This window comes from Tursiops truncatus, chromosome 6, assembly GCF_011762595.2.
Source record: "Tursiops truncatus isolate mTurTru1 chromosome 6, mTurTru1.mat.Y, whole genome shotgun sequence".
Classification (NCBI taxonomy): domain Eukaryota; kingdom Metazoa; phylum Chordata; class Mammalia; order Artiodactyla; family Delphinidae; genus Tursiops; species Tursiops truncatus.
The window spans coordinates 89,987,830-90,059,415 of NC_047039.1; the positions used below are offsets into that span (position 1 = coordinate 89,987,830).

General features: G+C 45.5%; 1 protein-coding gene and 1 long non-coding RNA gene across 4 annotated transcripts; both read right to left on the minus strand.

Annotated features, from left to right (window-relative positions):
• Positions 1 to 682: 682 nt before the first annotated feature.
• LOC141279000 (uncharacterized) lies at positions 683 to 10,377 on the minus strand. The gene is made up of 2 exons (XR_012332620.1): positions 10,282 to 10,377; positions 683 to 9,605 (listed from the first exon to the last, which is right to left on the minus strand). It is a non-coding gene; the product is annotated as an uncharacterized lncRNA (long non-coding RNA).
• Positions 10,378 to 23,330: 12,953 nt separating this feature from the next.
• Positions 23,331 to 28,140, minus strand: KLF4 (KLF transcription factor 4). Of its 3 annotated transcripts, none has more exons than XM_004315325.4 (5): positions 27,540 to 28,134; positions 27,307 to 27,427; positions 25,666 to 26,656; positions 25,411 to 25,575; positions 23,331 to 24,400 (listed from the first exon to the last, which is right to left on the minus strand). In XM_004315325.4, exons 1-5 carry the CDS (start codon positions 27,542 to 27,544, stop codon positions 24,225 to 24,227), a joined length of 1,458 nt encoding a protein of 485 aa, XP_004315373.1. In that variant the 5' UTR covers positions 27,545 to 28,134; the 3' UTR covers positions 23,331 to 24,224. The 3 variants fall into 3 exon arrangements, with proteins under 3 accessions (XP_004315373.1, XP_004315371.1, XP_019804568.1); XM_019949009.3 differs by having other exon boundaries at positions 24,286 to 24,422; positions 27,540 to 28,140; XM_004315323.4 differs by having other exon boundaries at positions 25,411 to 26,656; positions 27,540 to 28,139.
• Between the last annotated feature and the right edge of the window lie 43,446 nt (positions 28,141 to 71,586).

The window sequence follows — 71,586 nt, forward strand, 5'->3', positions numbered from 1 at the left end:
TACAGTAGCAGGAGGGCTTGATCTGATCAGAGCGACAACCTGCTGAATCACCTGATTTCTCCTACATTGGTGTCCTTAGTCATTCACCCATTCTTTCCTAATTATTAAGCATCCACTACATGCCAGGCACTGTTCTAGATGCCGATACAGCAATGAATCAAGGTAAGTCAAGTCCCTCCCACGTTTGAGTTTGTGAAATGCCGAACTCACACAGTTGCAAAAGGCAAATAGAGGTAAGAATGGTAGTGTCATTATCTTCCCATCTTTTGTCTTCTCTATTCTAACGTTAATAACTGGAGGGTAGTGTCATTAATTTTCCCATCTTTTGTCTTCTCTATTCTAACATTAATAACTGGAAGGTAGTGGAGTAGAATCTGAGCCACAGTAACTGGAATGACTGGTGTAGGTTTGCCTGCAGAACAACAGGAGAGCACGTCACACCCTCAGGGAAGTTCACGCTCTGGGACACCAGGCAGCCCAGGGGTCTATATTTGTTTAAAATTCCTGGGGTGACTATGATATAAAGCAGAGACTGGAATCTCAGGCTTGTTATGCTGCCTAAGCCTCTGCTTCCCGAGTTCTAGAATTGGGATAATACCTCCTATCCAGGGATTTGTGAGAATTAAATGATAAAAGATCTTCAATTTATATTAGTTCCTTTATTAATGTTTTCCTCTGAGAATGCCTTTTTTAAAAAAAATTTATTGAAATATAGTTGATTTACAATGTTGTGTTAATTTCTGCTGTACAGCAAAGTGACTCCATTATACATATATATACATCCTTTTTAATATTCTTTTCCATTATGGTTTATCAAAGAATACTGAGTATAGTTCCCTGTGCTATACAGTAGGACCTTGTTGTTTATCCATCTTATATATAATAGTTTGCCTCTGCTAATCCCAAATCCCCAGTCCTTCCCTCCCCCACCACCCTCCCGCTTGGCAACCACAAGTCTGGTCTCTATGTCTGTGAGTCTGTTTTTGTTTCGTAAATATGTTCATTTGTGTCGTATTTTAGATTCCACATATAAGTGATATCATATGATATTTGTCTTTCTCTTTCTGACTTACTTCACTTAGTACGATAATCTCTAGGTCCATCCATGTTGCTGCAAATGGCGTTATTTCATTTTTTTTATGGCTGAGTAATATTCCATTCTTTATCCATTCATCTGCTTTATCCATTCATCTGTTGATGGACATTTAGGTTGTTTCCATGTCTTGACTGTTGTAAATAGTGCTGCTATGAACATAGGGGTGCATGTTGAGAATGCTTTTGAGCTTATGCATTTAAAGGACAGTAGGTAATAAAAGTTCTTCTCTTTATATGCTCATATATTTGTTTGTTAGGAGTGATGTCAGACATATACAGAACTTTTTACCCAAAAGCAGCAGAATACACATTCTTCTCAAGAGCACACATAACATTATCCAGAATAGATCATGTTAGGCCACAAAAGTCTTAAAAATTTGAGAAGACTGGAATCATATAAAGTATTTTTTCCAATCACCACAATAGGAAACTAGAAATCAATAATAGGAAGAAAATTGGAAAATTCAAAAATATGTGGAAATTAAACAATACACCCCTAACAACCGACAGGTCAAAGAAGAAATCAAAAGGGAAATCAAAAAATATCTTGAGGACTTCCCTGGTGACGCAGTGGTTGAGAGTCCGCCGCCGATGCAGGGGACGCGGGTTTGTGCCCCGGTCCGGGAAGATCCCACATGCCACGGAGCAGTTGGGCCCGTGAGCCATGGCCGCTGAGCCTGTGCATCCGGAGCCTGTGCTCCGCAATGGGAGAGGCCACAACAGTGAGAGGCCCACGTACCACAAAAAAAAAACAAAAAAAACACAACCTTGAGATAAATGGAAATAAAAACACAACATACCAAAACTTATAGGATGCAGCAAAACAGTACTAAGGGAAGTTTATAGCAATAAATACCTGCATTAAAAAAGAAGAAATATCTCAAATAAACAACCTAACTTTTCACCGAAAGGAACTAGAAAAAGAAGGACACGTAAAGCCCAAAGTTAGCAGAGGGAAGGAAATTATAAAGATTTGAGCAGAAATAAAGGAAATAGAATATAGAAAAACAATAGAAAAGATCAACAAAACTGAGTTGTTTTTTTGAAAAGTTAAATCAACAAAATTGACAGACCTTTAGCTAGACTAAGGTAAAGAGAGAAGACTCAAATTTGTTAAAAAATAGAAATAAAATAGAAGATATTACAACTGATGACAGAAACACAAAGGATCATGAGCAACTACTATGAACAATTATATGCCAACAAATTGGATAACCTGGAAGAAATGGATAAATTCCTAGAAACATGAAGAAATAGAAAATGTGAACAAATCAATAATGACTAGGAAGACTGAAGCAGTAATCCGAAACCTCCCAACAAAGAAAAGCCCAGGACCAAATGGCTTCACTGGTGAATTCTACAAAACAGTGAAAGAATTAATGCCAATACTTCTCAAACACTTCCAAAAAACTGAAAAGGAGGGAACACTTCCAAACTCATTGTACAAGGCTAGGACTACTCTGATATCAAAAGCAGATAAGGACACTACAAGAAAAGAAAATTACAGGTGAATATCCCTGAACATAGATGCAAAAGCCACAACAAAATAGTAGCAAACCAGGGCTTCCCTGGTGGTGCAGTGGTTAAGAATATGCCTGCCAATGCAGGGGTTCGAGCCCTGATCCGGGAAGACCCTACATGCCATGGAGCAACTAAGCCTGTGTGCCACAACTACTGAGCCTGTGCGCCTAGAGCCTGTGCTCCACAACAAGAGAAGCCACCACAATGAGAAACCCATGTACCACAACAAAGACGGTAGCCCCTGCTCGCCACGACTAGAGAAAGCCCACGTGCAGCAACGAAGACCCAACACAGCCAAAAATAAAATAAATGAAATAAATAAATTTATTAAAAAAATAGTAGCAAACGAATTCAACAGCTTATTAAAAGGATCATACACCATGATCAAGTGGGATTTATCCCTGGGGTGCAAGAATGGTTCAATATACACAGATCAATAAATGTGATAAACCACATTAACAGAACGAGAGATTAAAATATATAATCATTTCAGTAGATGCAAAAGCATTTGAAAAAATTCAATACTTTTTCATGATAAAAATATTCAATAAACGAGGTACAGAAGGAATGTACCTCAACATAATAAAAAGCATATGTGACAAGCCTACGGCTAACATTGCACTCAACAGTGGAAAAACTGAAAGCTTTTCCTCCAAGATCAAGAATAAGACAAGGATGCCCACTCTTGTCCTTTCTATTTAGTATAGTACCGGATGTCCTAGCCAGAGCAATTAGGCAAAAACAGAAGGAAAAAAAAAAAGGAATAAAAGTCATCCAGATATAAAAGGAAGAAGTAAGATGTCTGTTTGCAGATGACATGATCTTATAAATAGAAGTCCCTGAAGACTCCACCAAAAAAACCTTTAGAACTAATAAACAAATTAAGTAAAGTTGTAGGATAGAAAATCAACATACAAAAATCAATTGTGTTCTGTACGGAAACAACAAACTATCTGAAAACAAGTTAAGAAAACAATCCCCCTCACAATAGCATCAAAAAGAAAAAAATACTAAAAATTTAAAAAATTAAAAAATAAAAACCTAAAAAAAATACTTAGGAATTAACTTACCAAGAAGATGAAAGACTTGTACACTAAAAACTACAAAACATTAATGTAAGAAATCAAAGAAGACAAAAATAAATGGAAAGATATCCCATGTTTGTGCATTGAAAGACTGTATTGATAAAATGTCCATACTACTCAGAGTGATCTGCAGATTCAATGCCGTCCCCATTAAAACCCCAATGGTGTTTTTAACAGAAATTTTTAAAAATCCTAAAATTCAGTGGAACCACCAAAGACCCAGAATAGCTGAAGTAATGTTGAGAAAAACAAAGCTGGAGACATTACACTTTCTGATTTTGAAATATAATACAAAGCTATAATAATTAAAACTGTATGGTACTGGCATTAAGGCAGACATATAGACCAATAAAATAGAATAGAGAGCCCAGAAATAAACCATGCATGTATAGTTAACTGATCTTCGACAAGGGTGCCAAGAATACACAGTGGGGAAAGGATAGTCTCTTCAACAAATCCTGTTAGGAAAACTGGATATCAACACGCATGCAAAAAAAAAAAAGAGAAAAAGAAACAGAACCCCAATATTACACCATACACAAAAATCAACTCAAAATGGATTAAAGACTTAAATGTAAGACCTGAAACCATAAACTCCTAGAAGAAAACATTGGGGAAAATCTTCCTGACATTGGCCTTGGCAGTGATTTCTCAGGTATGACATCAAAAGCTCAGGCAACAAAATAGACACATGGGACTACATCATGACTACATTAAAAACTTCTGCACAGTGAAGGAAACGATCAACAGAGTGAAAACGGAGAAAATATTTGTAAACCATTTATCTGGTAAGGGGTTAATATCCAAAATATACAGGGAACTCATAAAACTCAATAGCAAAAAAACCCAAATACCCCAATTTTTTAAATGGGCAGAGGACTTGAATACACGTGTTTCCAAAGGAGATATATATGGTCCTAGGTAAGGTGCTCAACATCATTAAGTCATCTGTTAAATACAAATCGGAACCACAATAAGGTATTACCTGACACCTGTTAGGATTGGCTATTATAAAAAATAATAAATGTTGGTAAGGATGGGAAGAAATTGGAACCCTTGTATACCGTTTTTTTTAATTTATTTAATTTATTTATTTTTGGCTGGGTCGGGTCTTCGTTGCTGCACGCGGGCTTTCTCTAGTTGCAGCGAGCAGGGGCTACTCTTCACTGCAGTGCGTGGACTTCTCATTGCGGTGGCTTCTCTCATTGTGGAGCACAGGCTCTAGGCACGCAGGCTTCAGTAGTTGCGGCACATGGGCTCAGTAGTTGTGACTCACGGACTCTAGAGCACAGGCTCAGTAGTGTGGTGCACGGGCTTAGTTGCTCTGCGACAACTGGGATCTTCCCAGACCAGGGATCGAACCCGTGTCCCCTGCATTGACAGGCAGATTCTCAACCACTGTGCCACCAGGGAACCCCCCCCCCCACTTGTATACTGTTGATGAGAATGTAAAATGGTGCAGTCAATAGGAAAACAGTACAGAGAGTCCTCAAAAAATTAAAAATAGAACTACCATATGATACAGGAATCCCACTTCTTGGCATATATCTGAAAGAACTGAAATCAGGATCTCGAAGAGATATCTTCACTCCCATGCTCATTGCAGCATTATTCACAATGTTCAAGATATGGAAATAACCCAATGTCCCTCAACAAGTGAATGGATAAAGAAAACATCAGTGGAATATTATTCAGCCTTAAACACAAAAAGAAGGAAATCTTACTGTTTCTGAAAACATGGATGAACCTGGAGGACATTATGCTAAGTGAAATAAGCCAATCACAGGAGAAAAGTACTGCTTGATTCCACTTCTGTGAGGTGTCTAAAATAGTCAAGCTCATAGAAGCAGAAAATAGATTGGTGGTTGCCAAAGGCTGGGGGCGGGGAGGAGGAAATAGGGAATTATTGCTCAGTGGGTATAAAATTTCAGTTATGCAAGATGAATAAGTTCTAAAGATCTGTTATACAACATAGTGCCTATAATTAATAATACGGTGTTGTGTACTTAAACATCTGTTAAGAGGGTAGATCTCATGTACAGTGTTCTTATTACAACAACAAACACACACAAACACAAAGGGACACAAGGAAACTTTTAGAGGTGATGGATATGTTTATGACTTTCACTGTGGAGGTGGAATCATGGGTGCACGCATATGTCCAAACTCATCAAATTGTACACATTAAACAAATGCAGAGATTTCCCTGGTGGTCCAGTGGTTAAGAATCCGCCTGCCAGTGCAGGGGACGTGCATTCAATCCCTGGTTGGGGAACTAAGATCCCACATGCCGTGGGCTCAGTGTGCCGCAACTACTGAGCCTCTGCGCTCTGGAGCCCACACACCACAATTAGAGAGCCCTCTAGCCACAATTAAGAGCCCACGTGCTACAACTAAGACCCAATACAGCCAAATAAATAATAAATAAATAAAAATTTTTTAAAAGGAAGAAAAGAAAAAATGCAGTTTTGGGGTATACAGTAATACCTCAATAAAGCTGAATAAGAAAACAAACACATAAAAAAACTTGTTTGTCCTCAAAGAACGTGAGATTCCCTGATATATTTGTGTACTAAATAAAATTCATCCTTTTGGGAGGGAGTGAAGAAAGTCATAGCATGTAAACTTCCAGGATAAATACAAATAGAGACAGGAAGGCATACGCTGTGGAAAACTGAAATAGAGTGGAGGATGGGGAATGCATTTGACGTGGTCAAGAAATCTCATAAGCCAAAGAGCTAGCAAACACTTGGGCAACCTTTAAGTTCCACAGTATACGGAGACCAGTTAAAGAGAAGGCTCTGCAGGGGCCTCCCTGGTGGCGCAGTGGTTGAGGATCCACCTGCCGATGCAGGGGACACGGGTTCGTGCCCCGGTCCGGGAAGATCCCACATGCCATGGAGCAGCTGGGCCTGTGAGCCATGGCCGCTGAGCCTGTGCGTCTGGAGCCTGTGCTCCGCAACGGGAGAGGCCCCAACAGTGAGAGGCCCGCGTACCGCAAAAAAAAAAGAGAAGGCTCTGCAAAGGCTCTTTGAGGAGTTGCCCTGGCCTGGAAGGGAAATACAAAGTTGCTTTAAATTAAATCTTTGCATCTGAATCCTGGCTGTGCTGTGAACCAGCAAATCTCTTCCACTCTCAGAGCCTCAATGTTTTTGTCTGAAAATGGAGCTAATACAACCTCTATGTATGGAAGAGTCTGCCTTGGGTTGGGGTCTCAGCAACTGCTTCTCACCTGTGCTTTCCACAGCCTGGCCTCATAAGCCCCCAGGAAGCAGGTACTGTGATTATCCCCACTTCACAGATGAGGTGACTGTTGGATGCACTTCATATATGCATCTCTCCTTCCAGACTGTGATACAGTGGATGACAGAGACCACAGAATATCCCTTTGTGTGTTGCCAAGCACAGAAATTGGCACACTGGAATTACTCAGTAAATGTTTGACTGGATTTTCAAAAACCAAGTATGACACAAAGAAAATCTTAAATTTTGAACTGACTGGCACTTAACAGTTTGAAAAGTTAAGCTAACCGCCCTACTCCTGGGGATGACAAACCTTCTCATTATTAGCTTGGCTTCTAAGTATGACCATCACCTGATAGTAACTTATTTTTGCTTCCTGTGAGCCAGAGAGCAAAAGGCACTGTCCCCAAGCCACCAGGGTAACCTTTAAACAAACAGCTCCGTAATGAATAGTTTTGGTAAAGTAACAGCTGTTGCATACCTTGTCATAATATGGGGAAACTCTCTAATTTCTTTAGTGCTCTGTATTAATAAAGTTCATGTCCCAGCATTTCTAAAGTGTCTCTAAGAACGCTTGTTCAGATGGCCAGTGAAAAGCCCCGCGTCATAGCCTGGGAGAGCAGCATGGAGATGAGGCAGGACTCAGAGGCAAGTCTGTGTCATAGAAAGGAGCACCGAGTCAGTCATCTGCCTCAACGAGGTTCATCTGGAAAATGGGCTGTACCGAGGAGTCTGTGGATGTAACAGACACAGAAATGCCCTGTGACTGCTAAGGCCCATTTAAAGATTGGACACTGGTTGGTTGGTTTTCCCATTTGGAGTTTGTCACATTCAAGAGCTAGAGAAGTCACAGGGACGGGACCCTGAAATTGCTGGCATCTTATCACACAGTCCCACAAAATCAATCACATGTGAATGGCTGGCAGAAAATATGGTTACACAAACGCTCAGATAATTCAGGATGACTTCTTTTTCTTAATTGTTCCTTTTATTTATTTATGGCTGCGTTGGGTCTTCGTTGCTGCTCGCGGGCTTCCTCTAGTTGCGGCGAGCGGGGGCTACTCTTCGTTGCGGTGCGCAGGCTTCTCATTAAGATGGCTTCTCTTTGTTGCGGAGCACAGGCTCTAGGCACGCAGGCTTCAGTAGTTGTGGCACGCGGACTCAGTAGCTGTGGCTCACGGGCTCTAGAGCGCAGGCTCAGTAGTTATGGCTCACGGGCTTAGTTGCTCCTCAGCATGTGGGGTCTTCCTGGACCAGGGCTCGAACCCGTGTCCCCTGCATTGGCAGGTGGATTCTTAAGCACTGCGCCACCAGGGAATTTCCCTCAGGATGACCTTTAAATAACACTCTACCCTCATCCCCCAGATAAAGGCACACTGGCCACGAAAAACAAAACAAAAATATGAGATTTCCATGTTGAATTTTATCTCAGCAATACTAGGTTTTGAACTCTGGAAAGATCCATCGCTCTTCCTATATGCAAAGTACCAACCTCTAGAAAGAGGTCACAAGCAGCAAGACACAGGACATGACGTTTGACAAGGCCAAGGACAGGGAGAAAGCTCGAAGGGAAGCTTTCCCAGGTGTAGAACTCAGCAAAGGGTAAAGCCCAGTTCAGTCCAGCAAATACTCACTGGGCGCCTGCTTTGTGCTTGAAACAAATAATAAATTAGCATTCACTGAATACTTACTGTGTGCTTGGTGCTTTTTTTTTTTTTTTTACTTATTTATTTTTGTCTGTGTTGGGTCCTCGCTGCTGTGTGTGGGCCCTCACCAGGTGCGGCAAGCGGGGGTACCCCTAGCTGTGGTGCGCGGGCACCCCATTGCAGCAGCTTCTCCTGTTGCAGTGTGGGCTTTCGTAGTTGTGGCTCGCGGGCTCTAGAGCGCAGGCTCAGTAGCTGTGGCACACGGGCTTAGTTGCTCTGCGGCATGTGGGATCTTCCCGGACCAGGGCTCGAACCTGTGTCCCCTGCATTGGCAGGTGGACTCCCAACCACTGGGTCACCAGGGAAGCTCGTGCTTGGTGCTTTTATACACATGTATCCATTGACCCTCACACTGGTCCACCCCAGAAGGTGTTATTGCCTCGTTTTTAAAAGATGAGGTAACTGAGGTTCAGAGAGTTTACAAGATAAAGACAGGAACTTGTAGGGCTGCTCTTGACAGCCAGGTCCTCTGACTGTACATTCCATTACTCCAAGATCAGGGGTGTGTGTTCTTATTATTTCCAACACTACTAATTTCCAGAAGGGATCTGAGGTATCTGGGGGAGAGGGTTTCCAGGGGACGTGAAAGAGAAGAACCTCAGAGTTAAAGCCTCCTGCAGCCCAAGCTGTCTCAGTCAGAGGAGGATAGAAGAGGTACCGAGTAAGGACTCAATAAATGGCATACTGACTGATAGCTGGGGGTGGGCGGGGCTTGCACTGAGCACCTACCGTGTGTTAGGAAAGAGACTGCGCAGGCGGACTGCTAGTAAGTAGGGGAAAGGGGCTTGCACTGCACCTACCATGTGCTGCAGGTACAGGTGTCCTGGGACCTGCTGGCTGGGGGCCACGGGGAAGGCGTGGAGGGGTGAGGCTTTCTGAGCACGGACTATGTACCAGGAGCTCTGCATTTCCTGTCTTGCAACAAGTCTGTGAGTTGGGTATGATGATTCCTGTTCTGCAATGAGGATGTGAGTTCAAAGAGAGGACGGCTGAGTCCACAGTTACAGGTGGAGTTGAAGGCACAGCAAGGCTGGCCCCTAGCCGGGTGCTTAGGTTCCTTCTCCACTTCAGAGGGGAGGCAGAAACCCTCTGTCCCTGTCCTCCCCTCAGACCCGCCATAGAAGAGCAGAGACGTCAGTGAGACTCCCTTCCAAAGCCTGGCCCGCTAGTGATGACGCCGGTGATGGTGGCGGTGGCGATGGCCATTTACCCAGGACTTGCTAGACCAGGCACTTGATGGCACGCTCTCTCCATTTCATAAGCTTTGGTGTATGATGCACATCATACAAAGGGAGGCAGACGTCCAGAGCTCCCGGGAGCAGGAAACCAGTAAGGGACAGAACCAGGCTGAGAATCCACCTCGACTTGATTTTAAATTTCTTAATACTGGGTCAGCCTCAGCAGGGAGGAAGAGGTGCGAGTCTCGCACGCAGAGGTGCGGCGCGGTGCGGCTCTGGGACCTGCGGCCGGGTGCCGTCTTGAGCCGGGCCGGCCGGCTGGGGGCACTGCAGACCGTGCGCTGCGCTACGCCTGCCTCCAGCTACGGACGACCTGGGGCCGCCGCGCCCTCGTGCGCCGCTCTCGCCCCTACCTCGGCCCCCGTCAGACCCGGCCCCCCAGCGCAAACCAACCTTCCCGCGGGGGATGCCAACGAAGTCGATCGGGGTCCACAAGGACAGCCCCTGGCGCCCTGACGTACGCGCACTCACTCACACCTCCACTTGCGCACGGAAAGTTTGCGGGGACCGCGTCTTCCGGGGTGGACTCGGGCGGTCCCGGCACGGGCCCGCCGGCGATCTGGGGATTTAGACCCGACTGGCTCCGACCGGGCAGAGAAAGAGGAAAACCGTACCGAGAGCGGCGGGAGGATACCCGGCGCATTTGAATGTCGGGCTGCTGCTTCCCCACCCCGCCCACGCTGTCACTTTCCTCTCCTTCTGCCCTGCGGATTCCACACCCCACCCAGTCCGCTCACCGAATTCTGACTTTGAACCCAAACGTGGTCGGGCGTGTTTGGGGCCAGGCCCCAGCCAGCAGGCGCTCTGGCCCTCACCAAAGCAGCTGCAAGAGGGCATCGCTGTCCCTGGGGAGGGGACCCCGCCTCGGTCCGAGGCGGGGTCACGCTTTCCAGTTATTTCCAGGCGAGGTAAGAGGCATCCACCGACCGCGACCCTTCTCCGCGGTCACCTGCGGTACAGGCATTTAAGGTGGGCAGTTTAACGAGGTGATAACAAAGCGAAAATGGCCTGGTAGCCTCCTGAGTTTGAAGCCCCAATTGAGGCAGGCTTTCTTTAGAAAGGGAATGTTATGAATAGGTTACTCTCAAGGAATTCTATTACCAGTAATAAACCCTGAATGTTAATTGATCATTTTGCCGATTAAAAATCTTGCAGACCCCTCCAAGGTCTAAGACGAGGAGAAAAAGAATGTATCCGAGATTTACAACTGGGAGGGAAATATCATATTACTTTGCATTAGGTTATACATTAACATACTTGTTGAATTGAATTTTCCGCTTTCACTTTTTAATATCTTTCCAATTCCCAACTAGTCTCTGGAAATTTAAAAAGGGGCGGTGGGAGCATTGGTGATGTGTATGCCACAGATGGAGATGGAAAAGCTGCCCGGAACATGTTGACATTTAAAAAAAAATTAACATCCCCCCACACTTTAAAACTATGATATTAGGAACAGAGTCATGATGGCAAAAGTTACTTGTCGAACATCTGTTCCTTCCAATGGGAGGATTTCTTTCCTGCCAAGAATTTATGAATTTTATATAGGAGCTGGATTCTGTTTGGGGAAGAGGAAGGAAGCGAGCCAGAGCAGCCCCCTCCTCTGCCTGGAATGCAGGGATACTGTGCTCCTGACTTGTAGATGGTTCTTGAAGCTGCAGATGGGGTAAAAGTCCCCTTTCAGAAGGACGCGGCTGAGAATGAAAAAAAATCACAAACCACTCCCACCCGCGGTTTAAAGTGAGTAGAACAATACAAAGGAAGGTCAAGGCCATGGGACTTGAAGACAAGACTCCCATTCACAGGCCTAATCCTTTTTAGAGGAGAAAGGAGAGACTTTATTTGGGGGATAAAACCTGCCCAACTCATATCAGCTCATTTCAAATGTTGCTTTCATTTTCACACGGGCCAGATAGGTGGTCTCGCATTCATCCCAAACACTTCGATCGATCCCTTCATCTGCAGTCAATTGTCTTTTGCTGCTGCTCAATTGAGCCTGGCGACTGGAAGGGTTTTCTTTCTAAAACCACCAGAGGGATGCTCTGAAAAGTCATCTGGGTGAATAGGACACTAAATGGATTAGCAGTTGAAACATTAATGAATCTCATTTGACTCAAGGCGAGTTCACCTAAGTGGATTTCCAATGGTCTCCTCTTCTGCAAGAACTTTCTGCTCTTGAGAAAGTGTATGTCCAGCATGGAGGAGATCATTTTGCATTTTCAAGTAAACCATTTTAGGTTCTTACCCTTTACTTGGAATGTGCTTTTTTTTTTCTTTTTTACTCATAGGATTTTGGAAGAAACATAAAAAAAAAAAATCAAATCCATTTAAGTATCAAGAATCTAAATTGTTTCTGTTTGACAGCAAGAGGGAGAAAAAAATAACCATCAACATTAAGGGTTTACAAACGTAAAATAGATAGCTAGTGGGAAGCAGCCGCATAGCACAGGGAGATCAGCTCGGTTGCTTTGTGACCACCTAGAGGGGTGGGATAGGGAGAGTGGGAAGGAGGGAGGGAGACAAAAGAGGGAAGAGATATGGGGACATATGTATATGTATAACTGATTCACTTTGTTATAAAGCAGAAACTAACACACCATTGTAAAGCAATTATACTCCAATAAAGATGTTTCAAGAAAACAAAAAACAACAAAAATAATCTTATATTTGTTGGAGAAATATTTGCCAAATAATAAAAGGTGCATATGTTAGTTTCAGAGCTACAATTGTGACCTGGTGGAATTAAAAAATGAGGAGAAAAAACAAACAAACAACAACCAAAAAAAAAAATTAAGATTTTAGTACATTTGTTCGAGTCAACAAATATTAAGCACTTACTGCATGCCAGGCAGTTTGTTAGGCATTGTTACCCCTCCTTCTATAGGGGAGCTAGACAATAAATGTATCTGGTTTATGTTACATCTCAGGTAATGCTAAGTGCCCTGAGGAAAAATCAAGCACATTAAAAGATAATACCAGGGACAGCATGGGAGGGCTCTTTTAGTATGGTCAGGGAAGGCTGCCCCAAGGAACTGACGTTTGAGCAGTCCTTCCATAACTGTCCCAATGCAAATATACCCCCAAACACATAAACGTAGATATATTTTTACCAAGTTGGATCGTACTATGTAGGTGTCTCCCCCTCCAGTTAACTTCTCCTGAACATTCTTCTGCATATAAAGAGTATATGGCTCGAGAGCTTGGGACTGGGTAGAATCGGTTTGATTCCAGCTTCACCATTCACTGGTTTTATGATTCCTGGCATGTTCCCTAAGCTCTCTTTGCCTCAGATCCTCATCCCTAAAATGTGGAGAATAATAATGGCTGCCTCACAGGGTTATTGAGGGGACTAAATGAGAAAAATACATGTCAAATGCTGAGTATAGGGACAGCATGTAGTAAATCTTAATAAAGGTTGGCCCTTATTTATTACTGTTTACCAGATAATTTTAATGGAGCATGGTAGTCCATTCTAAGGAGAACTAGGGCTTACTTAACCAATGCCGTACTGCTGGACAGAAAGATTTGTATGTAAACCTAACTCAGATGATATGAATTAGCTAAAGAAGAAAAATAAAACAGGAAAAAAACAAAACCCAAATGTAGGAAATGTGCCAAATCAACACATTTTTTTAGTTGAGACTCTTTTTCTTTCTGCCACCCTGGATGCTGAATCATACACATTAAAAATCTGTCCATTTACCATCTACACTTAAGGTTTGGGGACCTCTTGGGAATTCCCTGGAGGTCCAATGGTTAGGACTCCGTGCTTCCACTGCAGGGGGCACGGGTTCCATCTGTGGTCGGGGAACTAGGATCCCACATGCCGCACAGCCAAAAAAAAAAAAAAAAGGTTTGGGGACCTCTGGGTCTTGCTTAGCAAGTCAGTCTGTGGCCTGATACAGGCTGAGAAGGGTCTGGAAAAGTCTTAGGCTGGAATGAGGTTCTGCAGCGGCATAACTGCGGGAGACTTGGGGGCCTCAAATTCTTCGTGAGTGCAAAGGAAACTTCAGGTGAAATGTTTCTTGGAACTCCTTCTGGCTCTGTTATTCATTTGTTCCTTGAGTACTAACCAGCTCCCAGACTGTGCTCCCATGCTCTGAAGAGACTTCCCTGCTTCCAAGATCTGAAATGGTCCTCTGAGTCACTTGTCCATTCCCTGAGGCACAGACCCAGATCTGTTTTAGGTTGAGGTCCCGTTTAGGGGAAAGGGGATTATCTTCAGATACTGGGAACATTAGGAGAATGTTGGCAGAGCGTTTTGGAAGATGGCAGAGAGGGAGTGTTTCCCATGGGAGGTGGCTGAGAATGTGGGCTCAAAGTACAACACTCCAGCATGCCACTCCTTTTGGCCGACTTCCTCTTGGGCATTCTCCATTCAAGGGGGCCTCAGAGTGTATAGTCTTCGGCAAAAGATACTCTGTTAGGCTGACCTCTAGTTGGCCCAACTATCAAAAGGGCTGCTAGTTCTTTATTCTAATAGAATGAATACATGTGTGAAGTACTTTGGAATCAGTGAATGAAATACCCAGGAAGGAAAGCATGGCTTATTTACTTTTGATGATTTTATAGAGGCTGTGGTGGTGCTATAATGCAGAAATGGACTACCTTTTCTTGAGTCATTATCCAAACTGGAGCACAGAAGAATGTGGTGTATTTTTAATGGAATGACAGATAAGATTACTTGTTTCTATTAGAAAGAAGGGTAGATTAGGTCAGTCTTGTCCTTATAGCTTCCTGTGCACCAAATTAACCCCTGTTTAGTTTAAAAAACAAACACATTCCAAGGAGGTGAGGAACAGAAAAACCCCCAAATAAAGTTAACTTGAGTTTACCTGGGAGGTGACATGATGTGGCGGAAAGAGCCTGAGCTTAGGAATCGGGTAGATCTGGCTTCCCATCACAGCTGTGTGACCTTGGGTAAGTCACTTGCCTCCTCTGGGCCTCAGTCTTCTCCACCACAAAATGGGCGTAATCACAAATCCCCAAACATCTAGCAAAGTCCTTGACATGCCATAGGTGCTCCATGAATGTGAATGCTTTCCTTCTACCTCCAGCTTGCTCAACTAGCAACTCCGAGTTCCCAGGACCTTCCTCCAAACATGCAAGAAATGTTTTCTTGTCGTCAATGGCAAAGACAAAGGATGAAGAGTTAAAAAGAAAACAAATAAACCATACTTCTTAAACTCACAATCTAAGAAATTGTTCCTCCTCACGCAATTTCTTTTTTTATATGTACAAACTTATTTACTTATTAATTTATTTATTTTTGGCTGCATTGGGTCTTTGTTGCTGTGATCGGGCTTTGTCTAGTTGGGGCTACTCTTTGTTGCTGTGAAAGAGCTTCTCATTGCAGTGGCTTCTCTTGTTGCGGAGCACAGGCTCTAGGCATGCAGGCTTCAGTAGTTCTGGCACACGGGCATAGTTGCCCCGCAGCATGTGGGATCTTCCCGGATCAAGGCTCGAACCCGTGTCCCCTGCATTGGCAGGCGGATTCTTAACCACTGTACCACCAGGGAAGTCCCTCCTCATGCAATTTCTATTCCAAGTTTTATGTGTCCAATCTGGGAACACTGTCAAAGCAAATATTAAAATTGTTTACCAAAGGACACGTAGTTAAATATCATGTACAGCTGAGAATTTTGTTATTGCAAACCTAAAATAATTCTTCTCAAACCTTTCCTTATAAAGGAAGACATTGGATGGATGTATTCGCATATGTCCTGAGGTGGTCAGAGGATTTTTTTCTTTCAGTTCATTTTGTAGGTCCACTGTCTGGTCAGACCTCTGTAGTGATTTTTTTTTTTTTAAGCAAAGTGCCATGCATTCTAATTAAGGAAATAATAAATGAAAATGTTTGTTTACCTATGAGTTATTTGTCAGTTGCTAGATAGATTACTGGCTCACTATTGCTGGAGCCCAGGTAGACTCCACCATTCACAGAGAAAACCAATCTACCTGACTTCCTTAATCAGTGCAAACATTTGGCTGTGCAGTTGTATCAGTTTTTTCACAGGCAGTATTGATTGTATATCAGAACAAGAAAATGAAAATAAAAAAAACTCTAAACCTAGAAGAGGGCATGTGCTTCCAAATGCAAATTGAGATCCAAACATTAAACAAGAGGGATCTCAATCCTTTTACAAAGGCACAAATTGCAAATCAGACTCCCGTGCCAGAGTGGCTTCACCTAACAAAGTCTTTAATGCAAAGCATCTCTTAGGATCCCAAAGCCTCCCCTTTTTCTACAAGCTTCGGCACCTGGCACCAAAGTAGCCTATGAAGTCAGTTATGCTGCCTAGCCATAAAGTTAATTGCGCTTCAAGCAAAATCAGGTTGTTCCCCCGGTCTAGATATGCAATCTCCAATCTATAGGAACCCAAGTTACCTGGGTTTGCAGGTTAAGCTCCATTTTACTCGAATCACTCATTTCAACAGAAGTTTGTGATACCTTGTCAAATAAGGCTAAATCCTTCACGCCGAACCTGAATAACGCGTTTTAACGTGCTTTGACATGCGCCTGATAAACAAGTTGGAGGTATCTGAAATAATAAGCAATTAAGAAAACCGAAGGGAAAGAAATGGCTCATGTGGTTGTAGTCAATGTGGTTGAGTCTCTCAAAGAACTCTCCGATCACTTTTGCAAGAGAGGTAAACAAGTTTTACTGAGTTAGCATGCTGATTTCCATTTAACTTACACTTTATACCCTTAGCAGAGCAATTGCATTAGGAAAAAAATATCTGTAGAGAGGCACATTTATATATTCTTATTCGTTTTCGGTTCCATCACTCTTTGCACTGTTGCTGTTAAGGTAGGTGTTGAACAGATTATATATGTTTGAATGAAGTTGCATGGAAATAGCAGAACAAATCGAGAATTATATTTTTACATTTTTTCCCATGTGTTCCCTAGAGGGGTACCGTGGTAAGTGAATAGTCCTTGTTTCAGCTGGTAACACAATACTATAATAGAAGCACAATAGAGATCAATGAAACACTTTTTTGGACATCGGAGCACAACATCACATTGAATTTAGAACTTTCCTTTTAAAACCATCCTTTTGCATGTGTCTTAAAAAAAATCTGTATTAGCCTCTAATGTTCCCTTGGGTTCTCAGGATAGAGCCATCAGCCGGTTGGCTTGTTAAGCGAGACCTAGGCCCTGGCTGGTATTCAGATCCCCACCTGATGTGACCTTGGGCAAGTCCAGTCTTTTATCCCGGCCTCAGTTTTCTCCTTGAGTTAAAAGGTCTTGAAGACCCTTTCCTGCTCAGACAGCCTGTGTAATTTTATAGCTTTCAGTGCCTGCCGTCTGTTGCTCATTCCTCTGTGAGGCGGTAACTGCCTCAAAGGCAGGGGCATTTGTCAATTCCGTGCACTGTTTTCTGGAGTCAGTTTTCTAGAACAGTTTAGACATGTTCAGAAGTCAGAAAATTACTCTCATCCAAGCAGCAAGGAGAGTCTCAAGCTTGAAGAGCAGCAAACTTGAAGAAGAATAGGTGACCCTTCCTCATTCGGGCAGACTAGCCCACCCAGGATCCTAGAATGCAAAGTGCCTTCAAAGCTTTTACAGTGTGTTTTTTTCAAAAAAAAAAAAAAAAAAAACCTTCATAGTTTGTCATGTTCACAATACACTTATATTTTTGCCCTTGAAAGGAGGCACAATGGGTTTTCCAAAGGGAAGAATAAGATATTTTCTTTTCCCAAATTCTGGCTTCCTGAAGGCCATGCCCAGTTGTCCCCTAACTGCTTCCAGTGGGTCACCTGACACCCATCTGCCTCCCCTAATACACATCAACCCCCGCCCATATGAACAAAATTCTTTCCAGAATCAACGCCGAAAATCACCTGACAAGGAGGAGTCCTCTAAGAAGAAATGCCAGGATTTGGGCTAAATAGTCAATAAATGATTAGTTGTATTCAATTAAATCCAGTAACTGTGGGTATTCAAGGGCAAAGAAGGGAAGCTCCCAGTACCCTTCAGGAGCTCGTGTCTGTTGGGGGAGCCAAACCCATAAAGTCTTTTTTTTTTAAATTCTTATTGAAATATAGTTGATTTACAATGTTTTGTTAGTTTCAGGTATACAGCAAAGTGATTCAGTTATATATATACACATTATATATATATGTTTGTATGTGTGATATATATACATGTATATATATTCTTTTTTAGATCCTTTTCCATTATAGGTTATTACAAGATATAGATATAGCTCCCTGTGCTATAGAGTGGGTCCTTGTTGCTTATCTACTTTATATATAATGGTGTGCATAAAATCTTGTAGTCTATATGGATATGATTTTTAAAATTTTATTTATTTATTTTTGGCTGCCTTGGGTCTTTGTTGCTGCACGTGGGCTTTCTCCAGTTGCGGTGAGCGGGGGCTACTGTTTCTTGCAGTATGCGGGCTTCTCATTGCAGTGGCTTCTCTTGCTGCGGAGCACGGGCTCTAGGCGCGCGGGCTTCAGTAGTTGTGGCGCACGGGCTTAGTTGCTCCGCAGCATGTGGGATCTTCCCGGACCAGGTGCTGGAACCCATGTCCCCTGCATTGGCAGGCGGATTCTTAACCACTGCACCACGAGGGAAGTCCAGGATATGATTTTAACGAAAAATCTAGATTGAGGGGGTGGGAGGGCTTATTAAGAACTCGCTATGAAGGATATATAAGTGCTTGTCAGGGGAATATGGATCTTTCCAGAAGCAGCAGAGACCAACACCTGCCAGCAAAGGCTCAAAGGCTGAAGCAGGCATAGTGCGTTGGGGGGTCCAGAGTAGTTTTGCATGGCTGGTACACTTAAGGTGTGATTGGGTACTTAAGGAGATGATACTGGACAGACAGCTGGGGGCCACAATTTAACTCTTTATCCAGTACACCCTAGGGACCTTGGGAAGGTAATGAGTAAGGGAGGGGCTTGACCAGATCTGTTTGACCAGGAGAACTGTGTGCTGGGACAGAAACAGGTGCTTTTCTTCCACCTCAAACTAAGAGTATAGATCATATTCATGGCATAGTGACCAGCTCAGAAAACTTCTGCAGGAAACGTCCCCATCTTGTCTACCTTGACAAAGGAAATAGCACCTTAATTGGGAGACAGAAAGTCTGGGGCTTTTAACTCCTAAACAGGTTTACTGGAAGAACCTGGATGTTAGTAAATCCTTCTGAATTGGGGTGTATCCATTTGCCTGTAGCCCTACTTGCCCAGCAGACTGAGGACAAAAGCATTAGAAGAGAAATGCTTTGAGTATGTCAGCAAGAATGGGAAAAAAAAACAAAACACTAATCTGTGAGGGGAACCTCGGTTTCCTCGTCCATAAAATGGGGATGAGAGAGGGAAATCCCACCCCTACCTTTCGTTGTGAGGCTTAATTGAGGTAATGGAGTGTGTAAATGCTTCATAGACCTCACAGAGTTGTGCAGAAGTAAGGGGTGACTATACACCAGCAAAAAGTGACCCGATCAGCAAAGAGGTATTCTTGTCTTTACTGAAAAAATCCCTTCCATGCATCATGTGTCTAAGAGACTCTGCTTATGGTTTGCACCAATTCACATATCTCCTTGGCTTTCAGCAAGTGTATCTAAGAGTTCCTTCAATTTCCCTGTAAAGTTATTTATCCATTTTAGCTTTTAAGAGGGTGTGCAGGGTAAAGTGCCTGAGTGCATTGGCTTTATTTCATGATGATCTGACCACCATTCAGTAATGTGTTATTTAGTGCCAGTTAGTACAGATACAGATATTATAGGTGAGATAGGTGTTGTAACCCCACTCAACCTCCTGGCCTCAGATACCTTGGACTGGACGTGGTTGACTGTTTGCCCTAATTGATTTTAGATAATTGTCAAATCTCCACCTGCAGCTTCATCTATCCGTCTATTTATCTATCTCTCCATAAAGAGCTACTTCTCGTTTCTTATTCTGTTTAGATGATAACATGTAACATAGACATGAAAAGAAACACAAAAGGATAGCAAATGGCCCTCATACTCTGAGATATCATTATAATTATTGTGTTGTATCAATGAAAATTGTTCTAGGAGGTATACTCAGATGTCAAAGGGATTCTGGAAGTGTGAATTTATTTCCTGTCGTTGCTATTAAATTAGATTTATATTTATTTCCTCCTTTTCCTTTAAGAACAAGTGGCACAGGACATTTGGGAAGATGGGTTGCAACATGCTGACTCATTTAGGGTGTTGAGAAGACTGAAGCAATTCGAAAAAGTGATATTACAGCACTGGCGTCGTGGAAGACAATTAAAAAGATAGGCTCCCTACGTTCATTATTTCCAGAGAAGCAATTTGACTGAGATTCCTACCCCATGCACTTCCTCCCCCTCAACTAAGTCAGCTGGCTATGGTAGCCTAGAGACCAGCCTGAAAGATTTTCTGTGTTTATGCTAACATTTTAGCAGTTGGTTTCCTTTGTGTTTAGACTGTGACCAGGGCATTGAACCCCTAGGTACTTCAGAAGGATTTAAGAATTTGTTAGTTTTTTAGGAGATGGTGAGAAATTTACTCAAAATTTCCTTTTTTGTTTAAGGTAAAGTCTTCCAAAGGGTGTCTTGTTCTCAACTTTCATTTTAGTTTCACTTAATGTGAAAAAAAAAAAAAAAACTTTATACAGCGTTCTGATTGCAACTGTATTCTCTGCATTTTCACAGGTAGAACATTCCGTGCTATATTCCACAGCATTCATTATGTAGAGAGTTCCTGGTGGTTTTGTATGAGGTATTATTGACTGAGTACTCTGCATGTGAACGGCGAATGATAGTTTCATAAACGACCTTTAGGAAGTACATAGCTTCAGCTTATCGCTATAAAAACATGTCACTGTACAATAGCATGTAAAAGGTGCTAAGAAAAGACGAGGAAATAAAATACATAAAAGGTTAATATATAGTAACAAATAAAATGACAAAATAATAAATACACAAAAAAAGGTTTGTGTAGGTCTAGGATGGTGTCTATGCGTTTTATAAGAGAGGGAGAAGGGTGAAGGTGGGGAGAAAGAGAGAGAATAAGGACTACAAATTCTTATTGTGCTGAACGGAGCTTCAGAAGCCAGAACGTATCATAGAACAGGTGGCTACCTAAGCTGCTAAGTTTAGATATCCCCATAGATCAAAGTACAGCAGGTACCACCACGGGCTTGTTTTAGTATTTTCCCTGCAGACTTGCTTCCATAGCATAAGGACTGACTTACCTGGACTTTCTTATATGTAAAGAAATTATATGTAAAAGTCGTGAATCTCCAAATATGAAATAACATTGCTTATTTCTAAAAACGAACAGTTTTTGAAAGGAAGAGGATTCATCCCCACCAATCCTACTTGAGATGGTGAAGGTTCCTGTTTTGTTCTAACAAACCCAAACAAGACGGTAGGAGTCAAACAGGTTCTCAGGTTGAAAGAATATTTTGCTGGAAAAGGCATTTTGTTGGAAAAGAGAGAGACTGAAAGTCTGTTGATGTGTAGGAAATGCTATTGTTAATCCTGTGTGTGTGTGCGCACAAGTTAAAATCTAGGACATATAAAATTAAATGTCATGAGAAAAATGTAATAAGCAGGCATCTCAATTATTAGGTGGTCTTTATTATACAGTATAAACGGCTCTGTAATGCAGTAATAACAGTACACCTAGGAGCTCAGAACTGATAGGTACTAAAGTAAATAGTTTAGCTATTTGTGCATCTTGAATAGTTTTGTCCTGTTACATTTTTGGAAAATCTTCCTCATTTTAGATACTGAAGCTTTCTTATTCAGGTTAGAAAAAGTTAATGCAAGTGATGTTTCCCTATGACATCAGAAAAATTTGAATACATTTAAAATGTCTTGATATTTTATGAATGACGTTTCTTCTACCTGAGATGATAGGCACTTAGTGAATATGAAAATGGTAGAACTTTTTGATAAACACTTTCCATACACAAACTATGTGCCAGAAACCTCTATATAAGAGAAACGTGGATTCCAAGAGCAGGAACCACAAGTTAATACAAAAATAATGTATTAGAATGTAGGCTTTTTGTTTAAATAGCTTTAATTGCGCTTTTTAAAATAAATAGCTTTTCATTGCGCCAGTACTCTTTTTAAAACGTTTCTCCATTTAAAATAGACACTTACTTGAGAATATTTGGAAACCAGAAAATTTAATCTGAGAAAACCAGTATTAATATTTTGGTGTTTCCTTCCAGTCTTTTCTCTTAATTTTCGATTGCTTCTCTCTCTCCTTCAATGCACACACACATTTGAACTTATACAATTGGAATCATACTGTTTATAGTCTTATATCCTGCTTTTTCCACTTAACATACCATGAGCATTTTTCATGTCATTAAATATGCTTTGAATATGCTCTTGGCCACATAAAATTCCATCCTATTGATGCACCTGTTTTCTTTTAAGCTAAGACACATGCCATGTTTTCCAGTCGTGCTGGACTCTTAAAAGCCAAGGAAAATACTTTCTGTTGATCCACCATGAGCCTCTTACGAATTTCTGTTTTTCATTCCATTTATAAAATGTACCCACAGTGCAAACACACCTCTGAACACTAGCTATAATGGATAGGTAATAAGCAGTCTAAAGAAAATGTCAGTCAGCTTCTGTCTGCTTGACAATGTTAATTAGTCACCCACATTACCATTACAAATATAGTGTCAACAAGTGTCACAAATGCTTTTTCCATTTTTTGACAGCCACAAATGAACTTCAGATTCTCGGGTATCCACCGCAAAGTTTTAAGCCTTAATAATTTGAGAAATATGCTACCAACTTACAAAAACAGCATTTAAGATCTACTTGAATTTACGTTACACTTGGTTTTGTGACTGAGTCATTTTTGCCTCTTTAGTTTCAGTCAGCTGAAACAATGGGGCTGGCTTATCTTCAGAGGACTGACGAAGTTTTAAAAATCTGTCAGAAACTTTGGTTCTGCCCTCTTTGGGGGCTATAACTAAAAGTAACGTATCTGTTACACAAAGCATAAGTGAATCCTTTAATCCTCAGGAGGGCACTGTGGAACCATGTTCTTTGGGGTTTTCCACTGTGGGGAGGTTCTTTTGTTACATAAATTGTTCTGAGTGCAAGGGCAGGCCTCGAAAGAGAGGTTTTTATATTTTCATTTAATTTTAAAGAAAAACCATAAAGATCTTTTAAAATGTGAATGGGTATAACTACTCTTATATTAAACTGAGCAAACTGAAGAATTATTGAGCTCTTTCTACCTGGAAGTTCATAGGTAGGGAAACTGCTTTCATGCACTTTTTAAAGTACATTTGAAAGAGGAACCTGAACCAGGTAAGGTTTAGTCTTTAAAAAGTCGTCTTTTAATCTGTCGAGATAAAGTTGGCTTTTTGGTGTGCTTTTCACATGCCTACCCAGTGGGTTTAAACTGCAATTTCTGTTATGTGCTTTTCAAGGGGAAGAACAAAAACCAAAAACAGTGTTCAGATAAAATATTATAGGTTTATTTAAAACTTAATTCTCACCTTGAGTATGCAAAATACAAACTCCACAAAATGTTCATTTTTTTACTTTGTAGTTTACAAATATACAAAATAGAAGTTTGCTTAAATTTATATTACATATTTATTAAGGCAAGGAACTATATAGAAAAAAACATTTGTTCTGCTTAAGGCATACTTGGGAATAAACCATTGTACAAATTATTGCACATCTGAAACCACAGTGCATAACAGACTGTCTGCATAAAAAGGTTAAAGTAAACCAGGTGTATTTACCTGACTTAGGTCATAAATGTAGATCGGAAGACAAAAATAGATTTTCCTTGTCAAAGTATGCAGCAGTTTGAGAACTTTGGCCTCATTTGGTACCTTTAGAACCAAGACTCACCAAGCACCATCGTTTAGGCTATTAAAACACATTTTCTGTACCTGAATTTCTTCCTCTTCTTCTAAGATCGTAATAATGGCTTTTAGAAGGCAAAGAGAATACAAGGTGATCTTTATGCTTATATTGCATCGAAACAATTCAAGGGATTCTGGTCTTCCCCTCCCCCCCAACTCACGGATCTAATTTATACCCTGATATCCACAACTTCCAGTCACCCCCTTGGCGTTTTGTAAGTCCAGGAATATATATTCAAGTTGGATTTAGAATTGGAATGATAGAAGATCCAGTCACAGACCCCATCTGTTCTTTGTCATTTGGTTGCCTCATGTCTCCTGATTATCCATTCACAAGTTGACTTGTTGGGAACTTGACCATGATTGTAGTGCTTTCCAGCTGGGTTCTTCCCCTCACCGGGAAGACAGTGTGAAAGGTAAAAAAATACTGAATGCTTGTCTGGCAGTGTGGGTCATATCCACTGTTTGGGGATTTAAAAGTGCCTCTTCATGTGTAAGGCGAGGTGGTCCGACCTCGAAAATGCCCGGTCGCACTTCTGGCACTGGAAGGGGCGGTGCCCGGTGTGTTTGCGGTAGTGCCTGGTGAGTTCATCTGAGCGGGCGAACTTCCACCCACAGCCGTCCCAGTCACAGTGGTAAGGTTTCTCACCTGGAAAAGGAAAATAAAGCCACTGGAAGCGATTGTGAAAGAATTAAGAACTGGCCATAGAGGCCAGACATTCAACCAACTCCCCAAGCACCCCATTCCGAAAGGATCCAGGGTCTTTATACCTCTTAAGCCCAGATTAAATTTTAGATCGTAAAGCAGGAATATAGGAATTTTTTGCTCTTTTTTTTTTTTTTAGGGGAAGTTAGATAGCTTATCACAGAGAACAAAGACCACTTAAACCTATACTTCTGTTGGACTAACGTTTTCATTCTTTTGAGCTAAGATATCGCTGTGGAGGAAGTGAATTTAGAAACTGTGGCTGCTAGTGCCTCTTCCTGGTCCAAATCAGTAATATCCTATCCCACTAGAACTGGTTCTAGAAAGTGACAGGAGGCAACTTTTCCTGTACCAACATTATTCATGACTGCTGTGCCTTAGTGACCTTATATACCTACTTACATCCACAAACAAATTCTCTGCGGTGACAATCTTAAACCAGAATCTCCGCAAGCCTAACCATTAAGTCCTTGGGATTTAAATAAAACCTAATTGTTAAGACTAGAAAGGGGGAGGGGTGAGACTGGGAAAGGAAAAAAAGCAATAAAAATAGCCTAGAAAACAAAAAACTGATTTAAGAAAATACCATGCTTTTGCGCTGCAGAGTATAATTTCTTTTCTTTTTCTTTTTTCTTTCTTTTTTTTTTGCCAAGTATAATTTCTTGATTACAAGGGCAATGGTTTGCTCAAGCTAGAAGAGGCCCACATGCAGCCTGGAATCTCCCTGCCTTTCAAAGGCCTAACAAAACTGCATTTTCATGCACTGATACCATCCGCCCAGCAAAAGGCTCCTGAGCAATAGTAGGCGCCGGTTTGCTTTCTCTCCTGTGATCCAGGAGATGGAGGAGATAGACTGCGCCCCACATCCCAAGGGAGGCCCCGAGGAGTGTCCGTAGTCAGCCGGTGAGGCTGGACACCAGCCCCCCTCCTTTCCGCGGCTTCTGGCCTCCTACCTGTGTGGGTTCGCAGGTGTGCCTTGAGATGAGAACTCTTCGTGTAAGTTTTGCCGCAGCCTGCGTAATCACATGTGTGAGTGGCCGTTCTTTTCCGGGGCCACGACCTTCTCCCCCTCTTTGGCTTGGGCTCCTCCGGCATGCAGGAACCGGGTGGCATGAGCTCTAGGGGTGAAGAAGGTGGGGTCAGCGTCATCCTGTGTGCCCCGCCGGGGCGGGGCTCCCCAGCCCCAACTATGAATCCCTGGGACTGACCTTGGTAATGGAGCGGTGGGACCTGCGGCTGCAGCTGGTCGGGCAGGAAGGGAGGGTAGTTGGGCCCCGGGTGGGGATGGAAGCCCGGTGGTAGCGGCAGGGCAGGATGACAGTCCCTGCTGCTCAGCAGTTCCTCGGCACCCAGGGTCGGGGTAGTCCTGCTGGGGAGCTGCCGCCCCAAGGGAAAGTCGTGCGCAGGAGGCCGGTGGCCATTGCTGAGAGGGGGTCCAGTGCCTAAGTGGGCATCTAGGGACCGACCGACGGTACACGAAGAGACAGCCTCTTGCTTGATCTTGGGGCACATGCGCGGCGGCCCGCCGCTGTAGGGCGCCACCACCACCGGGTGGCTGCCGTCCGGGCTGCCTTTGCTAACACTGATGACCGACGGGCTGCCGTACTCGCTGCCAGGGGCACTCAGCGACGCCTTCAACACAAACTTGCCCATCAGCCCGCCACCTGGCGGCTGCGGCTGCTGTGGTGGAATGTACACTGGGTCCAATTCGGGCCGCAGGAGCTCGGCCACGAAGCCGCCGGAGGGGCTCACGTCGTTGATGTCCGCCAGGTTGAAGGGCGCTGTCGGAGGGGGTGCAGACTCCCGGCCGTAGAGGAGGCCGCCGCCCGTGCTGCCCGGCGCCACGCCCGGGTCGCCCCCGGCCCGGATTGGATAGCTGAAACTGCAGGTGGAGGGCGCACTGGCAGGACCGCTGCTCGACGGGGAGGACGAGGATGAGGCTGATGCCGACGAGGACACGGTGGCGGCCACTGACTCCTGATGGGACAGCGAGTTGGAGAGGATAAAGTCCAGGTCCAGGAGATCATTGAACTCCTCCGTCTCCCTCCGGGGTAAGAGAGCCGGGTTGCTGCTGCCGCAAGCCGCGCCGACTCCGCCACTCTCCAGGTCGGTGGCCACGGTCGCCGCCGCCAGGTCGTAGGGGCGGCCGGGAAGCACCGGGGGAAGTCGCTTCATGTGGGAGAGCTCCTCCCGCCAGCGCTGCGGGAACAGGACGCGAGAGAGACCGTCAGTGCTGTCCCTAACTGCCATCCAATGTAGTGGTGGGCCCGCCGCGCCTACACCGCCTAGACACGGGGACCGGGCAGGCAGGAAGCGCCCGGGGACTACGGGTGCCAGCGCTGCAGTCATGGCCCACACCCGGGTCCGAGAAGAGGCGGTGCGTCGATATGGAGGATGTTATGTTGTGTCTGCCCGATTGCGTGTTAGCCAGCGCCGCGGCTCGCCAGCCTGGGTCCCTCCCCCGCCAGATCCTGGGGACGCTCCCGCCGCCCCGGAATTGGGACACCGAGGCTCTCTCGGTGCGCCCTCGCCAAGGGGACGCCTACGCGCCAAGCTCACTCTGGCCCAGCCAGCGTCTGGGTACACAGACACCTCCCGCCCTGCCGCTTGCACGCTCCGGGATATGTGCGGACCCGGTGTGCACCCCCGGCGGCTCCACAGCGTCCGGACCACACGCATGTACAGCTGAAACAAGGGCGCGGAAGCCATCCCGGGAAGGCTGCGGAGCCCGTGCGGTGGCCACTCCTCCCCGTCGTCCGGTGGTTCTCGGTGACCCCAGGGCTCCGCCCGTCCCCACCCCAGCCACAGAAGTCCACCGGAGGATCCCAAAGGCCCGGAGCAACACTCACGTTATTCGGGGCACCTGCTGGACGCAGTGTCTTCTCCCTTCCCGCCGGGCCGGACGCGAACGTGGAGAAGGACGGGAGCAGTGCGTCGCTGACAGCCATGTCAGACTCGCCAGGTGGCTGCCTGCGGGCCGGGTGGGGAGTACACAGGGGCAGGAGTCAGGGGCCACTCTCGACTGCCACTCTGGCGCGTCCCACCGGCCCTCACCCCTCCCTGCGCCCCGCGCCGCACCTACCTCATTAATGTTGGGCCCCAGAAGATCCTCGGGAGTCCGAAGCAGTGGGGTACCCGAACCCCAAAGTCAAAGAAGAGGGAAAAAAAGGAACTTAGAAACGAAGCCAAAACCAAAAACCCCAAACTGCCCGAGATCCTTCTTCTTTGGATTAAATATAAAAGGGAGATGTCTTTTTAAAAAGTTCCTTTGTATACAAAAGTTCTTAGAAAAGTTGTAAACTCATAAAGATAGACAATCAGCAAGGCGAATAAAAGTAGGTCCGGTGGCCGGGTTGCGCTCTCTTCGACTCAGCAGCGTCCGCCACCGCTGTCGCGGTCGCCGCGGCTATCGCCGTGGGCGCTGGGGCTGTGGCCGGAGTGGCTGGCGGGCGGCGCCGCCAGGTGAGACTGGCCGCGGTGGCGCGGATCTGCGCACTGGGCGGCGGCGCGGGGCGCGGAGTCCGGGGGGCTGCGCGGGGCGCTCGCGGCCATGGGCGCTGGCCGCGGGCGGGTGGCTGGGTGGGGGGCCGGAGGGGCGGGGAGGGGCACTTGGCGGCTCCCGGTGCCGCCGCCGCCCGCCACCGCCTCTGCTCCCCGCGCGCCCGCAGCCGCGCTCGTTCTCTCGGGCCGGGGAACTGCCGGCGCCCGCCGGCGCGCTCCTTACTTATAACTTCTTAGCTCCCGCCCTCCCCCCCGCCTCCTACCCGCTGTGTGCTGGGGCCCGCCGCCAGGCCCCGCCCCCTGCCTTTCTTCTCTCCTCCCTCCCGCAGCCCCCCGCGCGTTGCCGTGGCAGCTAAATAAACAAACTCGGCGCACGTGGGGGCGGGGAGGAGGGAGGGGCGCGGGCGGGGCCCAGCGGTCTGTGACGCCAGCCCGGCAGCTGGCGGGCAGGAGCCGCGCTGACGCCGGCGGCGGTGGCGGCAGCGGGCCTGGCGTGGGGCTCTGGGTATGGGGCGCGGGTCCGGTCGCCGCGAGACCAGGACGGTCGGTGTCGCCATGGGCGTCTCCTTGGGTTCGAAGTTCACGGTCGAGAAGGCCGGTAGGGGCGAAGGGGGACGGTAACGCGCCCCCCACCCCAGTCCCGGGACGCGCTTGTCGAGCTGTCTGCGCTCTAGAGAAGAGCGCGATTATCCGCGTGACTCCTTTAGCCCGGGTCCCTCTTATACGCACTCAGGACCGCGGCTCTAGGGCCCGAGCTCCAGTGCGGGCGTTTGGCCTTGCCTTGCACGGTTCTTCGCGGGCTCTTCTGCCGGATGGGGGTGGGGGAACAGAGAAGAGGCGGGTGCCCAGCGCTGCGTGGCTGGGACCGGGAGCCTGAGAAGGCCGGAGGAGGGGTGTTCCCCGCCTGGAAAGGGCGGAAAGAGGCCGGAATTGGAAATGGAGCTACAGTTTTGATATTTGAAGGAGCGAGCGAGGGAGTGAAAGGGCTCAAGAGTCACTTTGTGAGGTGGGGGAGAGGAGAAGGGCGTGAGGCGTGGGGACACCTTTCAAGCTGGAATCTCAAAGCACTTTGCAAGGCACGCAACTCTCCTTTCCATTTTATGGATGAGAAAACTGAGTCAGAGAGAGGTGAAATGGCGAGGTAAAGGTCAAACGGCAACTCTCCCTTGGCTTAGGCTCTGAGCGGTCAAACCCACCGAAAGGGACTTAGCTGGAAAGTGTCCCCGTGCCAGAAAGTGGAACGGTGCGCTGGGACCCCGATTCCCGAAAAGGGCACACGGAGCTCGCGGCAGCCGTGCCTGCCCACAGGGCAGAGAAGAGGAAACGGCGGTCGTTATTTCAGTCTTCTAACTGCCTCCCCTCCCCCACTCCCCCTTAGTTTGTGATCAGTAATTTTCCAGCCGGGAAATGTTTTCGTCCTCATCTTCTCTGCGAACAGCGCTGTTTTTTTTTTTTTTTAAACGTGAGTGTGGTGTTCGGTATCGCTTTCTAAACGTAGGCTTGCGAGGTGTTTTGTTTGGATTCAGGCGAGCACAGGGCTCCGCCCGCCCTGTCCACCGAGCCCCCTTGTCAGTAAACGCGGCCGGTCCCGTCCGGGTGTCAGCCCAGGAGAGAAAAGGTAGGAGGCGGGCCGGGAAAAGGATCGAAGCCCCTGCCCTGTGCAGTGTGCGCTCACCCTCATCGAGATCCAGTTACCTCGTACTTTAAGTCGTCACCTTGTTTGTTTGAGTCCTGCGATCCTGGTACCTATTAGGTTTCCTCAGAATATTTGTTATCCTTGATTTTCCACTCCTTGCCAACCACAGAAGCATTCTTGGAATGCATCGCTCCCCGAATGAATCCACTCGACCCTTTATGCCAAGGCCAGGAATCCCGCTCAGTCCGGAGAGTTGGAAGCCCTTGAGGATGACTTCCATCCTCCAGCCCGGCTTTGGCCAATGGCTGCGAGATCCTGCCGCTGGGGGAAGGGCATGCTTTGGCAGGAACCCCCCCGCGAACCTCCTCCGCGGCCTAGAGGGTTTCAACCCCACCCCATAGGAGCCAGCCAGTTACTTTAACTCTGAAAATACTGCCCTTTTCAAAAGGAGGAACCAAGAAAGAAAGATACCTGCTACCTCCTCCGCTGTTCCTTTCATTGTGATGGCAGACATGTCTTGGGATACTAGGACTTGAGGATTGCATGGAGAAGTTATCCACTTTACCATCAAGGCCAAGGTTCCTAAACTGCATTGACCTTGGATAAGCCTTGATTGGCAGCCATCACCTTCATGATGTAAATGTTTGTCAGGACTTGGAATTTCCTATTTAGGTAGCCAGTGCATGAGTTTTCTGCTTTTCTCCCATTTATCTAAGGCAGTAGCCCTTCCCCTTCGACAAAAGTAACCACCACAATGAAAAAACAATATTACACAGATGAATTGGAAAACCACTATTATTGTGTCATAATCAAGAGAAGATTCTGAAGCTCAATTAAAAAGACCAACTTGTAGTTTCCAAACAGCTTTCTGGAGGAGGGAAGCCAGTGCCTCTTTGTGGCAGGCAACTTTGTGGTTATTCCTGATTGCATCATAAAGGGAAATCTGTAGGTTTGCTCCACATTTCTAAAAGAGGTAAGAACTTCAAGTTCACAAATCATCTCCTTTCAAGGCGGGTGCCCGGTGTGACATCAGGGTTACGACCCTCCCTCTCCTCCTCAGAACAGGTAGGTCCAGAAGAGTTAAGTCCCTGCCCTGTATAATTTATAAACATGAGGCTGAGTATACATTTGATGACTAAACTGCACTCTGAAATAATAATGGAAGACACCCTTTCAAGGAGAATTAAATACTTGTGACTTTACTTCAGCAAACTGATACTACAAGTTTTGTGGTATGGAAGTTGATTATATAATGTCCTTGGAGTTATAAAATAGATTTTTTTTCCCCCAGCACAAATTGCATTAGTTGGCAGAAGATGTGATGGAAACCATCTAGTGCCAAGGGGTTCATGTGGAGCCATGGAGGGGTGTGATAGGTTGAAGAGGCGACGTAGTGTTTCAAGGGAAGGACTCCGCAGCCAGAATCGGACACTGGATCTGGGTACCTGGCAGCACCCTGGCCTGGTGTCTGTGCATAAAGGCCACAGAACTCGGGAAAAGCTGCTTTTTCAGAAGGTGAAAGCAAGAGATGCTTTTAAGTAACCACTGCTTTGAAATGAAATCCCTGCGGATAAATAACTGGGAGAGGGTCTTGCAACTTTCTCAAGGTGGCAAAGCTTTTCTCAACCTCTGAGTGACTCCCATGTCCTGGTAAACTCTCAGCCTCTTTTCCACCTCAGTCCTGTGCAGAGGTTAAGAAAGTGGGCTGTAACACTAGATTTCCTGGGTCTGTGTTCTGGCTCTGCTGCTTTCTAGCTAGGCAAGCTCCTTGACCTCACTTTCCCTGTTTTCTCTTCTACAAAATGGGGATATTAATAGTATCTACTGCTTAAAATAATGAGGACTATAAATGGAATTATCCAGGTAAGGTGTTTAGTGCAGGACCTCCCTTTCAGCTCTCAGCTGTGTGCCCATTAATCCCCCTTTGGGTCAAGAACCTCAATCCACTCAGACGCGTACCATAATTTTCCCCACCATATTTCATCACCCTTCCCCAGCTTACCAAGCTAGAAACCTAGATTCCCCTCCACTCCTGCCTCATTTTCTTTGACCTGGGCATCCAGGCATCCGCAGAGTTCGACCACTTCTATTCCTAAATATCTCTGTTATCCTTCTCTTACGATCAAGTTGGGCTGCCTTGGTTCAAGCCCTCCTCATTTATCACTTTTAATTACTGCTGTAAGCGTCCCAACTGTTGTCTTCTTCTTCCACCTCCCCCACAGTCCCCCTGGAGGGACTTCCCTGGTGGTCCAGTGGTTAAGACTCCGTGCTTCCACTGCAGGGGGCTCGGGTTGGATCCCTGGTCAGGGAACTAAGGTATCCCACATGCCGCGTGGCCAAAAAAAAAAAATAAAAATAAAAAACAATCATAGTCGCACTGGAATTTCCCTGCCAGATCTCATCGAGTTTGTTCAGATCACCACCAGTTCCATTTCTGCCCAGCTGCCCTCCATCAGCTCCCCTTTGCCTAAAGGAGCAAAACCAAACTCCTTAGGCTGGTATACCAAACTCTTCCTACTCTGGCTCTAGACAGACTGACAGGATCATCTCCAGACTCTGATCCCATCCTCCCTCAACTTTAACTGGATGCTCTCTCAAGTCTCTGAATACACAATGTGCATTTTCCTCCTCTGTTTTCTCGTCTGAAATGCCTTTTCTCCCCTCGGGCTCTCAACGGCCTCAGACTCCTGAGCCTCTTAATAGTCCCTTGGTCTGTGTAGTCCCTGCTAGATTCCTCCTCTTTCCTCTGAGCTCTAATAGAGCCATGTGGCCACTCGCTCTATGCTACTTACCCAGCGGACTGCAATTATCTGCCGACTTGTTTGTGGCTGCTGTTCCACTGGGGCGTCTTTAGGACAAATGCCCAGCGAGTATACATTGTAGCATGAAGGGAGCCAGCAAAGCTGCCTGGGTAAAAGGGTTCATCTGGGAGCCCTGCCCTGAGCCCTGCCCTTATCTTGTCAGTAACGTCTGTCTCTGGTGGAGAGTTCACTGGCTCGGTCCTCTGCTTTCCAGTCCCTTCTCTTCTTCCACCCACTTCTCTTCTTTGAAAAATTCTATGAAGGAGACAGAAAATAAAGTCCTTCATAATTCTGTTCTCTCAAAACAGTTGGACAAAAAACCAGGGAACAGCCCAGGCCAAGGCATTGTAATAAAACAAACTACAAAACACAAACAAAAATAACCCAAAGCCAAACCAAAACCAGACAGAGAAAGTGTCCACTCTTTTCTGGAGCCAAATCCATTGCCTTTCAAAACCCAAACATTGGGTTTTGAAGTTTTTAGAGCAGAGAATGAATCGCAGACGTTAAAAAATCAATTCTCAGAAATTTAATTAAAATCTTTTTCATGAACCTTTAGGTTTGATCACTTAAGCTACATTCTTAGCCCAAAAATGTGAGGCCCATACATTCTTTAAGCTATTTAAAAAGAAATTCTACACCTAATGGGATTATCTTAAAGACCTGAACCATTCTGACAGCAATATGTTAAATTCGGGCTTTTCAGTGTCCTCAGCTTGTTCTGAGATGTTAAGAGGATACAAACAAACAAAACCCAAAATCTCTTTTTAGATTGTTTATTTTTAAATGTCTAAGTACAGCCTAATATCTTTTAAGAATAAGATACATAGTAGTAATATTTATCTTAACAAATTACTAGCGTCTAACATTTACCATCTTTTATCAACTATGATTGTTTTCAAGGCCCCAAGAAGAATCCTGATACTATACTATACGCTTTTGAAAAGAAATCTAGCCTTTAAAGTAAATGAATCGGCAAAGAAGGCAAATCAGCAGAGAAACCTGTTCCTGGAATTTTCTCCTTGACTTGGTTCACCAAATTTTCCTGGCCTGGTAAAGAATTTCCCCAGGGAAGATTAGCATTGAAAAGAGAAGCAAAACATTATTATACTCTGGAAGATTCTATCTCCTTAATTTAAAAGCCTCCACGGGCTGCATGGCAACTGTATCTCAGTAAAACTGAAGGAAAATAAAGTTTCTGCACCTCATATTCTTAGACCAGTACAATGTCGCCCTTCTGAGGAAAACATGGTTCCCTGGTTTAAATCAGAATGGAAGTCAAATTTTTGCACTATGGAAAGTGTAGGGATTCTGAGCGTTTGAAAATGAGTGTTTCACACCCTGAGAAATGTAAACAAGAAACAAACAATTCTGTGTTTAATTTTCTTCCCAGTTTGTGGGCCAGACAAGAGGATAGGTTATTTTTGCCAATTTGACATTATGTACTCCTGGCCAAGGAAATGACTTTTTAAAAAATAATAACAATGCATTTGATTATCCTGCGGTTCGCTCTTTCTCACAAACATTGTGTTTGTTAATCAATTTTAATATACTGGCTGGTGGGAAGAGTGCTGGGAGGATGGCCAGTGTCCGTGTTGAAAAAAAAAGGTCAGAATAAATTTCTGGCAGCCCTCAAATATCTCACATTGTGCTTGATGTATTTTTCAAAGTTGCTAGCTCAAATGTAGACACAGGCTTTTCTTCTATCAAGGGACGATCAGAAGCTTCTTGAAAGAGAAAGCCCTAGAATAGTTACCTAATCTTAGAGGAATTTCCAGCATCATAATAGAGATTCAACAAGGTAATCTATGCAGAGACTCCCTCAGTCTATGTTGTCAGTTACTGATGAATTTTTCGGATTGCTGTACTTACCCAACAAAGATTTCAGAGTCAAGTGTTTACGGGAAACACTGAACTGTTGAATTTCAACGTTCTGTGTTTCATTCAGCAAACTCGGTTTTCCATTAAAATAGAGACTCTTTTGGGTTTCTTTAAAGGCAAGAGTATCTTTGGTCTGTGTTAGTGTGGATTAGAGTGTCATCATCTGAGTTTGATTCTTTGCCCCCTCTTGCTTCAACTCAGTGAAGGAGAGGTCTTGGCAGACAGAATTCATTGGCTTATGGGGGATGAAGGAAAAGCTTGGGATGAAGGTGCAGACACGCAGGAGGAGATGGCTGGGACGGCCACCCAAGAATTTGGATTCCAGGCCCTGTGCTGCCTCTTACTAGTTGGATGAACTTGGGCATGTCATCTAGCTGCCCTCTACTTTCCTTGTCTGTGGAATGGGGCTATGAGTGTACCTACCTCACAAAGTTGTTGTGAGCACTGAGACATTGGGTGTGAAAGGCACCATCAGTGTTAGCTTCTGCACTCTAGCAATGAAACCTGACATAGTTATCCCCATTTGATAAGTTTGAAATTGGTTCTGTTGTACCCAACACTGGGAGATGATGCAGTATCGTGGTTTGAAGACCAAAAAGCTTTTCCCCAAAATTCTACCCACCCCCCTATACTGGATATCCCAGCATCACGGCAGATGCAACAACTAAGGACCAAGCTCACCTAAAACCTCACAAAGACACTGTTTTAAGTAGGGCCAGGTATAAATTAACTTGGGAATCACACTTCTTGGATTCGTGCCATGACTTGCAAAGGCCTTTTTTGGGCTGTATCCGATCTAGAAAGCCAGTGACCTTGACCCTTCATAAGCCAGTCCAGATTTAGGTTGGACAGCGGGGAGTTTCAAAGTCAAATTCACCACTGGAGAGTTATATACTGGTAAACACTCTTGGCAAAGTTCTAAGCTTGTCTCTCCTGCGAGTACTGGAAGAGTCTGCTGTGTTCTCCCTGCAGGAATCAGAAGGAGTGGGGACATTCTAAGTAATAATTAACATCACGACTGTCAGACACGGTACCAGATATACTGCGCTGAGCACTTTCTGAGGTTGGCACTGCCACTGATGCGCTAGAATGCAGGCTTCAAGGGACAAGGGCCCTGGCTGACTTATTCTTATTCCAAAACGTAATGCAGTTTGCCGGCCCATAGTAGGTGCTCAATACATATTTGTTTAACAAGTGAACCCCATTTTACAGTTAAAAAAAAACTGACTAGCCCAGGGTTGTGCAGCTAAGTAAGTGAGGCAGCCAGTGTTGTTGGAGCCCACGTGGGGAAAGAAGCCTGTGGCATCACTTCTCCTTATTTGTCCTGACCTTTTGTCATCCTTGTTTGCTCCTGTCCTCAGCTGTGCCGGCTTCCCTCCAGAGTTCTTAGATCAGTTTCCTCAGTGAATAAAGCTCTAATCTTCTTCTCAAGTTGGGGGAAAAGTAGTCATCGGGTAGCGGGGGAATCTTAGGGCTTGACTACTTGGATGGATGAATGGATGGATTAGTGGGTAGGTGGGTGGATGGATGGATAGATTAATGGATTTTCCAACAGCTACTTATATAGGCTTTCAATCAATAGTCCTGTTTCCGTCCCCACATGCACCTTACTTTCTGAGTAACTTGGTGTCTCCACATCCTGAGCCTTCCAAGGGTCCTGCACCTTGGAATCAGTGTGCCTAGTTTTTCACTTCCTCTGATCTAAGTTTGTGTCTATATGTCCATTGCTTCCCAGCTCCCATTCTCTTTGTCCTGGTAGGTTTTGCCTTTTCAGTTCCTTTACTGTCATCTGAACAGGGCATCAGAAGGAGAATCAGAAAACACTTTTGTTGAATATACTATGTTTAATAAAAAATCCTTTGCTCCTTTTATTTTTTAAAAGTTTTTTTTTTTCTGATTTCAAAAATTAACGCTTGCAGGACTTCCCTGGTGGCGCAGTGGTTGAGAATCTGCCTGCCAATGCAGGGAACACGGATTCGAGCCCTGGTCCGGGAAGATCCCACATGCCGCGGAGCAACTAAGCCCCGTGAGCCACAACTACTGATCCTGGGCTCTAGAGCCCGCGAGCCACAACTACTGAAGCCCGTGCGCTTAGAGCCCATGCTCCGCAACAAAAGAAGCCACCGCAGTGAGAAGCCTGGGCACCGCAACAAAGTGTAGACCCTGCTCACCGCAACTAGAGAAAGCCCGCGTGCAGCAACGAAGACCCAACGCAGCCAAAAATAAATAAATAAATGTATAAAAAAATTAATGCTTGCTTACTTAAAAAATCAATCAATAAATGTGGTCCCAAGAAAAATGAACCCACATCCTGCTAATCTAGATATGACTATGATTAGCAGTTTGGTGTACAAATTTTCAGGATTTTTATGCATCTATAGAAATATTAAAGTTTATTTTTTAAATACCAATTATCATTTGCACACAGCTTTGTAAATTTGCTTTTATTTTCTCTCAGCACTGTACCACAGACAGCTGTACATGTTAATGCATAGATATACCTTATTTTTTTTTTTTTTTTTTTTTTTTTTGCTGTACGCGGGCCACTCACTGTTGTGGCCTCTCCCGTTGTGGAGCACAGGCTCCGGACGCACAGGCTCAGCAGCCATGGCTCACGGGCCCAGCCGCTCTGCGGCATGTGGGACCCTCCCGGACCGGGGCACGAACCCGTGTCCCCTGCATCGGCAGGCGGACTCTCAACCACTGCGCCACCAGGGAAGCCCGATATACCTTATTTTTTAAACACACCCTAGTAGTTCCTAATATTGGTATTTAATCAGTCTCCCTTCGATGGTCATGTAGATTGTTTCCAATTTTTCACTATTCCAGAACTTCCTTGTGCACCCTTAGATGTATTCGCTTATTTCCTTAGGCTCAATTTATACAGATTGTTTTACTAGGTTAACAGCATCGCCCGTTATCAAATTGCTCCTCAAAAAATTTACATTCCCATCAATTTACATTCCCATCAGCATTTCCATTCACATTAGCCAGGTGTGAAGGTATTACATGCTGCCCAGCACTGAGTGTTAGCATCTTACTCTCTTGCTGCTCCTTTATGTATGTATGTATGTATTATGTTTTTTGTTTGTTTTCTTAATTTAATGTTTATTTTATACTGGAGTATAGTTGATTTACAATGTTGTGTTAGTTTCAGGTGTACAGCAGAGTGATTCAGCTATACATATACATATATCCATTCTTTTTCAGATTCTTTTCCCGTATAGGTTATTACAGAGTACTGAGTAGAGTTTCCTGTGCTATACAGTAGGTCCTTGTTGATTATCTAGTTTATATACAGTAGTGTGTATCTGTTAATCCCAAACTCCTAATTTATCCCTCCCCCCCCCTTTCCCCTTTGGTAACCATAAGTTTGTTTTTGAAGTCTGTGAGTCTGTTTCTGTTTTGTAAATAAGTTCATTTGTTTTTATTTATTTTTAATTGAAGTATAGTTGACTTACAGTGTTGTGTCAGTTTCAGGTGTACAGCAAAGTGATTCAGTATTATATATATGTATGTATATATATATAATATATATTCTTTTTCAGATTCTTTTTCATTATAGGTTATTGCAAAATATTGAGTATAGTTCCCTGCTACTCCTTTGAAATACTGGCGTCTCCATATATCAGCTTTGGGGCTAGTCAACCTTGTAGGGCAGTTTGTTTGGACCGCCTCCAGATTTTGCGGGTGTGGAAACGGGACAATGTTTGAATGTAATCAGAGGCTTCCACTTTGCACGTATGGAATCAGAGGCCTAGGGAGGAGAGGTGACTGCCCATGACACACACTGGCAGAGCTGGGACCATAGAACACGTATCTTGGCTCCCAGTCAAGTCCCAGCCTCCATCCCTGCATCAAACTGCACTGACAGGAACCCCCATAACTTGCCCTTCCCTGAGCCCCTTTCCCTCCTGCAACCAGAAGCACGGACCTCAGGAGGGGATGGGAACCAACATTTTCAGTGCACCTTCTAAGCACTTCAACCTGCCTCAGGTACTTTGCCTATGTGTGCCCTCAATAATCCTGTGATGTAAGTGTCATTCATTCCATTATACAGAGGAGGAAATGGGTGAACTGGAGACGAAGTTAATCAGATGAGTAATGTGTGCCCAGTCCTGGGGAGATTTCGCACCGGGGACTAGATTAGATCTGTCTTAGAGTGAATGAGGAGACAGTGTGTGCGCTGGTCTTAAAGGGAGGAGGGGTGGTATTAGCAAGACCCATATGCCCTGCCTGGATCAAGGAGATGTTCTCTGGGATGGCTGAGGACCTTCTGACACCTCTTCCCCTAACATACACTAATTCAGGCATAAGAGTAAAACCCAGCCGCGCAAGCACTTCTCAAGACATCATCTAGCTGGTTCAGGATTGTGTTGCTTGGGGTTGAGCACAAGTGGAATCCAGTGCTTGCTGGCCGGGCCCCCGTACTGGAATGACTGAGCTGTCCAGCATGGCCTGTGTGTAAATGTCAAGTAAACACCAAATTGAAGTGCAGTCTAACTATTGTGCTGCGACTGTTTGCTTTAGATATAACAGTCGGCAGCAAGGAAGAAGGAGAGGGAAAAATATATGTCACTTTGCAAGGCAGGTCGTGAACGTCGTGAGCCCTCCCTTGCCAAGCTGGAATGTCACAGAGACCAACGTCAAATAAACACAGAGCTTGCACTCCATGTTGCAAAAATAAGCATGTCCATTTGCTTGAAAAAAAGTTTTTCAGATGAGGGAACATTTTCCAGTCAATCACACTACAGCAAAGTCATCCTGTTGAATTTGTGACTCACAGGCTCTCTGTGTCAATAGACAGAGAGCGAGCCCAGCGTTATGACTTCAGTGGGAGATGAAGCAGAAGCTGGGATAAGGCAAGGCTGGCTTTAAAGCAGGGCCCTAAGCTCTGACAATAAATAGCAGAGGAAAGTCTGACCACTCACAGGCTGGGTAATTAATTGCGTTTGTTGTTTCTTTTTCTTTATTTCTTGCGTCTAGAAAAGAACCAATTTAAAAATTTGTCGTACGGGTCTTCCCCGGCAGTCCAGTGGTTAAGACTCCACACTCCCAGTGCAGGGCGCATGGGTTCCATACCTGGTTGGGGAGCTAAGATCCCGCATGCCGCACAGTGCAGCCGAAAAACAAAAATTTGCCTTACTTCATCTTTTCCTTGCATCTACAGTGATGAAGGATGTCATTGTAAGGGCTACTGATGGAGCGTCCCGTGTGCTGATGCTCTCCGCAGGTCATCTTCTGTCCTTGTAGCAATTCTGTTAGGTAGTTGGTATTTGTGTTAGTTTACAGATAAGAAGATTGAAGCCCACAGAGGTCGGGCATCTTTGTAAGCTTCTGGCCAAGGATTCTAACACAGTTCTTTCTGGCTTCAATTTCAGATTCTGTGCCATTTTTGGATATCCTCCCATTTTGCCATCCTGCCGTGAGCCAGACGCTAGCCTTGGCATTGCAGCTGCACCAGTAAGTAAAAAATGGCTCTTGCCCTCAAGGAACTCCGGGACCAGTCAACGTGTGTTGTCTGGTATTCCAGACCACTGGGACCTGATTAGTTTAGGTTGCCTAAAACCAGTAGATATTTAAGAAAAGATAGTACCAAGAGGCTCACTGCTTGTTTGCAAGGTGGCACTGAGTGCGGATGCCTCAGGGATGCCCGCGGGATAGAAAAACCACTTTGATAAAGACCATGGATGAGCTAAAACGTGGCCCTCAACTGGCTGATCCGAAAGCAGAGCTTGCAGCCAATCACCTCTGTTTGGCACGCGGGCTGGGGGCAGGAAGAGGCTTGATGTTTGGTCTGGGGCAGCCACAGAGCAGGGTGGGCAGGGACGTGAGCCTGACCACGAAACTGGGCAGTCTGGCCTCTAGTTCACGCTCGCGTGAGCTGGGGTCAGTCACTGGCTCTGTCTGCACATCGGACTCTTCATCTGTCACACGAAGGAGGGAGTGGAGCCAGTCCCTTGTGGCTCCAAAGTACCAGGATTAATCTGTATGGTTGGGTCCATTCTTGACTTTGTCTGGACGGCATCAGCCTAGATATTCTCAAGTAAGAAAGGGAAAAAGCAACAAATCTGCTAGCTCTCAAGGCTGAGACATTTCTTCTCCTTCACCCTCCCTGCAGCTCTGCTGAAAACTGAGCTGGTAGAGTAGCTTTGATCCTTTTAGGAAATCTGTTGTCTGGCTAGACAAAAGCAATTTTTAGAGTGGCTTTGCCCTCCTTTTAGTAGGACACCAATTCTTCCTTCTTCTTTCTTTCTGTGGTCCCAGTGTCCTCCCAGTTCTGAGAAGCTGTCGGCACAGATAATATATTCCCTGGTTTCCCGAGTCCTCTTCAAAGTCTTTTTATTCTCGCTGGCTGGGAAAATTCTTGAAAGGACACGGTCAATTCTCTTTTGCTGGAGTAGACTTTTGACACATTTATTTTGGCTCCCTGGTGTTTGTGAAGCCCTCATGGAGCCCCGTGAGCGAGAACGCTCCGTTTACCATTTTGAATTTCTCCCCTTCTAGTTGGCAAGCATCATGTTTCCACTGTAATCTGTCTGAAAAACAAACAGGAGAGTTTACATTGGTCTGTGTCAACCATCTGCCTACTCAGTGATCTCTACAACAATGTAGGTGCTAGAAGCCCGTGGGGTGTGTGTGTGTGTGTGTGTGTGTGTGTGGAGAAAAGCTCATTCATTCATTCGTATGACTGATATTTAGCTATGTGTCTGGCTCAGTGCTGAGCATTGATTGAAAGGCCAATGGTGAACACAGGCAGATGTGATCCTGCCCACAGGAAGCTTACAGTCTATTGCCGGGAGAAGACATTAATCAAATAATCACAGAAAATAATAGCAAACTGCAAACACTGCTATGAAAGAGAAGGCACTGGGCAGGGAAGCTTATAAAAGGGGAACTCACCTAGTTGGGGTATACAAGGAGTGCAGTGGGGAGAGGAAAGTCATGTTCTCCTTGTGGCCTATGATCCCCGATGATTAAGACAAGTATTTATGCCTTTAAGTTTCTAAACCTAGCGTGCCTCAATGGTATTTCTAAGTTATTAATTTTTTAAGGTTGTTTAATGGTCTAGGCTAGGGACTCGGGGCACGTTGACAAATAAGATATTGCCTATGTGGAATCTAAAACACAAAACAAAAAGACTCATAGATACAGAGAATAGGAGGGGGTGCTGGGGAAAATAGGTGAAGGGGATTAAGAGGGACAAACCTCCAGTTATAAAATAAGTAAGCCACAGGGATGTAATATACAGCCTAAGGAATACGGTCAGTACTACCGTGATAACTTTGTATGGGGACAGATGGTTACTAGACTTATTGTGGTGATCATTTCATAATGTATGCAAATGTCAAATCACCACGTAGTACACCTGAAAGTGACATAATGTGGCACATCAGCTATATTTCAATAAAGAAAAAAATAATTAAAAAAACCCAAGGCATTGCCTAGGACCACCCCTGAAAGAAATCGTAACACAAGGTGCCGAGGTCATAATAGCAAGCATTGTGCACAAGACTGTGCCGGAGACCAGAGGAGAGAGAGATTGATTCTGCTTGAGGTTGGCCTGGCAGAGAGAGACGACAAGGTGCGTCTAGGCAAAACAAGGCATGGAGGTGGGAGACCACAGGGTGTGTAGGTGGACTGGTGTGAAATCCAGTGGGGCCGGAGTAGAGTGTGCAGATGGGATTGGGAATCTTTGGAAAGTCATCTGGGGACAAATGAGGGGCCCAGTGTCATGACTGCCCTTAAATCAAACAGTTGCTCACGACCCGCAGGTTAAAGTTGTATTTTCTATACTTCCAGTAATTCTAGAACTATGTTACATTTTTTTGGTGTAGATAGGTTCTACCAGTCATGATATGATCACTTTTTCTTTAAATGCACTCATTTAAAAAATATTTTAAAACTTTAAAGTACACTTCGTAATAATTTGTGCAATATCACAGTTTGGCTGTGCTAGCTCAATGTTTTATAAAAACACATCATATAATGCATAATGATTAAAATAATAAATGTTTCTCCATATGCCATATAAAATCACCTTGAGTCCTGTCAGTGGTACTTGTATTCCATTTTGAGGAAAACCATTCCACAACAATTCTAGGGCAATTTCTTTCTTTCTTTTTTTGTATTTTAAAAAAATTTATTTTATTGAAGTATAGTCGATTTACAATGTTGTGTTAGTTTCTACTGTACAGCAAAGTGATTCACTTATACATATATATATATATATATATATATATATATATATATACATTCTCTTTCATATCCTTTTCCATTATGGTTTATCACAGGATATTCAATATAGTTCCCTATGCTATACAGTAGGACCTTGTTGTTTATCAGGGCAATTAGATGTTAAAAACAAAAAGTTTACTTATTTCTTCTATCACTCGTCTCACATTTTGTGATTGAGCAGAATCTCTTCTGTCTAAACTGCTGATGTCTATGACTAGCAAGGGCCACTGCCTCCTTTGGAAGAAGGCTATGGGCTTGGATTCTCTTTTGTATCTAAGATTTTACCATTTCTGTGGTTCTGAAGAGCATGCATTATCCAGCTAATGACATTCGCCCACGTACCTCCTCTTGTGTTCCCCAGCAGTGCAGCTTCTGGTGGTGAGTTGCCTGTTTAAAACATACAATGGGGAATTCCCTGGTGGCCCAGTGGTTAGGACTTAGCAGTCTCACTGCGGGGTGCATGTTCAGTCCCTGGTCGGGGAACTAAGATCCCGCAAGCCGCACGGCATGGTCAAAACAAATAAATAAATAAAATTTTAAAATACAATGTTTTTTTCTGCCCACGAGCTCATGTAACTAAAAGGAAGGGAATTTTCAGTGTTAGGCATCTCATGTCTGAATTAATCCTCAAAATAACCCTGAAAGAGAAGTGGTTAAAGCCTCATTTTATGGATGAAGAAACTGGGATTCAGATGGATCTGAGTAGCTGCCCATTTCAGGGCTGCGTGGTCAGCCAGAGCTGGGCTTTGAACCCAGGAGTGTCTAGAGATACAGAGCCCGCAGCTCCTTCTTTGGCTTCTAAATTCACCTGGGAGAACTTTTTCCTCATCCGTTTAATAGATATTTGACGAATGCCAGTTATGTACAGCGTGTTCTACCGTATGAAGGAGGATTCAGAGAAGAATGTGAATGACATGGGCTGTGTCCCGGGGGAAGTCAGAGTTGTAAACAGTTCTGTTTTTAACAATTAAATATTAATTTTTCAGTTAAAAAACTGATTTTGTATTAACTAGTACTGGACCTGGTAAAAGATTCAAATATTTTATGAAAACCCTAAGACTAAAAGCAAAACCTTTCCTAAATCCTAGATCTATTCTGCAGGTGAAATCATCACGAATAGCTCCTTATTACTTTTGCTTTTGCTTAGCCACTCTACAGAGACTTTGAAGTGACTCACAATGAATGCCTGATTTTCTTTTCCTTTATACGCTAATAATGTAGAAATAGAAAACCAAGTCCACGAAAAAAAGAAGGAAGCTGGCATGTGATACGGTTGCTAGGACTGAACATCAGATCCGCTTCTTAGCTTCCTGGCAGCCGAGAGAAAAAGAGAACAAGCTGAATTTCATAGCTCTCATTATCGTAGAGGAAAAAGCCCATCGTTATTTCCGGTCCTCAAGCCTCAAGTTCACTTCTCACCTGGAAGCCCACCTAGGGACATTGATAGACACAATAATTAATGTTTTTGGCAACAGCTTTCCCACAAATGCCAGTTTTTGTCTGCCATTCCTTGTGAAGGCCTTTAATTAAGGTCAAGGGCTTCACACGCAGGTGGACAGCAGTGAGGGTTTGACTTACCTGGTTCAACAACCAAATGTAACACAAAGCAGAACCGAATAGAGGGCTAGTTAGGGCTCCAGGTGAAGTCCTGCAGGAGCTCAGAGGACCGCGTGATTATTTGCAAGTTGGATGATGGAGAAAACCTTCATGAAGGAGACCATCTTTGGACTGGGCTTGGGGAGCAGGAATCAATGGGCAGAGGAGGGGGTAAATGGGAAGCACATTCCAGGCTCAGGGAGCAAGTGCTACAGCACAAAGAAATGAAAATGCTTGGCCTGTTTGGAGAATGTCAAAATGATGGGGTGGAGAGACAGAGATTGTAAGAAGGCTTTGGTGAAAGAGGCTGGATTTGCTACTTGGACCTTTTCTAGCTCTTCCGAGACAATTTTTTGTTGAGTTAGGCGAAAACGAATGAGAATCAGATGGACCACATTTCTCTCGAATCCACACGGGCTTAAAAAACGAAGGGGAAAAAGAACTTGACAGAATGTGTCTTGGCTTTTGCCAAACCCGAAGTATTTGAAACATCACACAAGACACATCTCGAACCCAAACACATGCCTGGATTCGCCCACTACTAATTGCAGCTGCGGCCATTTAATAAAATGAATTGTGTACAAGAGAACGGGGTCTGATGGAGGAGCCTCATTAAAGAGAATGACCGATGTGGGGTGGTTGGCCAGTTTGCCCTTGAGAATGTACGCATCTCGCTGCCCTTGTGGAGAGAGAGAGGGGGCCAGTGTGGAGTTGCCAACCAAGCTATTGATCTGGCTCCCTTGTAGGACAGTAAAAACCCATATTATTTAACTTTATTGTATCACGTGTAGAAAGAATTCAGCATCTCTTGTTTCTCTCCCTCTCTGTCTCAGTTTTACATTTCAGAGGGTAGAAATGAAAAGAAATATGTTTTGCATCAGTCTCTATTCACATGAGTGGAGACCGAATGAAAGATGGTGGAAATAGAGAAATGAGATCACTAACATACTGTTTATTATGATTTGAAACTCCTGGCTTGAGGATCACGGACATTTGCAGAGTGGAAGGAATCAGGAAGAGGGGTTAACTGGCTTGTTCATGGTCCACAGTTGGTCAGCTGTAGAGTTCAGACTCCAGCCTGGGCCTCTGATTCCTGTTCTTCCATAGCCAACACATTTTTGTCAGGCTCGGAACTGAGAATAAAAGTGAATTCTCTCATATATTCCTTCCTTCCTCCCTTCCTTCGTTCTTCCCTCCCTCCCTTTTCCCCTCCCTCCATCCTTCTAGTCTTTCCTTCCTTCCTTTCTTCAAAAGAGACATTAAAAAATATATTTTATTCGAGTATAGTTGATTTATTTATTTTATTTTTTTATCTTTTCAGCTGCGTTAGGTCTTCGTTGCTGCTCTCGGGCTTTCTCTAGTTGTGGCGAGCGAAGGCTACTCTTCGTTGCTGTGCACAGGCTTCTCACTGCAGTGGCTTCTCTTGTTGCAGAGCCCGGGCTCTAGGCGTGTGCGGGCTCAGTAGCTGTGACTCGCGGGCTCAGTAGCTGTGGCTCGCGGGCTCAGTAGTTGTGGCTCACGGGCTTAGTTGCTCCGTGGCATGTGGGATCTTCCTGGAGCAGGGCTGGAACCCGTGTCCCCTGCATTGGCAGGCAGATTCTTAACCACTGCACCATAGGGAAGTCCCAAGTATAGTTGATTTAGAATGTTGTGTTAATTTCTGCTGTACAGCAAAATGACTCAGTTATACATATATATATGTATATATATATACATATATATACATTCTTTTTCATATTCTTTCCCATTATGGTTTATCATAGGATATTGAATATAGTTCCCTTTGCTATACAGTAGGACCTTGTTGTTTATCCATCCTATATTTAATAGTTCGTGTCTGCTAATCCCAAATTCCCAGTCCACCCCTCTCCCACCCCCTCCCCTTTGGCAATCACAAGTCAAGACAGACATTTTTTGAGAGCCCAGTAATGGTAATGGCGTCCAAATAGAGTTAAGGTGTACTCAACCTCAGTCTGGAGAGACAACCATGGAATTGTGCTGATAGAGTTTAGAAATCAAAAAAGGGGACTTCCCTGGTGGTGCAGTGGTTAAGAATCCGCCTGCCAATGGAGGGGACATGGGTTTGCTCCCTGGTCCAGGAAGATCCCACATGCTGTGGAGCAACTAAGCCCATGAGCCACAACTACTGAGCCCGCGCCCCTAGATCCTGTGCTCTGCAACAAGAGAAGCCACCGCAATGAGAAGCCCGCACACTGAAACGAAGAGTAGCCCTCGCTCGCTGCAACTAGAGAAAGCCCGTGCACAGCGGTGAAGACCCAACACAGCAAGGAAGGAAGGAAGGAAGGAAGGAAGAAAAATCAAAAAAGAAGTAGTGATAGAAATGAGCTGCAGTAGGGGTGGGGATAGGAGAATACAAAAGGAAGCCTTCACAGAAGAGGACGCATTGGAATGAGCGTGAAAACCCATAGCAGGTGTGGATGGATGGGCGAGCGGTCGGCATCCAGGACACTGAGGCTCAGCGAGGCCGGGGCTGGATTTGGGAAGGGGATGGTGGTGGTGTTGGCAGGAGATGAGGGAGAAGAAGTGGGAAGGGGTCAGATGCCAGAGGGTCTTATATTCCGTGTGAAGTAGGGCGTTTGGGCTTGATGGTGTTGTCATGGCCATGACTGCTCAGAGCCCCTCCACCTGAAATGAAAGTTCTTAGAGCGGAGGCTGGCCTCTATTTTCATATTTGTGTGTGTGTGTGTGTTTGTGAGTATTTTTAAGGTCTTTAATAGAGTCCAAAGGGCATGCTTGTGGAGCTGTACACTTATGGTTTGTGCCCTTTTCTGTATGTAGGCTACGCCTCAATACTCAAGGGGAAAAAAGGCAGGCTGGGCAGAATCCTTAGCCAGGTTTGGAAACTACAAGGTGTCAGCTCCTTTAAACGAGGACGATGGTAAACTGACTGGAATCCATAGAATTATCTTTCTTGTCCCAGGGCTTGCAGAGTGTGAGCCAAAGCAAACCCTGGGAAAACCTCTGGGACTAGGAGGAGAACCTGCTTACTGAAGCTCTCCTCTTGGACGATCTAGATTCCTCCAGCTTAACCGTCCCTCATATCTTCCTCTCAAACCTGCTTGTCCCTTGGTTCTGGTCTTGGTAACACTGTCACCTCTGGTTAAGTCAGTGCAGGAATCTGGGAGTTCTCCCTGACTTCCTGTCCTACTAACCTTACCCTCTAAGTATTTTTCTTTTTTCTGCTTCTTTTTTAAAATTGTAGCTGACTTACAATATTATGTTACAATGTTGTATATTACATAATATACAATATTATAATAGTATATTAGGTGTGCAACGTAGTAATTTGATATATATATATTTTTTAATTAATTTATTTATCTTGGGCTGTGTTGGGTCTTCGTTTCTGTGCGAGGGCTTTCTCTAGTTGCAGCAAGGGGGGGCCACTCTTCATAGCGACGTGCGGGCCTCTCACTATCGCGGCCTCTCTTGCTGCGGAGCACAGGCTCCAGATGTGCAGGCTCAGTAGTTGTGGCTCACGGGCCTAGTTGCTCCACGGCATGTGGGATCTTCCCAGACCAGGGCTCGAACCCGTGTCCCCTGCATTAGCAGGCAGATTCTCAACCACTGCACTGCCAGGGAAGCCCCAGAAATTTGATATTTTGATAGATTACACTCCATACAAAGTTATCATAAAATATTGGCTATATTTCTGTAATATGTTACTTTCTCTTCACTAGGTTTGCTGATCAAGTTTTGGCCCTATTTCTCTCTCTCTCTCTCTCTCACTCTTCCACTTAATAAAACCCCAAACTTAATATTTTAAATTTATTTTCCCGGGCTTCCCTGGTGGCGCAGTGGTTGAGAGTCCACCTGCCGATTCCGGGGACACAGGTTCGTGCCCCGGTCCGGGAAGATCCCACATGCCGCGGAGCGGCTGGGCCCATGAGCCATGGCCGCTGAGCCTGCGCGTCCAGAGCCTGTTGCTCCGCAACGGGAGAGGCCACAACAGTGAGAGGCCCGCGTACAGAAAATAAATAAAAATAAAAAAATAAAAAATTGTTTTCCCAATGTATATTTTGCTGCATCATCGTTTACCTGGATTATTGCAATAGCTCCCTGAGTGGCCTCCCTGCCTCCAGTCTCAGCCCTTGGAAGCCAGGCTTCACACTGCTTCCGTGATTTTTCAGTGTGAAAATGACCTGCCGCTGCCCATCCTTCACTCTCCTACACAGCAGTGTTCAGCCCTCACAAGACTGGCCCTTATTTATGCTTCCAGGAGCCCCATCTCTTGCTGCTTCCAGCCTCAACCTTTATACTGCACACGACAACTTGTTGCTTCCAGAACAAGATCAGCTGTTCTTTGTTTGTTTGTTTGTTTGCTTTTGCTTTCTTTTGTTTTTGCCTCTGTGTCTTTGCTCATACTGTTGCCTCCACAGGAGATGCCCTTCCCACCCATCACTTATTGCCCCAAGAAGGACTCTCCAAAGAAGGGTTCCTTCTGAATCAGCTTTTCATCCTCAGCACCTGGCATGAAAACTGGCACATTGAAGATGTCCAACAAACATTTACTGCATGAGAGCATTCTTCACTCACGAGCACAGTGCGTGTGCCCAACCGCTCACACTCATTCACTCACTTATTCATTCATCTGCTAATCTCATTTGATCTTCACAGAAAGCCCACAGACAGGCTGCCAGTCCTATGATGCACACAGGTCCAGTCCAGTGGCTTGTTATGATATTATATCAATATTGTAAATAAACAGCAACTGTCCTGAGTGTCCCTCACCACACTGTCCCTTGGTCCTTCCTCGGATCCAGCAACTAAAGGGTTAACTCCAGGCACTGTGGGGACCACTGAAAACCCATTGCAGTTTCCCTGCCATATGAGTTGTTAAATGCCTGGTGAACTCTCACCCCTGCCCACAGGGGAGGCTTCACAGGCCCCATTTTATTTTATTTTTTTTAATTAATTTATTTCTTTTTTTGGCTGCGTTGGGTCTGTTGCTGTGTGCGGGTTTCTCTAGTTGCAGCAAGCGGGGGCTACTCTTCGTCGCGGTGCGTGGACTTCTCACCGTGGTGGCTTCTCTTATTGCAGAGCATGGGCTCGAGGGGCACGGGCTTCAGTAGTTGTGGCACGTGGGCTTCAGTAGTTGTGGCGCAGGGGCTTAATTGCTCCGTGGCATGTGGGATCTTCCTGGACCAAGGTTTGAACCCGTGTCCCCCTGCATTGGCAGGCGGATTCTTAACCACTGCGCCACCAGGGAAGTCCACGGGCCCCATTTTATACGTGCTGGGGTCACCCAGCAGGCATGGGATGGCCCTGCCTTTGCATCCAGGCCTCTTCCCAGAATACAGTCAAGCCTCTTCCCCCCACCTCTCCTATTCTGTGTGACGTCAAGTATCTGGGCTGACCAAACCCACTTGAGTTTTGACAAGCTCGTCCATGCACAGAGTGAGGCTCCGGGTAGCCAAGTGTCAGAGGCTTGAGAACAGCCTCCCAAGTTTATCTAAGCTTAGAATATGACACCAAGCAACGGGGGTCTTTCTTTTTCTCCCTCGCATAAATTCTATATGTGTGTGTGAGTTGCACTTTCAAGATCAGCCAGATAAAATTCAGTTCAACTTGTTCAAACAAAATTACATTCACACGGAGACACAGTAGGGGCATTTCTGGCCGTAACACATTATTACTTTCCTTAGGTTATAACTTTCTGTTTCCCCGTCTCTCGCTATCCAAAAAACAGAGTCCCTTTTCCAGCTTGTACATCACTTAAAAAGAGTGGGGTAGCAGGAGACAGAGGGCAGAGCCCAAGATTTACTGTTGTTTCTGGATGTGGGGTCCAAACGTTTATATATAAATAAAAACGGACTTCTAACAACTAAGGTTTTGTGCTCCAAATTTCATAGTCCCAGCCTGACTCTGCTGAACTTGTAGGGGTTTGAAGGACTTCACATCCACCTCCTCTCTGCCCAGCAAAACCCCATCCTTGTTCCTCTCGTCCACCAGGAAACCAGGACCTCCTCCGAGGCTGTCCCCCCGCCTCCAGCTCCTCCTTAAATGACCTCCTGCAGCACAGCCTGGGTGCCATCCCGTCCTTCCGGATGGCTTGGACACATGTGAGAGGTTCAGGGCAATACAGAAATGACCACTCTCACTGTAGATTGGCTTGGGCCATGTCACAAAGCAATAGCAAGCCTACGCTGATTGAACATCCACTGGTGCCAGATACTAGTCTAGCAGAAAGGCATAATCTGTATTTCCTGGAGTTTAGGACACATTTTGTTTGTTTTTTAAATATTTATTTATTTGGCTTGTCGGGTTTTAATTGTGGCACACGGGATCTTCTTAGTTGCAGCATAGGGAATCTTTTTTTTTTTTTTTTTTTGCGGTACGCGGGCCTCTCATTGTTGTGGCCTCTCGCGTTGCGGACACAGGCTCCGGACGCGCAGGCCCAGCGGCCATGGTTCACGGGCCCAGCCGCTCCGCGGCACGTGAGATCTTCCCAGACCGGGGCACGAACCCGTGTCCCCTGCATCGGCAGGCGGGCTCCCAACCACTGCTCCACCAGGGAAGCCCCATATGGAATCTTTAGTTGCGGCATGTGAACTCTTAGTTGCGGCATGCGTGTGGGATCTACTTCCCTGACCAGGGATCGAACCCCAGCCCCATGCATTGGGAGGGTGGATAGGACACTTTTTTTTTCTTTCTCATTTTTTAACATCTTTAAAACTAGGATAGTTGTTACAATCAATGTCTCTTCCAATTGCTGTTGGACAGGTACTAGTCACCATGGAAGCGTTAATGCCTTAACCAATTGATTTCATAGACAAATACATGTCATATGCACAGGAGTAATAAATGATATCGAAACTCTTTCTGAGTTCCGAAGAATTCTTTCACTAAGCATAAAATAGAAATTCCAAGTAATAAGAAGGCAACGTGTCAAGATGTAATTGGCAGCGCCGTTTTGTTTCTTAATGGTACGTAAAATAGTGGTGAATCTAAAAATTTGTTGGCAGACAAAATTTGGTGAAATATGGCATAAGAGAAGATGATCTCTCTTTGTCCTCAAGGAGCTTGTGCTTTAATCAGGATAAAAAATTAAAACCCAGGTAGTTAAAGCCAGTGTAGCAGTAAGTGCTACAATAGAGGAAAGCATAGGGTGCTGTGGGCAGACAGGAGAGAGAACTGACCAGGCAGAAAGAGCTGGGGAGGCTTTCAAGGAGAGGTGGCATTGCAGCTAGAGCTTGAAGGATGCCTGGTAGCTCGTCAGGCAGAGAAGAGGAAGGTGTTCTAACCAGAGGGAGATGTACAAAGGCAAAGATGCACATCCCGTTGGGTAAAGGATGAATAGTGTCGTTATGGGTCAGGGGTAGAGAGTGAGGGCTCCCAGGTGCAGCTAAAGGAGTTTGGAGCATCATCTCTGTCTACAGTGTGCCGACGGGCATGAGGATGAAAGCTGGGAGGCTGGGGAGGTGCTGCTGGGAGTGGCCCAGCAAAAGAGGGGTGAGAGTCTGGGTCAGGGAAGGAAGGGCGAGATGGGAAGCCAGGAGCCTTGCTGGCTGTCGGATGTTTTATCTCATTTGGTTCCTACAGCCAACCTTGGAGATTGGAAGTATCATGCCCATTCTACAGTTGAATAAACTGAGGCTGGGTGAGGCTCAGCGGTTTGGATCAAAAGTTGAGTGGTGAGATCAGAATAGTACCAAGAGAAAGACAGCTGACTGGCTGTCACGCAGCCTCACAAAACGTCATAGCCGTGGAGAGGACACTGTGGCCTTGGGGCCTAGTCCAGGAGTCTGGCAGGTTTAGAGACTGGATTAGTCCACCTTCCCCACCCCGCCTGCAGGGCCGCTTCAACTCTGGGAGCTAGAGTCACGTTATACAAGCTCTGAGATGGGGATATGTATTATACTGGTTTACATTATACCATAACATACTGTAGCAAACCATATTATATATCGACTTACAATGAAAAGTAGAAGTGTCACCGTGAGGACAACACCCTGGTTGCCAGCATTCTCTCCCTCTAGAAGACCTGTCTGTCTGTGGGAGACCAGGGTATGACCAGGTGACCTTCTGGGCCAGGAATCTAAGCAGGAGGTCAGTTATGGGCCTTGGCTCTTTAAAGGTATCGGCCCCTGACAGCCCAGTGCATCCCTCCTGCCACTGGGAGGACAAGGCTCAGAGTGCACTGGTGAGCCTCCCTCCCACTGAACAGCGCTGGGATCTACCTCTGTGTCTCACCAAGTCTTTACCGTGTTCTACCAGGCCTGAGATAGTCCAGCTCCCCGTTTCCTTCCTGACCTTGTCTGCGGCTCCTCACTTGCAAACCCCCTTCCAGCACTGGCCTCCTTGCAGCTCCTCCAGCACTCCTGGCATCCTCCCATCTCAGGTTTTCACACCTGCAATGTCCTCTCTCTAGAATGCTCTTCCAGACACCCAAATAGCAGACTCTCTAATTTCAAGTCTGCTCAAGTACCAACTTATCAGCATAACTGGCCTTTAAAATATTGCAGTCTTCCCCTTCCGCACCTGGAAATCTCCATTCCCCTTGCCAAGCTCTTTCTTGGCACCCTCTGACGTATCTTTTCTTTGTCTCAGTTATCTTTTTTATTGTCTCCCTAGAATGTCAGCTACACAAGAACAGGACTCCTGTGTGTTTCCTTTAGTCTGCATCCTCATGCCTAGAACAGTGCCTGGCACATGATAAGGGCTTAGAAACTATTTGTTGAGTAAATGAATGAATGAATGAATGACTTTGCTTTTCCTGTACCTTCAGGCTGACACGCCTTCCCTTCCTGCGGCCAGCCGCTTCTGAAGGGCACATTCCTTCTTTAGATGCCTTTATCCTAAATCAAATGTAGCTTTGCTCGGGAAGGGCCATCCCGGCTCTTTTCAGCGTTGCTTAGTTTGTCCTAATGCTTTCGGGCATCTCACTGTCACCTCTAACTCCAGTCCTAGGACTGGCCTGCGTGAGAGGATAGCTACCCTCTGACACCCACGCAGCCTAGGGCCCTGGAAGTGGGTAACAGAAGTCAAGGTGGCTGTAAGAGCTCTAGGAAGAAGATGGGGCAGGTGGGGTAGAAAGAGGAGAGCCGAGTAACAGGGAGCCGGGCTGGGTTAGCGATTCAGGAGCAGCGGGCAGGTCATTCGGAGAGTGCTGTGTCCACAACATTCATTTCTATGAAGGGCGAGCTCACTTACCAGAATGAATTTGAATAGAGCAGCTGAAGCTGATGTGCTTTGTGAGGGCAGGAGCGGTTGGGCCTAGTGGCCTGCAAGCTGTACTTGAAGGGACTTCTCCAGTGAGGGTCAGGGGACCCACTGAGATGGCCACACCCAGGCTGCAGGCCTCCCCACAAGGAAGGGACTCACTGCCTCTAGAGAATCTTCTACCCTCTGGGCTGGAGAAGGGCCAGTCTGAGACGCCTGAGGCTGCCTACATTGTCGAGATCTCTTAACACGTGGCTTTGTAACTGCTGGCTTGTCTCTCTGTGTCCTCAACCAGACAAAGAGATCTCTGGGGACCGGAGACTCCATTTGCACCCTGCCCCCTTTTTTTGTGAAGACTTTTTTTAGACTAGTTTTAGTTCACAGTAAAATTGAGGGGAAGGTACAGAGATTTCCCATGAGCCTCCTGTACACACAGCCTCCCCCATTATCAAAATCCCCACCAGAGTGGTACATCTGTTACGATCGATGAAACTACTTTGACACGTCATCATCACCCAAAGTCCACAGTCTACATTAGGGTTCCCTCTTGGAGTTGTACGTTCTGTGAGTTTGAATAAATGTAGAATGACATGTATCCATCATTATGGTATCATACAGAGTATTTTCACTGCCCTACAAGTCCTCTGCACACCACCTATTCATCCCTCTCCCCTCCCCCAAGCCCTGGCAACTGCTGATTCTTTTCCTGTATCTCCACAGTTTTGCCTTTTCCAGAATGTCTTCTACCTGTAGTTGGGCTGTACTATACAGTAGGTAGGCTTTCAGATTGGCTTCTTTCACATAGTAATATGCATTTACGCTTTCTCCATGCCTTTTCATGGCTTGATAGTTTCTTTCTTTTTAGCACTGAATAATAGTCCATTGTCTGGATGTACCACAGTTTTTTAATCCATTTATATTTTGTTTAGCCATCATCTATCAATGGACACTTGGGTTGCTTTCCCATTTGCCTTTGAGTTATGTCCAGAATATTGGATAGGTGTTCATGAGCAGGTAATGGATGAACGAAGCTCAAATAGCACCTTGAGAAGGTCTGGGGTGGTGGAGAGTTGAAGAAATCTCCCCCCTTGAAGAAGAGGGTGCTGTCCAAGGAAGGCTGCTGTCACTTCAGAGCAGGGGGATGCTGATGAGTGAATGTATATAGGTTCTGAGACCTTTGTCGCCTCCCATGTCTGTGTCTGTTGTCTCCTATTCTAGCAGCGATTAGCAGTCACAATGTCAACACTCAAAGGGCCTGTGGATCTGTTTTAAGGGGTGACAAGGAACTGAGTAATGGGGTGAGTCTATCCAACTTTTAGCCTGCTCCAAGAAGATGAGGAGCCTCAAGGTCCAGGGCAAGAAGTTAGCATTTATTGAGCACCTATGGGCGCCAGGCATTGTGCGGGCCCTCATCCGTCTGGTTTCACAGATTCCTCCTAACAAGCCTGTGAGGTCAGGCTGATCCATCCCCCCCCCAGGTGCTCCCTGAAGTCCAGCCAGGGTCAGAGCTGGCCCAAGGTCACACAGCTCTTACATCTGGACTTGGACTGCTGCTGTGTACTGTGCTCTTGCCTCCAAACCCCACTGTCTCCAGGTGGGCTGAGCCATAGCTATGGTTGGCATTTGGGAAAGCCCTGGGGCTGGTGTAAGATCAGTCAGGATGGGGTCTTGGACATTGTGGCCCCAGAGTGAGCCAGACAGCCTCTGTGGCCCTTCAACCAGAGTCCCTTAGCTCAGTCGTGGTAGCTTCTGGAAGGTCCAGAGAGGCCAGTGGGTCTGGCTGCTGACCTTCATTAACTGAGTACTCCTTGCCTATCTCAGGAGGCCCCAGATGGCATGGAAAAGCTGAGGGTCAATTGGAAGTTGACTTGTCCTAGAAAAATAATCTATCTCCTACTCCCTCATCCTATGTCCTCTTCCCAATGCTCACCCCTGGGTCCTCCCCTCAGGCATCAAGAAATGAGGGGTGGGACTTCCCTGGTGGTCCAGTGGTTAAGAATCTGTCTTGCAATGCAGGGGGCTCCGTTTCGATCCCTGGTCGGGGAACTAAGATCCCACATGCCGCGGGACAACTAAGCCTGCGCGCCGCAACTACTGAGCCCGCGCGCCACAACTAGAGAGCCTGCATGCTGCAACTAATGAGCCTGCATGCTCTGGAGCCCCCGCGCTGCAACTAGAGAGAAGGCTGTGAACCCCAACAAAGAGCCTGCATGCCGCAACGAAAGATCTCACGTGCTGCCACTAAGACCCAATGCAGCCAATTAAAGAAAGAAAGAAAGAAAGAAAGAAAGAAAGAAAGAAAGAAAAAGAAAAAGAAATTAGGAGTCACTCCAGCTGGTATTCTCATTCTGGAACCTGTCAGTTCCCAGCCATATGTCTATGGGCAAGTCATTCATCCTTTATGTGTCTTAATTTCCTCTTCTCTAAAATAGGGATAATTACTGTACCCACCTTATAGTGTCGTTTTGGGATTTAAAGGAGTTAATAAGTGTAAAGTGTTTAGCATGGAATCTGTATGCTGTGGCTCAATAAATGTTAGCTTACATTATTAGTAGTCCCTTCTCCATTTGCAATGTCCTTACTGTCATTTCTACTGCAGACCCAGCTCTCCCACAACCTCCTCCAAGAAGTCTTCCCTGATTCTGGTCAGAGGGATGAAGTGCTCCAAAGACCCCAAAGTGCTTTTCACCCTCTTACTCATGGTGTTTATTTGTGGGCATGAATCCTCTCTCTTGCTGATTTGCAAGCTTCTCTGGGCCAGGATGGTGTGCAGGCTGTGCAGCACCAAGCATGTTTCCCCTTCGATCTTGAGGCCACGTGGAGATTACAAGTACTGCACAGGGTGAGGAGACCCCGGGCTCGGCAGAGAACTCCATGTGTAGTCGGCTTGGACACATCTTGTTCTGGGCTCCAGGTTCTCCATCTGCACGATGAAGACTCTGGATAGATGCCTTCCGAAGTCCTTCCAGGCATGACCATTTTATAAATAAATAGAAGGCACTAAATCCTTCAGAAAGTAATTTCTCCCATCTGCCAGGCTGGACTTCCCAGCCTCCAAAATTCCAGCTCAACATCCATATGTTCATCGTTGGGTTTAGAGCTTGGGTGCTGGAGTTAGTGGAGACCTGGGTTGAATCTTGGTCCTTAGTAATGGCGGCTGCATGCAAGTTACCTCCTCACTTCCGGGAAACTCCCTTTCCTTGTCTGGACCTTGGGGATGGTAATAACGTCAGATACATTACAGAGCATTATATGAAATAATTTTTAAAGGTCTGCCTATGATGGAGTCAATCAACTACAGCTGTTATCTCATTCTCTGAAAAATATGAGAAGCAAAGAAACACTTTTGACTCCACTGCTGACCAAAGCTTTACCTAAACAAATAAACAATAAAAGTTGTGTTTAAAAGTGGGGGTGGGTGGGCTTCCCTGGTGGTGCAGTGGTTAAGAATCCGCCTGCCAATGCAGGGGACACGGGTTCGAGCCCTGGTTTGGGAAGATCCCACATGCCGCGGAGCAACTAAGCCCGTGCGCCACCACCACTGAGCCTGCGCTCAAGAGCCCGCGAGCCACAACTACTGAAGCTCGCGTGCCTAGAGCCTGTGCTCTGCAACAAGAGAAGCCACCACAATGAGAAGCCTGCGCCCCGCAACAAAGAGTAGCCCCCGCTCACTGCAACTAGAGAAAGGCCGCGTGCAGCAGCGAAGACCCAATGCGATCAAAAATTAAATAAATGGGGCTTCCCTGGTGGCGCAGTGGTTGGGGGTCCGCCTGCCAATGCAGGGGGCACGGGTTCGTGCCCCGGTCCGGGAGGATCCCACATGCCGCGGAGCGGCTGGGCCTGTGAGCCATGGCCGCTGAGCCTGCGCGTCCGGAGCCTGTGCTCCGCAACGGGAGAGGCCACGGCAGCGAGAGGCCAGCGTTCTGCAAAAAAAAAAAAATAAAATTAATTAATTAATTAATTAATTTTTAAAAGTGGGGTGGGAGTGGGGGATACATGTCACCATTAATTAATGTGCTAATGTAGTTTACTAATGGTAGCCCTTTGTTCGTGGGTTTTATTGCATAAGTATACCTTAAAGTATAGAGGCTCCCTAAAGAAAATATTTTCTAGACAAGTGCCTTCAACCATTTGACCTGGAAACCTTCCCATCACCTTGCCAGTTCCACCTATTCCCCTAACTGCTCAGGCTCAGACCCATGCAAAGGGAGGACTGAAGTTTTGTTCCACTGAGGAAACTGATGGTCACAACTTCTCTTGAAAACCAGGTGATAACGATGTTGACTACATGAGTTCAGTCTGTGCCAGCCACCAGGCTAAGAGCTGCATATGACTTAGTTCCTTAAAATCTCCTTGATGTGCTCTGCAATAGGTGTTACTATGATCCCCACTTCACAGGTGGGAAGACTGAGGACCAGAAATATCAAGACACTTGCTTGAGATCACAAGGCTGGTGTAAGTTTTGAAGTCAGAATTTAAATGCAGGAACCTAATTCCAGATTCTCCAAGATTAGCTACTGGGATTAATTATTCCCTCACCTGACAGTTGACAAAGCTTACAGGTGGGGAAAGGCAGCTAGATGAGGTGATTACAGGGGACCAGAGGGAGGGGACAAGGGCAGTCAATCCCCCCTCCTCACCTCCCCCTGTGCCTGTTGTAATTCCGGTGCTCAGCTGTTCTCCTACACTGTTGCTCCTACTGGTCCACACCTCCATTCTGGCTGCTCGGGGTCAACCTGCCACCTGGACAGCCAAGGAGATCCTTCTGATAGTGAATCTCACTATTCAACTATATCATCCCAAAACAGACAAATGAGTAGCGAAAGTATACATTCTTCAATAAGTGGTGCTGGAACTACTGGCTGCCATTCATGAAAAAAGATTTACACACACACACACACACCACACACCACACAGGACTGGAGCCCTAACTTCTGCAAAATAAGCTCCAAGTGATTTAAGTATTTGAAGGTAACAAATGTAACCATATTAGAAAAATGTATAACCATTTCTATAATTTTGAAATAGAAAGAGCTTTCCTAAGTACTTTGCAAAAATACAGAAGTTATAACAGATGGACAGATTTTTTGCTATATAAACATTTCATATTCATTTGTGTAGGAAAAAATACCTATAAATAAAATTAAAGGGGAAACACGAAATATTGGGGAATATATCTGCAGTGTATGTAACACTGAAAAGTTAGTATCCCTGCTACATAGAGCCTTCTTTTTTTTTTTTTGCAGTACGCGGGCCTCTCACTGTTGTGGCCTCTCCCGTTGCGGAGCACAGGCTCCGGACGCACAGGCTCAGTGGCCATGGCTCACGGGCCCAGCCGCTTCGCGGCATGTGGGATCTTCCCGGACCGGGGCACGAACCCGTGTCCCCTGCATCGGCAGGCGGACTCTCAACCACTGCGCCACCAGGGAAGCCCCATAGAGCCTTCTTTCAGAATTATGTGAAAAATTTAATGACAGCATGGACAAAATATGTGAACTGCTAATTACAAAAGAAGAAATAAAAATGACCAATAAACAGATTTTAAAAGTTCAGCTTTATTAGTGATCAGAGAGCTAAATGAAACAAGGTACTATTTTTCACTGATTGTGTTGATAAATGGGACATGTGTCCACCTCTTGTGGGAGTGAAAGTTGACCCAAACTTTCAGGAGGGTGCTTTTGCAGCTTGAACCTGTACGGAAATAAAAATGAGCATAACCTTGAGTTCTAGGAATTCATTCTGGGGACATATTTAAGAGGCATCAGAAAGCTTTGGGTCTTTGGATGAGATAAGAATTACATGTTGTTTGAAGTATGGGCCTGTTTGTTTCTCCAGGAGCTCGTGAGGGAGGACAGCCTGGTCAGAAATGAATCTTTTTTTTTTTTTTAATTTAAATTTTATTTATTTATTTATTTATTTATTTATGGCTGCGTTGGGTCTTCGTTAGCGTGCGCGGGCTTTCTCAAATTGTGGTGAGCGGGGGCTACTCTTCGTTGCAGTGCGCAGACTTCTCACTGCGGTGGCTTCTCTTTTTGCAGAGCATGGGCTCTAGGCGCGCAGGTTTCAGTAGTTGCAGCATGCGGGCTCAGTAGTTGTGGCTCGCAGGCTCTAGAGCACAGGCTCAGTAGTTGTGGCACACGGGCTTAGTTGCTCCGTTGCATGTGGGATCTTCCAGGACCAGGGCTCGAACCCGTGTCGCCTGCATTGGCAGGCAGATTCTTAACCACCGCGCCACCACGGAAGACCCAGAAATGAATCTTATTCCTAACGGTGCGCCCAGGTTCTAGCAAAGGGCCAAGCGGAAAATACAGCTTAGGGAGTGTGTGATACCTGGGTGAATGGACAGAACGAAGAAAAGGAATAAATAGAGGTTGGTACATGCTTTCCAGCCACACCGGCCCGCTCCAGTCCACTCTTCTGGGACCAGGGAGGAGGGAAAAGTTGGTGCAGACCCTGGTAAAAATTCAGTGGACGGACCAGTATTTACTACCTAGCCCCAGCAGTGTAGGAGAGCTTGGTTACTCCATATTCTTGCCAACACTGGCTATCACCTGACTTTCCATTTTAGCCCTTTTCTCAAGAGTCCAGAGGTGTCTCTTGGTAGTTTTAATTTGCATTTCCCTTCTGCACCTTTTCATATGTTTATTGGCTATTTGGCCATTGTGTGTGTGTGTGTGTGTGTGTGTGTGTGTGTGTGTGTGTGTGTGTGTGTGTGTGTGTAAAGTGCCCATTCAAATTTCTCCTTTTCAGGTTTCCCTGGTGGCACAGTGGTTGAGAGTCCGCCTGCCGATGCAGGGGACACGGGTTCGTGCCCCAGTCCGGGAAGATCCCACATGTTGCGGAGCGGCTGGGCCCATGAGCCATGGCCGCTGAGCCTGCGCGTCCGGAGCCTGTGCTCCACAACGGGAGAGGCCACAACAGTGAGAGGCCCGCGTACCCACCCCCCCAAAAAAGAAAAGTTTCTCCTTTTCCTCCTCCGTCTGCACATTTTTCTATTGGTTCTCTTTCTGTCATTGACATGTAGGAGTTCTGTATACATTGTTTACAAGTCCCTTGCTGGGTATATTTTTGCAAATATCTTTCTCAATCAGTGCTGTGTTTTCAATCCCTAATGGTCTCTTTTGAGGAACCATTCTTATTTTTAAAGTAGTCCAATTTATCAAAATTTTCCTTTATGATTAACGCTTTTTATGTCTTATTTATAGGAAATTTTTGCCTACTTCAAGTCATATTCATATTCTAGTGAATTTTATATATATATATATTTTAAACTTATTGTTTTCGTTTTAACATTTAGATCTATAATCCATCTGGAACTGATTTTAATGTGTGGTTCAACATTCTTTTTCATGTGTTTATCCAATTGATCTGGCACCATTTATTGAAAACATGGTTCTTTCCCCTTTGCATGGCCATGTTACCTCTATCATAAATCAAGTAACATGTATTTGTGAATCTGTTTCTGAATTCTCTCTTCCAGGCTATTGGCCTATTTGTGTCCAAACTACCCTGTTTTAATTCGTGTCGTTTTATAATATGTAGTGGTGTAAGACCTCCAGTCTTGTCTGAGATTGTCTTGGGTATTTTTCAGCCTTTTGTGTTTCCATATACATTTTAGAGGCAGCTTGTCAGTTTCCACAATCACCTTAAAAACTGTTTGGCAGCATCCGCCAAAGCTGAACAATAGGACTCCTAGGTAAATACTTAACAGAAAAATATCCAGGAATGTTCCTAGCAGCTCTATTCCTAAGAGCTCCAAATTAGAAACAAAGTGTCCATCAACGGTAGAATGGATAAATAAATAACTGCAAAACCACAGTGGAATGCTGTGCAGCAAATGAGAATAGATTAACCAGTGCTCTACAAAACGACATGGTTAAATCTCACAAGCATGATGTTTAATACAATAAGCCCAAACCCAGAGAGGTCACATAGTGATTCCATTTATACAACATGCAAGAAAACAAGCAAAGTTAATGTATGGTGTTGGAAGTCGGGAAAGTCTTGTCTTTGGGGGAGGAAAGGTCACGGTGCCAGACTTCGGGGGGGGGGGGGCTGAATATATATTCTTTCACTTTGGGAACATTCAAAGGCTTATATGATCGTGTGCCCTTTCATATGCACATTATACTTCAAGAAAAAGTTTACTTAGAAATTGACACAATGCAATGACTACGGTGAAGGCTTACTGTATGCTGGGAACCTGATCCTGCCTGAGCTGGGGGTAGATATGAGGACAAATATAAATACAATGTGGTTATTGCCCTGGGGAGAGTTCAGGGTTTGGGGGCGGTGGTGGGAAGGGTTGGAGGCACAAACTTCTATTTTATGAAGCATTATGGGAGCAAAGGGACCATTCTTGTAGCCTTGCCTGGGGGTGGGGGAAGGTATGTTGGTTATTGAGTGCTAAGTAGGATTTCAACTACTGTAGTCAAGGAGCTCTTAGTGTTTTTGAGGCCAGGAAATAGAAACATATGAAACTAATGTGGCAAATTGTATTTTTAATTTGAAACAAGGTTAAAGTTTAATTTAAGGCCTGACTAATTTCCTTGGAACTCTGGAGTAATAGGTATGTTGTAATCAGGACGGCTAACATAAAAAAAAATAAATCTTAAAATCTCTAATATGAAGAAAATTGATACATGGATCCCTTTATCCTCTATTCTTGGGTATACTGAACAATTGCTAACCAGTCTCATTGGTTAGATGTGGCTTCACCAAGGAAGTAGTGAAATGTAGTTGTGTTTGTTAAAAAAAGGAAACCCCAAAACAAAAACATCCACATTTCTCCGGGTAGTAAGGAGTTGCCAAAGTAGGAAATCTACTCGTAGGTAAGGTAGGGGAAATGTCGGATACTGTGAAGCAACCAGGGAAAGGGAGATGGAATTTTCTGTCTAATCGTTGGCAATTTGAGGAAGTCCCAAAGGACCAAATGTTCTGGAAGAAATTTTGTGTAGTAAGAATGTCCCCAAATTAAACCTCCGGCTAATTCAGGCCTTCTGGAACTCCCTGGCTTCGTGAAGGGTAGTTTGATTGCTTCCTTAGAAATGTAAACGAAGTCGATTCCACCAAGTGTGGGTGAGAGCCAGGCAGGGGAGGACTCGGTTCCTTGTACAATGGACTGGTTCTGCACAGTTTCCAAGCTACTTTGTTGAGAAGCATCTCAGCCGTGTGGAAAAAGTGTGTAATGGAAAGGACTCTGTAGGCGGACAGATAAAGGGTCCAACCTTGCCATGGCCATTTGCAGATTCCGTGACCTTGCGGATGCCCCATCGCAGCTTCCCTTTGCCTCAGTTTCCTTTTCTAAAAAATGCGGGTCATAACCTACACCTCCAAACCCATAGACCTTGTGAGCATGAACTTGAATGTTTTTAAGTCTCTAAGCACAGTGTCTGGCAGAGTCTGGCTCTAAAGGCCAGAGTGAACAGGCCTTCACTCAATAATCATAATATTATTTTCGCAATGCTTTCTGGCTGATGTCATGCTGGACAATAAATGCAGCGTTGAGCATCTCCTTTCTAGGTCATCGTGTCCACAGTTAGGGTTCATACTGTGATTCCATTTATATGAAGTTCAAAAAATAAGCCCAGCTAACGTGCACCATGAGAAGTAAGGAAAGTTCTGTCATTTGGGGAGGAGGGGTCCTGGTACAGACCTTCTGGGCACACCCTCTTTCACTTAGGGGATTAGGTCTATATATTCATGAGCCAAATCACGGTTCACTTGGAGCTGGACTCAGCCTGCAGGCAAACAATGGGAAATTGGCAGTTAGGCCAGGAGTAGTATGGACCTGTTAGTGGGTCTGTCTGCTACTGGCCTTGAAAACTCAACATAGTATGTTTTGAACTTTTTTAAAACACAGTAATCCACAGTGAGAAATAAATTTTGTTTTGATCTCAGCACAAGCATGTCGATAGATGAAATAAAAGTTTCACAAGACAATACTTACCTATTAACTGCAATGTACCCAGATATTTTATATTCTAAACTCTTCTATTTCCCTTTAAAAAAAATGTTGAGGGCTTCCCTGGTGGCACAGTGGTTGAGAGTCCGCCTGCCGATGCAGGGGACATGGGTTCGTGCCCTGGTCCAGGAGGATCCCACATGCCGCGGAGTGGCTGGGCCCGTGAGCCATGGCCGCTGGGCCTGCGCGTCCGGAGCCTGGGCTCCGCAACGGGAGAGGCCACAACAGTGAGAGGCCCGCGTACCGCAAAAAAAAAAAAAAAAAAAAAAAAAATGTTGATTTCATTACGTATCATTGGATTAAAACTTGCAGTTTGAAAATCATTACTCTCATCGTCCCTCCGATTACAGATGAGGAAACTGAGGCACAGAGAGGGGATGGGGAGTTGCTTAAGGAAAGTGATGGGTGAAATAGGACTGAAGCCAGATGTGTGGACCCCAAAGCTCTGGCTATTTCCACAAACCACTGCACCCAGGTGTGTAAACAGTGGCACTTCTAACACGATGGACTGGAAGGGACATTTCTTTTTTCTTTTTTTTTTTTAATGATTAAAAAGATTCACAAAGGCTCTTAGGTACATCATTTTCAGGAGCAGGCCTATTGCTAAAGGAGACACCAGGATATTTTCTTCTGGAGCTCAGAGCCCCGCCTTCACCTGCCAAGTGTAAGCAGCAGCCCCTAGAACTGCCCAAGCTGTGGTCAAAAGAACTGGCTGTTCTTTCTGAGGAACTGAGTGGTTTAAGATCTTGTCCTGCTTTCTGCAAATAGCAGGAAGCAGTTTGTCAATCTGCCCCCCAGGCCTGCCACTGTTTGCAGAGCTAGAAAAGGATGTCAGACATTGCGGGGCCATCTTTGCAGTGATAGCAGGGAAGACCGGGGAAGTTCTCAAGGGCTGTTTTTGTTGTGAATTTCCCTACAGGTAGCACTTTCACCTCTACAGGAATGGAAAGCCTGGACTTAGCTTTGGATGGAGCTTCTGAATCCCTCCTCCGTGCTCCTGGAGGAGTTAGTGCTATTTTATTTTATTTATTTATTGTTTTTTGCGGTACGCGGGCCTCTCACAGTTGTGGCCTCTCCCGTTGCGGAGCACAGGCTCCGGACGCGCAGGCTCAGCGGCCATGGCTCACGGGCGTAGCCGCTCCGCGGCATGTGGGATCCTCCCGGACCGGGGCACGAACCCCCGTCCCCTGCATTGGCAGGCGGACTCCCAACCACTGCGCCACCAGGGAAGCCCAGCTAGTGCTATTTTAGTACTCTTTTCTTGCTCTGCTTTGTTAGTTATTCCCATTGTAGTCCTGTCTACCCTACGAGATACGCTCTGAATCTTGTTCGTCCTGCTACAGGACTTGGCCCAGTAAATGTGGGTTGAATCAAAGTGAGCTCGTGCTATTTCCCAAGAATTGGTTTCTCTTGAGCCAGATTTTGTCTTTTTTTTTTTTTTTTTTAAATTCAGGGAAGGACATGGACTTTTGGCCTCGTATCCACGGCTGCACTAAAGCCCAGACATCAGATCTAAGTGGCTATGTCTGACCAGCAGTTCTGCCTAAAGTTACACAAGGCTGACGTTGCTGAAACTTGCAGGTTTCTGCTGTGGCTGGAGCCTCTTGTGCCAATTGCTACCTACACCTTGGTCTTGCCTGCCATCTGCTTGTTGGCTAAAATGCCTGAAATTCTGCCCAGGTATGTGTGCATGCACAAGTCAGTCAGCTGGGAGATGGGGCATTGCTTATCTGTCCCTTACTCATCCCTTCATCATTAGCAATTGACACGTGTTCATTTGTTCCTTTGTTCTTAAATACTGATTGAGTGCATTGCCAGTGTTCCATTGCTGGAGATACAGTGGCCAAATGAGACAGATAAGGTCCTTGATCTGATGGTGTTTATATTCTAGAGAAAGAAAGGCACATAATAAACATGTAAACAAATGAGATAATTTTAGATAGCGTATATAAGTGTTATGAAGAAAAGAAAAGAAAAAGGGTAATGAGATAGAATGATCAGGGCTGGGCTCTGGAAGGAGATAACATTGGTCAGAGACCTGAATTGCAAATAGGCAAGGAGCTGACCCAGGTGAAAGGAGCCTGGGGGAGTGAGAGTCAGCTGCTGACTAGCTCGTGGTGATGCTGGCAGAGGTGCACATGGGAGAGTAAGGTGAGAGCCCAGTCCTACCTTGAGTACCTTCTCTGTTCAAGAAGGTGCTCTTGGGCCCCTAGGAAGGAGCGTGGATTTTTTTCCCAAATGCAGTGGGAATCTAATACTTTAACACTTTCTGACCTTTCTCCCTGCAAACTGCAGACTTCTGTTTCCACCTGCCTAAGCCTTATAATCTTGAAGGCATCCTCAGAGCCAACTGCCACAACATTTTGTGCCACAAAAACCACAAAGGTAAGGTTTTTATATAAATATATATGTGTGTATATATTGGGTGGGCCAAAAAGTTCGTTCAGGTTTTTCGTAAGATGTTACGGGTAAAGCCGAACGAACTTTTTGGCCCACCCAATATATACACACATATATATTTATATATATGACAAAACTGTATTCTTTGTGCAAACAACATTATGACGAGAACTGAAGAAAGGAAAAACAATCACTCCACATTTCTCCACCGTACCTAGCAAGACAATTCTCATCTTCCATGTGATGGTCCAGTTCTTGCCAATCTGTATACTATTTATATATTTCATTAGGTGAGAGTGACCCACTGTACGAAGCAAAATATAAATAATTTACCAGTTAATACTTCTGTCTTCCTTTCTCCAACCCACCTACCTACTGAAACTGACATTGTTAGCTATTGCAGGGAGCCAGGCATTGTGTGAATTGTTTTAAGCGCATTATCTCGAATAATCATCATGACAATCCTGTGAGGTAAGTGCTATTATTATTCTCAGTTTACAGAGGAAAAACCGGAGGCTCAGAAAGATTAAATAAATTGCCTAAGATTATGCAAATTGTTACCACTAGTGACGCAGGCAGGATTCAAGCCTAAAATCTCAAAGCTACTGTGCTCTAGACCCTGATCCGGACCCCTTCCCTGCAGCTCCATCCATTATAGGGAGACTTCTCCAAATCAGGTTCTTTGAAAAAGAACTTCTGCTTCTGCCTAGTGGGGTTTCCTTCATATTCATCTCACACACTTACTGTAAATAATGCTGATCGTTAACATGCATATGGGCTCCGTAGATAGTTAAATGTTTACCAACGTTTTTTCAAATATATGAGCTCACTTAATGCTCTCACAGTAACCATGTGGCAAGGGCTCTCTCAGTATATCCAGTTGACAGATGAAGAGAGAGGACGGGGAGCTGAAGGGACCACAGCCCAAAGTCATCCCGGAGCGCATGCCACACCAGGAGGACGAAGGTGGGCGTGGATGGTGGGTGTTTCATAAGTAGATGCTGAAATTCTTTCTTGCTTGTCTGTGGTGGATATTACCGTGGGAGGGGAGGTACGGATAAGTGTTCTCAATTTGCTTCTGTATAAAGGGTTACTGCTATTGAGTGCCCCAAAACTTGCCCCAGATTCTTGCCTTTTGGAAGTTATTTGCCATTTCCTAGATCACTATCTCCCAAGGAATCCTGTGAAGTAATGCAGGCATCTTGTGTCTGAAGTGACCCAGTTGGGTCAAGGCAAAGATGCTTGATTCGTAGTCCTAGTTTATAGCTCATAGGGACCTTTCACATCTATTATCCCAACAATCCCCAGTGAGGCAGGCTTGCTGTTATTTGTGCCCATTGTATAGATGGGGAAACTGAATCCCAGAGAATACACAGCACCAGTAAGTGGTACTGTCAGGACTAGAGTCCAATTTTGTCCAAGATGAATCCAAGTTTAGTCCCTCCTTTTTCCAGTACACCATGCTTTTCTTTTTTTTATTTTCTAAAAAATCAATATGAAACATTCAGCAGCCCTAAAATTGTTTATTTACTGCACCCCTTCTCCTCCCCGCCGGCCCCACCAAATGCGCCTCATAGATCTGTTATCCAGGCAACATCTGAGCATCTGGCAAATGGTAAGATCTCTCCCCATGGCAGCTGGAAACCAGTGAGTGAAACATTTACCAGGTTATTGACATAATGGCGCTGGATGTTTGTGTAGGTATCAGGCAGTTATAGATTGCTTTTTAACACTCTGTTTTAAAATGAAAATAAATGCAACAATAAGTCCCGGATGACCCTAATAGAATGTCAAGAGTAATCAATACTCGAGTGTGATAAAGTTTATAGTCATGGGAGGGAACCCAGAGGGGGACCCATTCTTTCTGCCTGAACTGGGGCTGGGGGCTTGCAGGATGGGAAAGAACCCAGGAGGCCTTTGAGAAGAACTGGAGGAGGGAGCTGGAGCAGGGATCTGGGGACAGAGAGTCAGTAGGTGGAAAGATCACTAACTCCAGGTGGATGACCTCATGCTAGTCACAGACCCCTTGCTGGTGATACCCAAGCAACAGCATGCCAATCTCATGGGCACTTGTAAATGAGGAGAACTATAAACTAGCCAAGTAGGAATGGGACCAGAGGTATGCAAATCAAAAAAAGAGATAAAACAGCTGACCAGGGCAAGACTGTCTGGAATTTTAACATATCTAAAGAAGGATTGTGTCAGTCTAACGGGGACCAGGTCATTTCTGGAATCTTGGGAACTGGAAACTGCAGAGGCTCACGGGGTCTCAACACCAGACTTGACGTCTTTCTCTGTTAGGGGTATGTGGAGGTGGAGTCTCCAAGACACATTAGCTCAAACCTCCTAAACTTTCAGGTCACATGACTGTATCTGGGACCCTCCAAGATTCTACTGTGCCTTTCCACGGGCAGGTGTCTCTATAGGCAGACTATCTGCTGGTCATGTTCAGGGGGCTGCTGAGGCCAGGCACCTGTGTGAGCATTTGGGGGTTTGGGGATGAAGTGTTAAGGAAGATGATGGACTGAGCAATGGCTGTGAGCGGGCAGGAGGTTGGGTACTCAGACTGACAACTAGGTTTGGCCAACAGAGGATCTTGGTGACCTTCAACCTAAACGTCCATCAACAGAGGAATGGATAAAGAAGATGTGGTACATATACATAATGGAATATTACTCAGCCATAAAAAGGAATGGAAGTGGGTCATTTGTAGAGATGTACGTGGACATAGAGACTGTCATACAAAGGGAAGTAAGTCAGAAAGAGAAAAACAAATATGGTATATTAACGCATATATGTGGAATCTGAAAAAATTGGTATAGACGATCTTATTTCCAAAGCAGAAATAGAGACACAGATGTAGAGAACAAACGTAAGGATACCAAGGGGGAACGGGGGTGTGGGATGACTTGGGAGATTGGGATTGACATATATACACTAATATGTATAAAATAGATAACTAATAAGAACCTGCTGTATAAAAAATAAATAAAAATTCAAAAAAAATAAACAGCAATGCCTATTTCAAAAAAAAAAAAGATCATGGTGACCTTGGTAAGAACCGTTTTAGGAACAGAATGGGCCTGATGCCAGCTTGTGGGCTGTGCAGCACTGGAGGGGAGAGATGAGCCAACAGCAGTGAGAGCTAAGGTAATAGCTGGAGGGGAATTAGGACGAAGGGACTTACAATCTTGTGAGAGATGTGAGCACGGTTGAACGTTGACAGGAAGAGCTGGTGGAAAGGAGCCCATTATAGACACTGCAGGGAGAGGATATAAAGGCAGCAGGCTCAGGTGGAAGAAGAGAGACAGGACTGGAAGGGCGGCTGAGGAACACCGAGAATGCAGGACCAGATGTCTTCTCTGCTGAGGACGAGGGAGCCAGCTTGGGTGGGCACAGCTGTTAGTTTGCGGAAGGGGTGGAGATTTCGAACCAGCTGCTGAGAGAAATGGGGGTAGGGGCATCCTCACCAGTGATGGAGGAAAAGGCTGATCTGAATGATGTTTCAGATCCATCACCCCCCTCCCCAAACGACACATTTGGGAGGGCCACGCAGTGTAGGGAACACAATCTCCACCCTCAGTGATGCAACAGTGAGTAAGAGTCACCAAATCCCGTCTCTGACGTAAAAATGAAAGTGATATTAGAGAGGGAGCCATTCTAAAAATCTAGACACATCTTTCTTTCCCTGTGTATCATCCAGCACGTGGCTTTGCCAGCCCTGGGTCTTTATTTTCCCTGAAGTGGTACCACGCCAAGGGTCCAAGGCCCCTCCTCAGCTCACAGGCCGGGACCTCAGACCTGCACACACGTTTGAGGAGGAAAAGGAAGCAGGGAGAGGAAATGAAGCTCCGATGCCAGGCAGGGGGGAGCCGGGAAGGATTACAATTCCAAGTACTCCGAGCTTGGAAGTGGGAGCTGGCGGGTCCTTCTTGAAGCAAACCCATTAGGTATAAATGAATCCCTCTGGCCGGCTATTCTCCTTATAGTAGGAATCTTCACTTTGCCTTATAAATGCCCGCAGGCCTCCTCTAAATACCAAGCTTCCTCGTGCATTTAAATTAAGATTTTAACGTCTGCAAAGTCACTTCCAGGGACGCCTCCTGAGCGGGATGAGCATGGGGCCCTCGGATGAGCCGCTTCCCTTGGGTGGCAGATTAGAATTCTGGGATTCTTAAGGCCAAACGTTCGCAGGAGGTGGGGGGGGTTTCTGTACTGGGATCTGCCTTCTGTAGCAGGTAGATCTGTACTCTCCCCTGCCCAGGACCTGCTTTGTGCTTGGGTGGAAGGAGAGAGCAGATGACCAGATGGTCCTGGTTTATGTAGAAGGATGAGCACAGTCCAGGAACAGAGCCTATTGGTGACAGCAAATTAGAAATAGCAGATAGAGGGTGAGGCTGTTCTCGTAAGAGTGAGTTGTACATGTTACCTAGACTGTACTTGTGACGTCCATGGCAACATGTAAGAAACAGTACATAACACAGACTTGTGAGCGTCCCTTCAGGGCCGGCTGTGTGCTGGAGGGGTGGGGTGGGGTGGGGTGGGCAGGGAGGGACCCGGAGGCCAGGATCCCAGTGCCACGTCTTCTCATCGTGTGACCTGGGGCCATTGTCGCTCTGTGAGCCTCAGTTTCCTCATCTGAGAATAGTCACAGTGATACCCGGATCAGGGGAGGTTATGTAATGTGAAGTCCTCTGCAAATTGAGGTACCCATTACAAACATGAATTCTCATAAGTGGAGGCTACAGATAGTTATACACGTGCAAGAACTGAGGTGTGGACCACATTTGTTTATTCTGCCCATTGTGTGTAAGGCCCCAGGCTAGGCACCTGGGAGACAAAAACAATACGATGTCAATCTCTGACCTGAAAAAAGCCCCGCTAGTGGGGAGGGGAGCGGGTAGGAAGCAGTGATTTCACTAAATCACTGTGGTAAGTCCTCTGAGGGCGAGAGGAAGATGTACTCTGGTTTGAGGGCAGGATCCTTCATGACTGAGCTGACTTTGAGAGAGTAAATTGCAGGCTTAGGAGGGAAGAAAGGCTTTTAAGGCAGAGAGAAGAGCGTAAGGGCGTGGAACAGCAGACTCTCTGGGGAACTTGTCAGAAAATCTAGAGTAATGGCCTAATTCCCCACCTGGACCCCCTGAAATGTGAGGGAAGCTGTGAGTCCCATCTGCTCCCTTTTACTCTTTCAAAGGTTCACTGGGCCCGGTGGGGGTGAGGGGTGATTAAGAGGAGTTAGGGAGATGAGGAATTTAAGGTGTCGGAAGAGAAACCCAGGAGCCTGGGAAGGATGGAAGGGGGTCCATGTGCGCAGCAGATCCCGAACTCAACTGCTTAAGGCCAGAAATCTGAAGGAGGGGAGAGTGGGCTCCTCTGTACAAGCTGCAAGAAACAGCTTGGTAGTTTTAGCTGACAGAAATTTAGCTAACAGGTTAATACTGTATAAATAAAAAATAGTCCTTTTGCTTGAATGCAAACACAGTTGCTATCTCAGTGCAGGCCCTTCCTTCCTCATATCTCCATAAGCTCAGCTCAGCCCATGTCAGCCAGCGTAGTTCATCTCTGTTCCGAAATATTCCTGACCTCTGTGTACCTAAACCCTCTACTTCTATGCAAAATATGTGTATGATTGTACATTTGGGATATACAGACGTAGTTATTTCTCATGGTTTTAACTCCATCTCGTTAGTTCTAATGGCACCAGGCTGAGGGCATGAGGAGGTCATGGCTGTGCAGTGAGAAGGGATTAGCGCCTGTGCTCTGGAACCAGGTTGGCTTGGGGCCATACAGGCGCCATCGCTGTCATTTGATCCCGGTAAGCTGGGTTCCTCATCTGGAAGGCAGAAATGATAGAACCGACCTTATAGGCTTTTAGAGTTCAATGACATAACGGATGTGAAAAATCACTTGGTACATTTGAAGGGAG

What these genes read in the sequence shown, in the direction of transcription:
- KLF4 (XM_004315323.4), bottom strand. An exon ending in CAGCAGGTGCCCCGAATAAC is followed by an intron (nt 26,657 to 27,306) that starts GTGAGTGTTGCT and finishes CTGTTCCCGCAG; the next exon opens with CGCTGGCGGGAGGAGCTCTC. An exon ending in ACACCTGCGAACCCACACAG is followed by an intron (nt 24,401 to 25,410) that starts GTAGGAGGCCAG and finishes TTCCTTTTCCAG; the next exon opens with GTGAGAAACCTTACCACTGT.